This window comes from Primulina tabacum, chromosome 17, assembly GCF_025594145.1.
Source record: "Primulina tabacum isolate GXHZ01 chromosome 17, ASM2559414v2, whole genome shotgun sequence".
Lineage (NCBI taxonomy): Eukaryota > Viridiplantae > Streptophyta > Magnoliopsida > Lamiales > Gesneriaceae > Primulina > Primulina tabacum.
Window position 1 is genome coordinate 402109 of NC_134566.1, and position 72089 is coordinate 474197.

General features: G+C 35.5%; 1 protein-coding gene and 2 pseudogenes across 1 annotated transcript; all 3 read left to right on the forward strand.

The window, feature by feature from the left end:
* The first annotated feature begins 10359 nt into the window (after positions 1-10359).
* LOC142530398 (putative late blight resistance protein homolog R1A-10) lies at positions 10360-13856 on the forward strand (annotated as a pseudogene).
* Positions 13857-14494: 638 nt separating this feature from the next.
* LOC142530399 (uncharacterized) lies at positions 14495-17809 on the forward strand. Its single transcript, XM_075636233.1, has 10 exons — positions 14495-15158; positions 15238-15408; positions 15489-16140; positions 16237-16335; positions 16406-16462; positions 16541-16639; positions 16711-16767; positions 16823-16998; positions 17088-17551; positions 17650-17809. Exons 1-10 carry the CDS (start codon positions 14640-14642, stop codon positions 17792-17794), a joined length of 2439 nt encoding a protein of 812 aa, XP_075492348.1. The 5' UTR covers positions 14495-14639; the 3' UTR covers positions 17795-17809.
* A 5934-nt stretch (positions 17810-23743) lies between these two features.
* LOC142531728 (uncharacterized) lies at positions 23744-37156 on the forward strand (annotated as a pseudogene).
* Positions 37157-72089: the final 34933 nt, after the last annotated feature.

The window sequence follows — 72089 nt, forward strand, 5'->3', positions numbered from 1 at the left end:
ATCGAAAATACAAAAGGCCCAACGAAGCGATGCTCAGATCCAAAAGTCCAAAGAACTTGTATCTGCAGGACATCAGCCCGGATTTCAGATTTCTTCTGATGGTTTTTTACGACTTAATGGTCGGTTGGTAGTTCCTGATAATTCTGACTTGAAATATTCCCTTCTTCGAGAAGCACATTGTAGCAAATACAGTATTCACCCTGGAGGTCGAAAAATGCATTTGACATTGAGACCTCAATTCTGGTGGAGACGTATGAAGAAGGACATTGCTGAGTTTATTTCGAAATGTCTTGTCTGTCAGCAAGTGAAAGTCGAGAGAATGAAACCTGGAGGATTACTCCATAGTCTTGAAACGAAATGGAATTGGGAACATATTGCTATAGATTTTGTGACTCATTTACCTCGTTCGCCCAAGGGCTGTGAGCTATTTGGGTTATTATTGATCGGCTTTCGAAATCTGCACATTTTATTCCGTATGAGCGGACTTATCCTTGTAAGAGAATGACCCGTTTATACATTGAGAATATTGTGAGACTGCACGGTGTGCCAGTCTCAATTGGATCTGATCGTGATCCCATATTTGCTTCTAAATTCTGGGGTAGTTTTCAAGAAGCTTTGGGTACGCTTTTGGCTATGAGTACTGCTTATCATCCTCAAACTGATGGCCAGACTGAGCGTACAATTCAAATGTTAGAAGATATGTTACGTGCTATTGTGATAGATTTCAGAATGGGATGGCAAGATGCCTTACAATTGGTAGAATTTTCTTATAATAATAGCTTCCAAACGAGTATTGGTATGGCACCGTTTGAAGCTCTATATGGGAGACGATGTAGATCACCGTTATTCTGGGATGAAATTGGTGAGAGACAAATGACTGGACCTGAAATGATACAGGAAATGAATGATAAGGTTCAGTTGATTCGACAGCGGATGAAAGCTGCTCAGGATCGTCAAACGAGTTATGCGAATAAACGAAGACGACCCTTGGAATTCCAGAAAGGTGACAAAGTGTTTTTGAAAATATCTCCCTTTAAGGGCACTGTTCGATTTGGCATGCGATGTAAGTTATCACCTCGATATGTTGGTCCATACGAGATTCTTGATCGAGTTGGGGATCTTGCTTATCGATTGGCATTTCCACCATCTTTATCTGCCATTCACGATGTATTTCATGTTTCTATGCTGAGAAAGTATGAACCAGATCCATCACATGTACTTGCACCTAATGAGGTTGAACTTGTTCCTTCTCTTTCCTATCTCGAATCAAAACTAAAATCAGTAAACGGATCAGTATACATTGAATACAATGGAACAGATGGAATAGAATCAGTTATGATCCTTGGATACCCTTATATGACATGCACGTTGAGCTATGATTCTTGGATACCCTGATATGATTTGATTGGATTCTGGGGTTTGTGAACACAATGCTATGTTTGGTATTACATGACCCTTAAAGCATAGTCATTTGTGGCCCCGACAATTGATTGAGATTTGGGATTTGATGGCGCTTTGTCGACGCTATCATACGAGTATCCCTGATTGAGGCCGGTGTGCCAGCTCGAGCATTGATTTGATAGCGATTCGTTTGATTCTGACATGTGCTCAAAGGATGGGCATTTGACCTGATACCTCCACGACATACATGCATTACATATCATATATCATCGTTTAGATATCTGTTGTATATATGATGGTTGTTCCATACGGAGCTTTGCTCACCCCAAGGGGGGCTGTTGTTGTCTTTGTGTGTGGACAATGGCAGGTACTCCAGGATATCCGAAGGCCGGAGAGGGTACTTCTGGAGGGAGTCACAGTTTGAGCTGAGGCTTTGTACTTTGTTTCCTAGTATATATGTATATGTATCTATATACCGGGGCATGTTCCGAGGATAGGAGTTGTTTGTTTGTAGTTTGATCTGGATTATGTGTGGGCTTATGTTATATTGTGACATGTTGAGACGAGACTATATTATATACTATTTTTAGTATTATAATTACAGTTGACATGTTTGGGCTCATTGTAAAGAAAATTTAAACTCGTTTTCCGCTGTAATTAATTAACCCTAATCAGATTGTGTTGTAATAATGATTAGGAGCTAAGGGCCCCACATCTTCTGATTTTTATCTTTGGCACTCTCGTTTGGGTCATGTTTCTGCGTCTCGTTTAAAGTTTTTGTTGTCTACAGGAGTTTTAGGTCATTTATCCAGTCGAGATATTTCTGATTATCGTGGTTGTAAACTGGCTAAATTTTCAGTCGTGCCTTTTTATAGAAGTATTTCTTTTTCTATTGCGCCATTTGATCTTGTGCATTCTGATGTGTGGGGACCCTCTCCTGTATCCACCAAAGGGGGTTCCAGATATTATGTTTCGTTCATTGATGATTTCACTCGTTATACTTGGGTTTTTATGAAACACAGGTCTGATTTTCTTACCATATTCAGTAACTTAAGAGCCGTTGTGAAAACCCAACATTCCTATGTCATTAAACGTTTTCGGTGTGATTTGGGGGGTGAATACACTTCTAACAAATTTTCTCAGTTATTTGCTTCTGATGGGACTATCCACCAAACCTCGTGTACAGACATTCCTCAACAAAATGGTGTTGCCGAAAGGAAACATCGCCATCTTGTTGAAATAGCTCGTTCGTTCTTGTTGTCAGCCGAGGTTCCAAGTGATTTTTGGGGGGAGGCAGTACTTACAGCTGCTCATGTGATCAATAGAATTCCAATATCTCATAATTCCGGTTTGTCCCCTTTTGAAAAGTTCTATAGTCATTCACCTAATTATTCATCGTTGCGCGTCTTCGGTTGTACTTGCTTTGTTCTCCGACCACATGTTGAGCGTAATAAATTGTATCCTCGGTCCGCCTTATGTGTCTTTTTGGGTTATGGTGTTGGTCAAAAGGGATATCATTGTTTTGATCCAGTTAGTCAAAAACTGCATGTCTCGCGTCATGTTGTGTTTCTAGAGTATATTCCCTTCTTTTCTGTTCCTGGTAGTTCTCATCACATGACACGGTCAGATTTAGTTCGTATTGATCCCTTCGATACCGACCTCGACGAAGTTCTATCTGATACTTTGGTTCACAAGGCATCCACCTCTCATGCCCCTGCCCCTACGACCACCAAGTTGTCGGATGAGATTGCGGACGATCCTCCTCTGCATCAGTCTACTCGTACTCGTAAGTCTACTAAACTCCCTGATTTTGAGTACTCTTCTTATTCTACTTCCTTTGCTTCTTTTGTTGCCTCTGTTCATCGTCTTTTTGAGCCTTTTTCCTATAGAGAGGCAGTTCGTAATCCTCTTTGGCAGGCTGCTATGGCTGAGGAACTTACTGCTCTACACCAGACTCATACATGGGATTTGGTTTCGCTGCCGTCCGGAAAACATACCATTGGTTCTCGTTGGGTCTACAAGATTAAAACCAAATCCGATGGATCTAATGAACGATACAAGGCCCGACTTGTTGCTAAAGACTATTGCCAGGAGTATGGCATGGATTATGAAGAAACTTTTTCCCCAGTTGCAAAAATGACGACTGTACGCACTCTGATTGTAGTTGCTTCTGTTTGCCAATGGAAAATATCTCAGATGGATGTCAAGAATGCCTTCTTGAATGGCGATCTTCATGAGGAAGTTTATATGACGCCTCCTCCCAGTGTAGCTCATCAACCTGGTAAAGTTTGAAAACTTCGCAAAGCTCTTTATGGTCTCAAACAAGCACCACGGCCTGGTTTGAGAAGTTTTCCATAGTGATCACTTCGTTTGGCTTTCTTCCTAGTCACCACGATTCGGCATTATTTGTCAAGCGTACAACGGCAGGTCGTATTCTATTATCCTTGTATGTTAATGACATGATAATTACTGGTGATGATTATAATGGTATTGAGTCTTTGAAGTCTGAGTTGGCACGTTGCTTCGCTATGAAAGATTTGGGTGTGCTACGTTATTTTTTGGGAATTGAGGTTCCATATTCTCCAAAAGGCTATCTCTTATCTCAAACAAAGTATATAGCTGATTTGTTTGAGCGTACTCGACTCACTGACAACAAGATTGTTGATACTCCCCTTGAGACTAATGCTAGATACTCTCCGTTAGATGGCACTCCTTTGACAGATTCAAGTCTCTATCGTACCATTGTAGGCAGTTTGGTTTATCTTACTGTGACTCGCCCCGACATTGCGCATGTTGTTTATGTGGTTAGTCAGTTTTTCACTGCTCCTACTACAGTTCATTGGGCTGCCGTTCTTCGTATTCTCAGGTACCTTAAAGGCACTAAGTTTCATAGTCTCTTGTTCCTTTCTACGTCTTCGTTAGATCTGCGTGCTTATTCTGATGCGAATTGGGTTGGTGATCCTACGGATCGCAAATCGACCACTGGATTTTGTATTTTTCTCGGTGACTTGCCTATTTCGTGGAATAGCAAGAAACAAGATGTCATATCTCGCTCTTCTACAGAAGCAGAGTATCGTGCCATGGCCTCGACTACCTGTGAAATCGTTTGGTTACGTCGGTTGCTTGCTGATATGGGTATTTCTCTTTTGTCACCCCACTCCGTTACATTGTGATAATCAGAGTGCTATTCAGATTGCACACAATCCAATTTTTCATGAGCGAACCAAACATATCGAGATTTATTTTCATGTCACTCGCCACTACCTACAGATCGGCACCATCACATTGCCATTCGTTTCTTCTCATCTGCAAATTGCTGATATGTTTACAAAAGCACTCTCGGCTTCGCGCTTCCGTTTCTTGTCTGAAAAACTCTCAATGCTTATCGCTGCAGCATCGTGAGTTTGAGGGGGAATATTAGTTATATTATATTAGTAATATTATATTTATTAGTGCCTAAGGATATTTTAGTCTATTTACTTTCATTGTAAACCTTAACTATATAAACTCTTTATGTTGTTTCTACGGTTCAATAAGAAACCCAATTCTTCTATTCTCTATGTTATCATGTTCATTGTGGTGTCATATTTATTTTCCACTCCGTACAATGCACACTGTCTAAAATATAAGATTTTGAGTATAAAATTAGAACAAATTTGTTAACGACATTTCACATTTGCTACACTTGTTTGATACTCAAATATCATATATTAGTATCATATCTGAAAATATTTGATAATCAAATGTCATATATTAGTACCATATTTTTAATATGTTGTGTCAATTGTCATCTGAGAAAAGACGTGTAATTAATATTAATACTTGTTATACATGTTTGAGTGCTTAAAATTATATATTATTACCATATCAGAAACAATTTTATTCAAATATCATATATTAGCATCATATTTTAAATGTTTTGCATCGGTTTTCATTCGAAAAAAGACATGTGGGCTCAGAGAATGTAGAAATATTTTTTTATGAATTAAGGAGTACAAATACATATTTTTCGTGGTAACGGCCGGCCAAAAACCCAAGTTTGGATTTAGACTTGGCCACGGGTCGAACCCGCCAAGTTAGGTTAGGGAAAATCACAACTCTTAACTTTAGACAAAAACTCGTGTGAGACGGTCTCACGGGTCGTATTTTGTGAGACGGATCTCTTATTTGGATCATCCATGAAAAATTATTACTTTTTATGCTAAGAGTATTACTTTTTAATGTGAATATCGGTAGGGTTTACCCGTCTCACAGATAAAGATTCGTGGGATCGTCTCACAAGAGACCTACTCTAACTTTAACCGTCTAGGACAGTTATGGTCTGGGTAATGAATTCGACGGTCCGGTCCGGGTTCTGAACTCACGGTCCCGTCCGATTAACCTCCAGATCCTGTTCCGGTTAAGCCTGTATTTTTTTTAAAATAAAAAATTTATTATTTGTTAATAAAAATTTAAAAAGAAAATATATGAATTAAAAAATAAGCTTGCACTTATAAAAACTCTATCAAATATTCCATTTTCCCAATAAAATTTTCTCTCTCTAAAAATCTTCAATGAATAAATATCATAATTAAAACTTCTAAAATATGATATTATCATTGCAAATCACGAGTTTCAATCATCATAATTTTCGTTACTCTCTACGGTGACATGACATTACCACTTTTTACTTCAGTACTTCTTCGATTTCGTTCCTTCTTTCAACATTTATTTATAAAATAATAATAATAATAATAATACATAAGGGCACCCACATTGGGTGTTAAAGGGGTGTTATAACACCCCTTTAACACCCACTCTCCAATGTGAGTGGGCGTTATAACGCCCACTCACATGAGAGAGAGTGTGGGTGGGGCGTTCATATGTATGAACGCCCATGTGTCAGTTTATTTAAAAAAAAAAAATTGCATACTTAGCGACGGTTTTTGAAAAAATCGTCGCTATTAGCGACTGCTTTATAGAAACCGTCGCCGATTTGCTGACACGCGGGCCTCACGTGTTTTGAATTATTTTAACGCCCAAAGAAATTGGACATTTAGCGACGGTTTTTCAAAACCGTCGCTAATTGTGACGGATTTTCAAAAACCGTCGCTAAACGTTGTTGCTTATTTTATGTATTTGTTTAAAGTATCCGTTGGTGAATATAACCGTTGCAAAATAGCCGTTGCAAATTAGCCGTTGGAATATAGCCGTTGCAAATTTCAATATAAATAGACACCTTGTACTATACAATTCTTTATTCTACAAACATACAATTTGGCAAACAGATACACTTGAATTTGTTTACTCCAAAATGTCTCAATATTCCAGTAATTCAACCTCTAGCTCGACAAGTGAAAACGAAGTCCAAGTTGAAGTTGATGACGAAGATTATGATCCGGGGAAAGAGCTAATGTCATGGATACTTCAACAAAGTCGACAAATGATCCGGGGAAAGAGCTAATGTAATTGGTACAACGATGAAGGTGACGAACCCGCACAACCCGTCCAGGGCTCAAAGCGAGGATTTCATGAATATCTCCGAACAAATTCCGAAATACGTGACACTCATGTGCATCACCAACTTCGTGCCGACTTATTTGAACATATTTGGTCACAATACAACAACAATCCTTGAATTAGTATTTTGCATCTTCTGTTAAATTTAATTTATTTTCTTCTATTTTTATGCAAGTGCTATTTATTATTATATGTTGTACCGTTTTATTTTAGGTTTATAATAAATTTTTAATTTTAAGTAAATGACACTCATAAAATTAAATTATTTCACGTATTGAATATATAAAAAAAATTATTATTAATATAAAATAATAATAATTTAAATTTCTTAAAAAATTTGAAATTGAATTTATTTAATGTAAAATAAGAGTAAGATGAATGAGTGAACAGCGGGACCCACAAATAATGAGTGTGAATGTTAAAATGAATGTGAGAGAATAGATGTGTTGATGTAATGTGTATGTGGCATGTGGACCCCACGATTTTTGATTAGGTGGTGGGTGTTATATAACACCCACCAATGCGGATGCTCTAGCAGCGTTCGATCCGATGGATCCACAATTTTTAATGAAGCCGTTGGTCTAGTTAATCGGACCGTTGACCTCTGACCAGTTCCGAACAGGATCCGATCTGGATCCAACTTGGCCCATGGTCAAGTTTAAACAATCACGAAATTTTAAATTTCATATTACATATCCAGGGGTGCGTGCATCTCAGTGTATATAGCTGGCGCACACTATCTGATTTATATTTTGCCCTAAAAATATACAGGTTCGTACCTTGAGCAAAGATGTGACTATAAATATATTAAATTCAATTTTCTAGTCAAACAAAGATTTGTTGCATTTAGCGCATTGTCTACAAATTATCTTATATTTAAATATATATGTATATAATATATGAAGCACTAATCCAAATCTTGTTTTTCTAGAACGTTCGAATAAATTCATATTTGCTTTATTTCGTGTCAGTATATTGTAAACTTTGGTAAATTTATTTTAATAAATGTTTGATTTTATAATAAGCTCCTAAATATTTTTATAACAATAATATAAATTTTGAAATATATGATTCTCTGTACAGTATTAATAATACTTACAAATAAGATTCTCTTTGGAAAGTTTTTTATTTATACGCAAAAAACGTTCATACAGAAAAGTGAAATTTTAGTAATTAGATCATCAACACATGACGTCAAATTTTATTAAAATGTGTAGGAGTTATATGACCTAATGATATTGAGATATGGATAACTCAGTATTCCAAAAGAAATCAAATTAAACAATAGAGCGACTAAAATAATAAGGAGATTACAAATTTAATATTAGGGTTCATGCATCTGAGCGTTATAGATAGAGCTGACGAATTCTATCAGATTTATGTTTTAAAATTTGCAAGTTTTCGCCTTTCATACTCGTGACTATTAATAAATAAATAAATTCTTTATTAACAAAGACATGTTGCACTTAGCTATTTGCCAATTTTTTATTAAAATTTTTTTATTTTATGTGTATAATATACGATGCATGCATTAATCTATTTATTTTTATTTTTTATTTTTGGTATTTTTGAGATTTCGAATTCCACTAAAAATATGAACATTACATTAACTTAATATGTATTTGCTTCGATTCCATGTCGAGTGGAGATTGCAATTACGTTACTGTTTTACGATTGTGTGATTGTTAAACGTCGGTGTCATAACGTCTCAGTTGTTGAAAAAATGAATATCTTTTGAAGTTGAGATTGCAATTTGACCCGATCAAGTGAAGACTAAACCGCCTTACCCTATGGTGTATTATAATATACATAAGAGCATTCATATTAGTTTTGGTTTGAATACCAATCATCTCATCAAAATTATAGGATCCACTTATCACATACATATTAATTGATCGGAGAATTACAGTAGTTAATTAAAATTATATTAATTGAAAAGTCAATAATTGAAAATTAATTTCAAATTACCGTTACAAAAATTTTTGTAATAAAATATGATTTTCTTTTTTATTAATTAAACCGTTTGATTTAATTAAAATAAAAAAAAATTTAAAAAGAAAATGAGCATATGCCATCACGCGCAAAAAAAATAAATAAATAAAATAATTTGGTTGTTCAAACAATAATTTTGAATATCAATGCGAGTGCTTTGAGCTAGTGTGAACTGTGAAGGAGGTTCCCCACCACGTTTGTCATCACATCATTAACTCTCTCCACCACGTTGAATCATTTAATTGTTATTTGAAAATGAATTTGGTTACTTTTCCCGAAATATTCTTACAAATCAAATTTTTTTTTAAAAAAAATATTGGATCCAAATGAAAAATTAAAAAATATATATCTTGAGTTGATCGCAGTTTTCTTACAATCACTTAAAAATTTGAAAGGATCGTAATAGTTGCTGAAACCGTAATTGATTTTAAAATTTAAATTATTGTACAACTGTATTTACGATAATTATATCGTAAAATTTTGTACTACTGAATTTATTATATGATTTTGATAAATAAAATTTTCATATTGATTTTTTTGTATAACATGAATCGTTTATACTCATTTTCTTTTTTATGAAAACTAAGTATTTACAGTGTTTTGTATAGCAACCATTGTCTCCGTGTGTTTGGTAGGGACTAAGGCCATCTCCATCCAACCCATTACGCTATCTTAGTGTCGCACTAACTTTAAAATAGTGTAATTCTTACACCAAATATAAAATTCATCTCCAACCCATCAACTCTAAACTCTACATTAAAAGAAATATTCTCGAAATATTCTTTATTATTTTATTAACAACAAATAATTTATTTCACAAAATATTTATAAACACAATAATTAAAATATCACTAATATCTAAAATCATTTATATATTAAAATTCATTATATATATTAATGAATTAAAATATTAATTAAATATATTTTTATAATTAATTTAAAAAATTTTAATATTTAATATTAATTTTAAATACTTAAACTTATTACTTAATTAAATGTAATTAACTAATCATTAAAAAAATTACACTCACACATATAAATATTTTGAACATAAATTACTAACATGCAACCAATATTCAAATGATGCTTATAAAATAGAAATGACACACAAATATCCAACTTTTATATTATTTTATTTACTACAACTAATTTATCACAAATAATAATTTATTAACATAATAATATTATCTTTATTGATTATGTATTAAATTAAAATATCCAAGTTTTTTAAAATCATTTTGTTAAAATTTATTGTTTGAAATAATATATTTTTATAATTAAATTAGATTACAAAACTAATTATATGATATTTAGAGTTTAAGTAAAATTACAATAAAAAACAATTACAAAAATAAAAAAGAGAAGAAAAAAAAAACAACACTATTGCTACAGTGTTACATCAAATGTGGTGTAATACTGCAGCAAATCTGTCAAAATATTAGAGTAATTAACTTTACACCAAAACGATGGTAAGGGTTGGAGTTGCTCTACGACAGTCGACTCCAAGACCAGAATAAACGATTTTCTTACTTTATATTTGGCAAGCATCGAATACCAAAGCTTCATCCGCAAACAAAAATGGCGGAAGGAGCTGCAATCTCATTTCTGCTGGACGACGTTAAGCAGCTTCTCGGCCACCAGCTTCACCTAATCAGAGGCGCCAACGACGAAATGGTCTTACTGCGGAATGATTTAGAAATTCTACAGGCCTTCATCGAGGACGCCTCCGCGAAGAAGAACAAGGACCAAGCCCTGAAAGTACTGATGCGCCAAGTCAAAGACGTGATTTTCGAAGCAGAGGATGCCATAGATACGTTCGTGATCCAGGCGGCGGAGAAGAAGACACAGAGTTTCTTCGCCAAGATGACAAATGGTCCGATTAAGACTCTGAATATCGCCAACGAGGTTCAGACCATAAGGGTCAAGATAAATCGCTTCTTTACTCAGCACAGGGTTGACCGAGCCGCCGCGCTGACTACTGAACGCGTGCCCGACACCATCAGAGAAGAGAGAAAGGTCACTATTATACGATTCCGTGAAATTTTTGTTTGATCACCATCTAAAATGATAGATCAAAATACGTTTTACGATTCATTTCTTTTGGGTTTTGACCCACAGCCACGTGAAGATTAGATCCACTTCTATTTCAGCCTATTTTGCTAAATGTTATTGAATAATTTTGAATCAACCTTTGTTTTTTTTAGGACTTTCGATCCTCTTTGATCTTAATATTAAACGATGAATTATGTAAGTAGTTGACCTGATTATCTGCATACAGTTGTCGGACAAATAGCAGATGATAAATTTGGTGAATCGAGTGTGATTTGATTGGGCTAGTTATGAGAAAAATCCCATATTTTGGACCTTTGGAAATGCCCCAAAGGGTGCACCCAATTTTCCCAATAAATCGTGCTGACGTGTGTGTAGAGTCAACTGTAGATAGATTTTCCCCTCCAAATAGTCATAGCCTATAGCCCAATTAATACAACCTATTGTTTTAGTATAGATTCAATTGTAGATAGATTTTCTTGATATACAAGACGCTCTAAGTAAACTTGTCGTGGCCGTGACATTATTTGTCTCTCTAGTGCAGTGAATGTGCATATTTATCTTGTAATGGTGTCATTTTTCTAATTTTCAAGCAGGAACCCATCGTGAGGAGAGACAACATTGTGGGTTTAGAAGATGAGACAGAAAAATTAGTTGGCTATTTAATGGAAGAAAGAAACGAATTAGATGTGATCTCCATCATTGGTCTTCCTGGCCTTGGCAAGACAACAATAGCAGGAAAGATTTTCAGGGATCCGAAAGTTCAATACGAATTCCCGACTCGTATATGGGTTTTCGTTTCTCAAGATTACAAGAGAAAGGATGTGTTCCTCTCCATTTTGAAGAGCTTAACCACAATCACGGACGACATGCATCGCAAAACTGACATGGAGATAGCGCAAATTCTCAGTGACTATCTAAGGGAAGGACGATTCTTGATCGTCTTGGTTGATGTGTGGACTGCCGAAGCCTGGCTTGATCTCCATGTTGCCTTTCCGAAGAGCAATAAGTTAGGAAAGATCTTGATAACAAGTCGCCATGCGGAAGTTGCGAGGCAAGCCAACCATAACAGAGAACCCCACGTATTGCGTTTTCTAACTCACCAAGAAAGTTGGTTGCTATTTAGGTTAGAGGTATTTGGTGAGCCTGTCTGCCCTTCTAAGTTGGAAGAACATGGAAAACTCATTGTTGATCAATGCGATAGACTCCCTCTTGCAATAGTTGTGATTGCTGGGATTCTTGTTAAAAAGACCTCAGCTGGAGATTTGAATGCCACAGAAAAACAATGGAGAAAGGTGCGCGAAAGAGTGAAATACTATCTTAAGGAAGACCCTGAAAAGCGAATGGAAAAGATCATATCATTGAGTTACAACAAGTTACCTTACCACTTAAGACCATGCTTTCTGTATTTCGGGATGTTCCCCGAAGACTTTGAGATACCGGTCCAGAAACTGATTCTCATGTGGATTGCTGAAGGATTCATACAGAAAAAGAATGATATAAGCTTGGAGGAGACTGCGCAGGACTATTTGGAGGAGCTTATCAGCAGGAACCTAGTAATGGGTGACAAGAAGAGCCTCGATGGTCGAATCAAAAGTTGCCGCATTCATGACATGCTACGGGAGTTCTGCAAGAACGAATCTGGAAATGATCAAGAAAAGTTGTTCCAGGAGATTAAATTGAGTGATGAAGGGATTTTTGTACCTTCAATTTCCGAGGTACAAAACTACCGTCGCCTTAGCATACATTCCCATTTTCTGAGCTTCATTTCATCAAAACCTTATGGTCCACGGGTCCGCAGTCTTTTCTCCAAGGAAGAAATGACCTTACCACTTAAAAACATTTCATCCATCCCCGCGGCCTTCAAATTGCTCAGAGTTTTAGATGTCAAGTCCTTCAAGTTCACTAAATTTCCGAATGACCTTACTGATTTGGTTCATTTGAGATACATTGCTTTGTCTAGTGATTTTAAAGTCCTTCCCAAGTCCATAACCAAAATTTGGAACCTACAAACCCTCATAGTTGATACGACATCACGTACTCTAGAAATCAATGCGGACCTATGGAACATGATCAATTTGAGACATCTCAAGACAAATGCATCTTCCATTTTGCCAAAGGCACCAGAAGTTACTAAACAAGGTGGTAGTGAAGAGCTTCACACACTTGGTATGATATCGACCCAGAATTGTACCGAAGATGTGTTTGGCAGGGCCTGTAACTTGAAGAAACTGGGCATTCGCGGTCAAATAGCAGCCCTGGCACGCTGCAGGGGCCTGGAAAGACTGCGTAATCTTAGAAAACTGAAGCTTTTTAATGATGTGAGATTTGGTTCAACTTCAGAAGCCCCGGTGCCTCGCCTACCTCCACCGGATGCATTTCCGCCAAAGCTAAAGAGCCTCACATTATCCGCCGCTAATTTGGAATGGAATCAGATGTCTACATTGTGTACGTTAAATTATCTTGAGGTACTCAAGCTGAAAGACAAAGCATTCGTGGGAGTGTTTTGGGATGCATCTGGTGCTTGCTTTCGAAAACTCGAAGTCTTGTACATTGAACGCGTGGAGTTAGTTCACTGGAAAGCTTCGAGTCAGGATTTTCCGGTTCTTGGGAGTCTTGTACTCAGAAACTGCGAAAAATTCAAGAAATTCCACTCGACCTGCACAAAAGCCTCCACAGTTTAGATTTGAAGCGCTGCAAAGATGCTGTCGATTCTGCCAGGGAAATCGAGCGCGCCAAACAGGACCAAGCTCATGAAAATGCCGAAATGAGTGGATTCAAGCTGGATATTGCTCCTGGGGATGAATGATCACTGATTCATCATAGATCGATTCTTGATGGCTTTGTTAGCTGGTAAACATAATTTCTTTGATGGGCGGGTTAGAAATCGGGAAAATTAGGGAAAAGGGCGTCCCTTGTGTTTTTTTTTTAAAAAAAAGATCCATAATGAAATTTACCTTTATATCCTTACGTTTTAAGTTTAAAATCTGTAAAATACACGATTAAACACTCTTTATCCAAAAACCAGCAGAGAACCCTATTCCACCTCCACCCCCCGAAACCCTCCGTTCCCGGAAAAAACGTTTCCGTCGAGTCTTCGCAAAACTCAACCGAAGGAATGGCAAACGAAAATGTGGTAATTTTTCGCGTTTATTTCGATTTGTTTCTTCTGAATTTTAATCGTATTTTTGACTTATATTTGCTGCGTGTGTGAGCGTAATCAACTGTGGTTTTCCACCATTGTCGACCATAAAAATTGGTCGAATAACTTTTATAGTCGACCAACTATTATGGTCGACCATAAATTTTATGGTCGACCACGTTTTATGGTCGACCACGAATGGTCGACCATAAAAATTGGTTGTGGTCGACCATAATAGTTGTTCCAACAATTTTTATGGTCGACCACATGTGGTTTTATGGTCGACCACATGTGGTTTTATGGTCGACCAATTTTTTTTCCCTAACTTTACTAAGTAATTTTTTTTTTCACAGGTCTATTTGCCGAGAAAACTAGGTAGAGATGCAATTTTCGATGCAAATTGACCATTCAATCGAGATACAAAGAGATTGCTGAGAAGATTCATCGCTATTTGAACAACAAAGAGAGAACCCATTTTTTCGAGCAGTCACGTTTTGGTAATTTGGTTAGGTATTATAGAGATTTTAACATTTCCAGTCAAATTATATGGTATTTAATGAGTAATCAGATAGTTGATAGTAGAAGTGATGATTTGTGGATGGTGGTGCGCAAAAGGCCTCTTAGATTTTCTTTGTTAGAGTATTGTTTAATAACTGGTCTGGATTGCGCTCTAGAGCCCGAAGATTTACCAGATAGAGGTGTATTTGGCACCACACACTTTCCCGGTAAGTCTGATATTGTTTTGAGTGATTTGGAGGGAAAGATTATTGTGCAACAGCAGAATGAGACGGGTGTAGACGTGGAGAAGATAAAGATGGGTAGTTTATACTTTTTTTGTGCTGTATTCGGTGATTCGACTAAGAAAAAGACGACAAAAATCGATCCTAAATACTCGAGACTTGTAGATGATTTGGATAGATTCAACCATTATCCCTGGGGTAGAGTAGCCTATCGGGATGCGGTCCGATGTTTGAAGAAGGACCTTTCAGGACGATATAATAACCTCACCGAGGCACAGGGCCGGAAAGAAGTTGAGGGCAGCTTCCTTGTCGGTGGTTTTGTTTTCCCTCTGCAGGTATATTATTTTTTGAATGTTAAATTGGATTTGTTATCTTTATTTGTACCAGTAACACTGTTTGAAATTTATGTTACAGATCCTCGCTTATGAATGTTATTCGAGTGTGGCACAGAAGATTGCAAGGAGCAGAGATGTGGACGGTTTGATGTTGCCCAGGATGTTTCAGTGGGTGACTAACACATGGCCGTCAAACCGTGCCCCAACTGGTGCTGAAATCGCTGCAGCCTTTGGTGATTGCGTTATAGATGTAAGTAATATGAATTGATTTGATAAAATAATTGTGGACATTAATTTTAATTAATTTGATCTTTTATTAATTATATGCAGGATTGTCTGGGATTTTTGACTCCTACTCCTGAGGAGCTAGTTGCACCGTATTATACGGCTGTACTTTTTGTTGATTCTGCGCCTGATGCGGTGATCACTCGGGTACTCGAGCTCTGGAGGCAGGGTCAGACAGTCATATGTAGCGAGCACCCTCTGGAGTCTCCCTCAGTCCAACACATGTATTCCGCTCATTCACCTCCCTCTGTCCAGCACACGCCTCCTGCACATGCTTCTCCTGACGTTTCTGGCACCCGTCCTGGTGATCTCAATAGATCCAGCTCTAGCACCAGTTCTCATATGCGTACGGGTCCTAGAGTCCACTTTGGACTCAATCCTTCCCGCCGCCCATCACCCTTGGAGCATCGTTTCGAGCGGCGATTGACTGCGTTGGAGGATTCCGTTACGTCCATGCATGTTAAGATGTCAGCAGAATTTATTGAGACCAGAGCGTCTATCAGGAGTATAAATCAAGCTCTAGTTGACTTGAAATCGAGTTTCAATCTTGGTCTCGATGAGTTGAAATTGAGTTTGACTGAACAGATTAGAGCTGGTTTTGCTGAGATGAGGTCTAACATGCCAGTGCAGCAAGACAGAGATTATAGCATAGCCTATACCAGAGGGCGGAAGAGGAAAGCATCCGAGGCAGATTTTGGTGAGTTAATTTTATTAATTAGATTTATGTTTATGTAATATAATGATTTAGTACAATTCTCATAATTATTTTAATATGTTGAATGTACGCTTTTAGGGTTGGATGATAATCTGGCCAGGGAAATTGGCAGTACTAGCCAAACACTACATATATTTGAGCCTAACCTTCCGGTCATTATAGAGGAGTCCTCAGAAGGTGAGTTAATGGATTTTTTTGATTTGATATTTATGTATAGTATATTAAACAATAAACATTTTATTTTTAGATATTCAAGTGACTCCGGATTCGCGTAAGTCAGGTGGCGAGGCGACCACATCGAGAGGTTATTACACTAAACCTTTTCTATTCATATTTGCATTAAAGTTCTTATTATTTTAATTTGTTGAATGTACGCTGTTAGGTGTGGCTGATAATATAGGTATGGAAATTGGCAGTAGTAGACAAACCCAACAGATATTTGAGCCTAACTTTCAAGGCATTCCAGAGGAGTTCGCGGGAGGTGAGGTAATGCACATTTTTTATATTTATATTTATGTATAGTATATTAAACAATATACTTTATGTTTTTAGATATTCAAGTGACTCCAGATGCGCGTATGTCAGGAGGCGAGGCGACCACGTCGAGAAGTTATTAAACTATACCTTGTTTATTGTTCATATTTGCATTAAAGTTGTTTTATAGATGACGGTGTGAGGACACTTGCGGAGACCGTGACACTGAAGGTAAACAACTCGCTTGCGCGAGTTAGGGCATCGATGCTCGACCGTTCGCCTAGTAGGATTCGAGGTTTTTACGCCGAATATGAGAAGTCTTTCTACGGACCCATGGCGATCGCAAACTCGCGTGTCACTTTCTCTGTAAGCTTTTAAATAAATCTTTTATAAAGTTTAAATTTGTAGAGAATTTCTTTTAAAACATTGAAAACCTTTTGTTATGTTGAATTCAGCACTTCGGCGAAGCTCTCCGTGGATTGCTTGAGATGCAGATCCGACATCCTGAAGTGATGTCGGCAGATGATTCGTTGATGAACGGACATTTCTACGGTGCGATCTCAGTTTTGTCCGAAGATAAAGATATCGATTTCAAAATAAATCTGGCACGGATTGTGAGCAAAGTCAAAGGTAGTGATCCAGAATGGCCGTGTCTCTCGTGGGAAAAGGCACGAAGAATTCTCATCCTTGTCTACACAGATCGGCGCTGGTTTTTGCTAAAACTCGTGACAGGGGTGAATAAGTGCATTATATATGACTTGCTGCGAAGGCACGATCTCAAATTCAAAGATCTGAATGAAGAAATAGAGCCTATACTTATAAACGCTGCTCGTCTGCCATCCATTGTTGGGAACAACCCACACTCCGAGAGACCATGGAATATAAAACTACATGATGAATTCCGTGCCAAGATTATACAGTACGTTGTCAACTTTCTATTTAAAATATAATAACTTCATTATTATTATTTTTAATGTTACAATAAATATTAACTTCTCATTTTTTTCTTTTTCACAGTGAAGATTCGGGAGCATTTGTGTTGGCTGTTGTTGGATACTCTTTGTCTAGGAAGAGTGCGCAAGTAGTACTAACTTTAGATGATAGATTAGTATCTGAGTTTAGATATTTTTTAGCTTGTAATATGTTCTTTAATGATTGGTGATTATTGTGATGTATCGAACAATTTTATGTCATTATTTGAATCATTTAATCACAATCTCAGTATTTTGTTACATAATAAAAAACACGATTTTGTTATATGTTTTAAGTTAAATGTGAATCGTTGAATCGTGGAATCACAATCGAACATTGATTCTTGTTTAGTTCACTGGTAGTTTTTTGGTCGACCACTCTCCTTTGTGGTCGACCATTCTCCTTTTTTGGTCGACCAATAACTTTTTGTTCGACCACTCTAGCATTTTGGTCGACCACTAGTTTTTTGGTCGACCACTCTAGCTTTTTGGTCGATCATTAGGTTTTTTGGTCGACCACCACTGTCCTTTTGGTCGACCAATGTGCTTTAGGTTTAAGGGTTTAGGGTTTTAGGGTTTAAACCTGTTAATTCACGATTTAAATTACGTGTTTTAAATTACAATCTCAGTATTTTGTTACATTTTAAAAAATATGATTATGTTATATGAACCGTCGAACTATTTTGTTATATTTTAAAAAATATGAATCGCAATTTCACGATTATGTTATATGTAATAATTGAAATGTGTCACGATTTCACAAACATGTTACATTTAAAAAACCAAATGAATCGTAATTTCAGGATTATGTTATATGTTTTAAATTACATATGAATCACAGAATCACAATCTCAGTATTTTGTTAAATATGGTTATGTTATATGAATCGTGGAATCACAATCGAACTATTTTGTTATATTTTTAAAAATATGAATCGCAATTTCACGTTATATGTAATAATTGAAATGTGTCACGATCTCACAAACATGTTACATTTAAAAAACCAAATGAATCGTAATTTCAGGATTATGTTATATGTTTTAAATTACATATGAATCACAGAATCACAATCTCAGTATTTTGTTAAATATGGTTATGTTATATGAACCGTGTAATCACAATCGAACTATTTTGTTATATTTTTAAAAATATGAATCGCAATTTCACGTTATATGTAATAATTGAAATGTGTCACGATCTCACAAACATGTTACATTTAAAAAACCAAATGAACCGTAATTTCAGGATTATATTATATGTTTTAAATTACATGTTAATAACAAAATAACAACAAAAATATGAATATGAATCGTAATTACATATAAATCATGGAAAAATAATCTTACAACTTTCCTAATTTCGACAATTATTAATATATATACAAAAAAAAGTAATGGTCAACCATCAAGCTCATGGTAGACCATTAGTTTTTTTTGGTCGACCAAAAAAAACTAATGGTCAAAAAAAACTAATGGTCGACCAAAAGGCTAATGATGGTCGACCATCAAGCTAATGGTCGACCACCAAGCTGACGGTCGACCATCAAGCTAATGGTCGACCATCAACTTGGTGGTCGACCAAAAGGCTAATGATGGTCGACCATCAAGCTAATGGTCGACCATTAGTTTTTTTTGACCATTCTAATGGTCGACCATCAAACTAATGGTCGACCATTAGTACAATTTTGGTCCACCCTCAGGCTATCTCTTGCTGAATTCACCGATTGAAGGAATTCTGTTTTGTTTTCTTCTGCCAACTCTCTTCTCTAACAAAGAAGGCAACACGAAAGGAAATTATTGTTGCGTGGCCATTCATTTTCTTCCGGAACGGGATACACAGTCTCTGAGTAAGCCATGCACCATGACATTGTAGAATAGTACTCTGAACACATATCATATAAATCAATATTGGCTAACCCACTGGCTGCGATGGCATGAGCACATGGGATTCTATCAATATCAAAAACTCGACATGTGCATCTTTTTTATTCCAGGTCCACTATGGCCGAATGTCCACGACTCCTAACATCAAACTCTAAACGTCCTAATTCAAAAACTTGCATTCCCTGGGCATCTGTGAACCTGCTACGAAGAATTCCCTCGATCGTAGGGGTCATATTACTGTTACTTGCAATTGATGCGTGGCGATATCGGCCAAACCAAGATGAGGTCAGTTTCTGCAAAGAATCTAAGAGTGCAATGATTGGCAGCTTCCTTTCTTCAAGTAGTCTAGCATTGATCGACTCAACCCCGTTTGTCGTCATGATATTGTAACGGGTCTTTGGACAATATGCTCGAGTCCATCTATCAAGTGAGTCTCTCTCGTCCAAATATTGCGCTGCCTCAGGATATCATTTCCTAAATACATTGTATGCAATATCAAACTCGATACCCTTATAAATTTTTGCAATGCGCAAAAACATTTCGGTTGCACCCTTTTTTTTGCATGTAATTTTCATGTTTTGAGATAAATGCCACGTACAATGACCATGATGCGCATTCCTATATACAGTAGAAACCGCATTAATAATTCCTTGATGCCTGTCTGAAATTATCATCAATTCATCCTCGTCTGGTACTAATTCTAACAACTTCGTTAAAAACCAACTCCACGAAGAAGTACACTCGACATCTACGATTCCCCACGCCAAAGGATATTGGTGATAATTTCCATCTTGTGCCGATGCCACCAGTAAAACACCATTATACTTGCCCTTCAACCACGTACCATCAATTGATACAACTTTTCGCATACTTCGATATCCTCTAACGCATGCACCAAAAGCATGAAACATATACTTGAATCGATTTTCCTCGTCGCCAAATATGTCTGTTATGCTTCCTCGATTCATCTGCTCAACCATGTGCAAATAACAAGTCAATTTAGTAAAACTCTGCGTAGGATTACCTTTCAACATATTGTCTGCTAGTTCTTTCCCTTTCCAAGCCTAGTAGTATGATATATCAGCATTCATGTGTGTGTGTTGCAATATGTCCGGACAGAGAATGCATGTGAATCATTTTTAATCTTTGAGGTCCAGATTCTCCACTTACAATCAGACACTACACATTTTACGGCCTACACTTTTTGGCTACTTTTAACCGTCTCAAATTCAAAGCAAGCTTCCAAACTTATTCTAATTAGCTCTTTTTTCACCGCTTCTCGGTTTGGAAACTCTTGACCAACAAACAAGTTTGAACCATCCGTGAATGAAAATGTGTCATTATCAATATCCACATCCGCAACCAAATTTGCGTCATTAATTGCAACCACATTTGCCTCGACCTCATTTGCGTCATTACGTGCTTCATCACATAACTCCACTGTGTTACTACGATCCACATGCATGGCATCCACATTATGTGCTTCGTCAAAAAAGACACTGCTACTATTACGATCCACAGAAACAATATTCAAGTTAAAATATTCATCAAAATGCCTCTGTTCGTTAATATTGCAATTGTTTTCATCAATACCATATCCGTGCACATTATCAAAAGAATCAAAATAAGCAACACGTTCAATTTCAACTTGAAGCACTGACCTACTTCTCGAACAACCAAGATACAAATATGCTTTCAAATCATGGTCATTGTCTATATAAATTGGTTGAATGTTGCATGGCAAATCTAGAAGATAACTCAACCTCAAGTTGGCAGTGTCTTCTACTTTTCCAGCTCTATATAGTTCACTTTTTAAAATTTCAAAATAACAAATATCATCATCCACCGGAATAGCGACAAACTTTGCATTGGGCCCTGGATTCCATTTATATATTAGCCCCTCCGTCACTTCCCATTTCCCGTCGAAATGAACAACAATAACTGTTGGCATATCTACAAAATGCACCAACAAATATGATAATTAGAATGAGCAAATTTTTTTAATAACAAAAAAAAGGCAGCAAATGGTCGACCAAGAAAATTTCTTGGTCGACCGCTATTATGTCGGTCGACCAAGATGAATACATCACGGTCGACCGACTTAATAAGAGTGTGGTCGACCAAGAAATTCACGGAACATGGTCGACCAAGAAATTCAATAAACATGGTCGACCAATAAGATTTTGGTCGACCACGAAAAATTCTTCTTGATCGACCATCTTAATTTTGATAGAACAAAATTATTGATTTTTATTTTGGTCGATGAAGAAAACAATAAACGACAAGTATTATTGATCTTAATTTTGGTCGATGAGTTCAAAGAAAATGGAGAAAACTTACTGTGATTTCTCTTCAAATACAGACTACAGACAAATTGGTCTTCAAATACAGAAGAATGAGGCAAGATCTGGATCTGAGGAATGAGCACAACAACACCTGAGCACAACAACAGGGAAATGTGGTCAATTTCGATTTAATGTAATGCGGAAGCAGCAGATGCGGTAGATGAGTTATTTAAATTTGGGAAGCCGATAATGGGGGAAAATGTGGGGAAAATGTGCGTGAAACGAGAAGAAAGAGAAGATAACAAAAGTTATAATGTTAATTAAGGTTAAATGTACTAATCAAGAGTCAACTCCTACTTTTTTTTTAAAAAAAGTCAGACTCCTTGTTTTTTAAATTCTTCATGTATTAATCCTATTTTTTTAATTGCCCCGTTAGAAATCCAACACAACAAAGAACAAGAGGATCATTTTAATTCTATTATTAAGTATTTTTTTAAAAAAATGTATTATTAAATATTATTTAATATGTTTCGATATTGTGTGCTTTAAATAATATTGGCTTCGTTGCACAATTATTTTGAATATTGCGTGCTTTAACTAATATTGGCTTCGTTGCACAATTATTATGATATTTTATATCTAAAATATAGATAAACAAGTTGAGAAGTTATTATCCTTATGTTTAAATTATTATTAAATAAAAATAACAAAATTTACATATCAACTATAATGTTGAAAAATATTAATGTCTTAAATCATCTCAGAAATAGTTGTGTTCTAATAGGTTCAAGTGATATAATATATCATTTTCGTCTCATGTATTTTGATTTTTGTATGTTTTTATACATAATAAGAAAGCTATTGAAAAAGTAAATTTATAATAAAATTTATTTTTCTTTTATGTAATAAAAATAATCTTAAATATAAAAAGTTGATTATATCATTGAAACGGACAAAAAAGAAATGTAATTTTATATTTGGAAGGGATAAAGTAATAAATATAAATTTATTTCAATACATAAGTTGAATGTTTTTCAATATTTATATTAATTAGTATATTATTTATTGAGCAATAAATACTTAAGAAACTCGAGGAAATAATCATTCAAATAAATATAGTACTTAAAATAACAACATAAAATATGTGGTTAAATTACCAATAATCAAATAAAATATATAAATAGCACTTACTCAATTAACATCACCTTTAGAGACATCAATAGGTATATCGGATTGGCTTAACTGACCAACAAAATTAAGTAAGTTGGGTTGGGAAAATTTCAACTCATTTAAAAGCGGGTTTCCACGAGCAAGCAGTTCGCGAGCCTAGACTTGCCAATCCGCGGCGGGCCAGGTGGCCCATGTATATAAGTATCTTATGAGACAGTCTCAAAATTTATATCCGTAAGACGGTTTGATCCAGTTCATATCTTAAGTGAAAAATAATACTTTTGGCATAAAATATAATAAATTTTTATGGGTCGAGTCAGGTAAAAAATCTGTCTCACAAACTTAATTCGTGAGATAGCCTCATAAGAGTTTTTGTGTCATTTTATAAATATGTTACATCATAATAATAGAATATATATATTCAACCACGTAGAATCAAGCTGACTGGAGCCAAGCTGATGGGAACCCAACTGAACAGAACCCAACTGATCCTACTCCAAACACTGACAACAACAATCCTTTTGGACCATGCTACAAATGAAGTAAGACTCATTCACCCTCGCTGTTGATCGATAACCCTTCAGTACATCTCAGAACTTGACAACAAATTATTGCTTTTATTTCGCAATTAGAACCTAAAAAGATACATGGAAGTCTCTTGGATAGCAGTTGGTTAAAAGCAATGCAGGAATAATTAAATCAATTTGATAGAAATAAAGTTTGGCATTTAGTTCTTAGGCCTTCTCATCATTCAGTCATAGGAACCCGATGGGTTTAGAAACAAATTGGATGAAAATGGATTATGATTAGAAATATTGAAAATTATTTGCACACGGCTTTAGACAAGAAGAAGACATATTTTTGTGAAACTTTTGTACCAATAGTTAGGCCAGAGGCGATCATAATATTTCTTAGTTATGCTGCTTACAGAAGCTTCAAAATGTTTCAGATGGATGTCAAGAGTATCTTCTTGAATGGATTACTAAAAGAAGAGGTTAATGTTGAAGAACCTCCAGGTTTTGTTAATCATACATTGTCATATCATGTTTTTAGATTTTAAAAAGTATTGTATGGATTAAAACAAGCATTTTGTGCCTGATATGATACTTTATCACAATTCTCGCTTAATCATTATTTCACAATCGGTTATATTTACATTAGTTAAAAATGATCATATTTTGTTAGTCCAGATTTATGTTGATATTATCAACTAACCCAAAATTATGTGAGAAGTTTTAAAAGCTGATGTAGGACAAGTTCGAGATGAGCATGATAATGAACTGACGTTCTTTTTTGGGCTTACAAGTGAAGCAGATAAACTCCAGGATTTTTATCAACCATGTCAAATACACTAAAGAGTTGTTGAATCATTTCGGAATTGAAACTTGCTCAGCAACCCCTATGAGTTCATTAGTTAATCTCGATAAAAACGAAGTGGGAATATCAGTCAAGGTATCAATGCATCGATGTATAATAGGTTTCTTATTATACCCAAATGTCAGACAATCTGACATTATGTTTACAATTGCATATATGTTCGTTTTCAGTCTAATATTAAGCAATCACATTTATTAGCTACTAACATAATATTAAAATACTTGAAACGAACTCAGAATGTGGGAATTGTTATCCTTAGGACCCATATTTCAATTTAGTTATGTAGGATGCAAACATGACAGAAAGAATATAAGCGGAACTTGTCAGTTTCTTGAAGACCAACTAATTTCCTGGTTTAGCAAAAAATATACATCAATTGTCATTTCAACAACCGAAACCTAATATCTAGCCGCTGGAAGCTGTTGTGTCCAAGAGCTATGGATTCAACAACAATTGAAAAATTATGGAATTGATGCAACAAAGTCACCAATCTTCTGTGACAACACAAAGTGAAATCACAATCATGTATAATCCACTTTTTCACTCTTGGACTAAGCATATAGATATTCAACACTATTTTATAAGAGATCATGTAATAAATAAGAACATCATATTGGAATATGTCTCCATAGAGAAACATGCAGCCGATATCTTCACTAACCACTCGACGAGGCTAAGTTTTGTCTTGAGAATGCATGTGTTTAAGGGGGAGCGACTCAAGGAGCCTTATTGATAAGACAATTATCAGTTGGACTTGGAGCCACAGTGGTTTATTAGTACTTCTATCCTGACTAATCTTATCATGTATTAATGGTTGTGTTGACACATTTATTTCTCAATTAATTGTTTTAGGGCATTTGACCATTTAAATTATTTTAAATTACATTAATTAAGTGTTATTTTTTTAAAAAAAATTGTTTAAACATTTTAATTAAATCTCTGATTCGTTCATACGACGTACGACATTTTTTAAATTTCAAGTTTTTAATCGACAATGTGACGTGTATCTTGACTGTCTGACTTAAGTTACACATATAAATATCAGTTACCTGAATTCATTTTATTCCATCACATTTCAAATTTCTTGCAAACTCTTCATATTCCTACTTCTTATTCTCCTTGCATTCAAACTATTCTTACTTTTCTTCAAGAATTTTCTGTAGAAATGACTATTGTTTCATATATTGCCAATGCCAACACCAACGCCGTTGATTTTGAATCTATTTATTATTTGGAAGATGCAGCTATTGTTGACATCTTCAAGCTAACGGAGTCATCAGGACTCAGATTTTTTTAGCTCTTCTCTGGATATCTATGTGCAAGAACTAAAAATTTCTATGTCAAGGGTTCAATCTCTATAGCTAGAAAGATCATCATATCACTGGGAGATCAGATGCTGATGATTGACGTATCTTTATTTGTCGTGCTCTTTTAGTTGCCTACTGAATGGCTAACTAACTTCTCTTATGTCCCAAAATCTATTGTGGAAGAGATGAAGAATAGATTTATGCATATGGTGAACCGATAAAAACCATTCGTAAGAAGAAGGAGATGAAGATGGAGTTTCAACTTCTTTCTGATGTACTGGCCAAGCCAATCTTGGATGAGGGATGCTTTTTGACGAATTCACGAATGAGAAAGTTCCAGGTGATGGCTGCTATTTCCACTAGGAAAAGATGAACTAGACAGCACTTCTATTACAGATACTCAAATCAATGATTTCCTCAAAAAATCAGTCTCTAGGTTTTTCCATTCCTCTAAGACTACTGTTTGAAGATGCTGGTGTTTCCTTGAGTGAACCAGTCTGCACCCTTCACAAATTCAAGATCCTGAATGCTCATAATGTCATTGCACTTCAGTCCAAGGGACAAGAACTAAACATTTCTCTTGCATATTTTATGATAATTAAATAGGAATTGAAATATGCGAAGAAAAAGATGATGCCAAAAAAAAAAACTGTTGATAAGAAGAGTAGCAAGGCTTTTGCACCAAAGCCTAAGAGAAAATTTGTGGATAATTTATCCTTAAAATAGGATTCTTGATTTTCTTGAATTCTTGGTAGGCAACTTTCGAATTTCCCATACATGTATTTCCTTATCATGTAGACTTTTATCTATCTTCTTGACAAACCTCTATTTTCGAAAATTATATATATACATGAAAATTTCAAAATCTAATATTGTATTATCATCTTTGCTTGATCTCCCTTTTATCTTGATTCATATGTGTATCAACTTTATCTCAAATATTATAACTTTATCTTGTATTTCCTTCTCAAATTTCGAAATTATGTCCCGCATTTTTTTAGATACATGGTTATATTCAATATCTCCTTATTTAAATTCTTGAATCTTGACCTATTTATTTATCCCCCAAAAAAATATCAAAATATAGGTTTATCATCAAGTTTAATTACATGAATATTTGTACGATAGGATTTTATTATGACACACAACTTTAAATAGTCTGGATAATCTTAAATAAAAGATATTGGATAAAATTGGTACAACTTTAAGTACAAGAATATTATCTCAAGTTTTTTTTAAAAAAATTCGCGGGTTTTACATTTTGTCTCCAAAACCTTCTTGTCACAAAAAATTTACCTAAGTAGGCTCAATCCTTGCATCTGATTTTAGCCATTGAGTTGAATTTTTTTAAATTCTTAGCTTTCTGCACTTTGTTTACTTTATAATGATACAATATTTGTTGTGTAGCATGCAGGCATGAGAAGTATATTGAAAGTGCTGTTTCTCATAAACTCACAGGAAATATTCAGTAATGTATATATCAGAATTTGGTGTTGTGCTAAGGAATTGTCAACATCAGCACACAACACTGCAGCAGAAATTATTTGTTAATTAAACAGGTATAATTTCAATAAATAAGCAGAGACCAAAATTTAAATCATGCACAAGTACGAATACTTGTGCGATGCCTCTTGGCAAAAAATTTACTATAAATGTATGTAAATGGTTTACACAAACCAATACTAGTGAGACTAACAAACCTAAATTCCTCGACAATCAAGGAAACCGAAATACATCAAAATAAATCATTATTAAAAAGAGATGCATAAAGCCAAAACACGAATTGCTCAAAAACCAAATAAAACCACTCGAACAATCAACACTCTGCGCCAGTTCAATCAGTGTTGTAGGCAGTGTTTGCAACACTGACTCATAACACCGGATAATAAGTCAGTTAGAGACACGGAGAACATAAAGCATTTAGAAAACATGAAAGCACAGAAACTGGGTAAACACAAGTTAATTAGAAAAAGGAAAAACCAAACAACGACAGCAAGAAGTCAGTCTGCATCATTAGTTTCAGCACTAGTATCAGCAACAGCAGTAGCTTCATTATCAGCATCACTTTTTGGCTCAGTAGTTGCTCTCCTTTTTTTGCGAGAATGCACGCCAACCTCAAGAAGAAGCCGATAATCAGCAATTTGATTTTCATAATAAGCAATGATGTCCTTGTCTTGTTTGATTTGCTGAAGGCCAAAGTCTATTTGAGCTTGAATCTCGGAGGTGGTAAGCAAGATGAACCCTTCAGGGATGGATGATGATGAGGGCCCTGATAAACATAAAAATTGTACATTAATTAAATGTTTTATAATATAAATATATAGTTTTTGTTTTATTAAATGTTTAAATATTATATGTTTTATAATAAATTGTATAAAATATAAATTGTTGTGCAATTACAAGTTTTTATTATTTTTTACAGGTTCGATAAAGCAAGAATAAACTTGGCGTTGCAAATGGGATTAAGATGATTCTTGGACCTATAGAAAGTTGATGTTAATATCTACAATATTGGTGGCAAGCATGAGATAAAAATCCTCTCACAATTGGGATCAAATTAAGCAACAAATAAAGTTACCAAAGGAGTGGCAGTTTTACCATGCTCTAGTATTTTGACCATATCTCTCAAAGTACTTGGTCAAATGGTCTGAAAAAAATACCACAACTAGACAACTCAATTATCCACATGTTTCTTTTTATGTGAAGAAGCAAATTCGGAGAAGAAGATTTTCAAAAGTGATGTGTAATATAATATAATATCTTGGAACACCAATGAAGACTTATGTGTAAAAAAATAATATTTTATTTGTGGTTGTCTCCCCAAATTTGGCTATAAATAGGGGTGCATTGTAATGTATTGAGATATCCCTCATTCTATGAACAAATCTTTGAGTTCATAATATTTCTCTCTATAATTTTTCTTTATTTCTTCATTTAAATACAATTAGCATGTTAATTTTATATTCAAAGTTTTACACTTTGAATAATGAATAGCTAACTTCCTAAAGTTGAGATGATAAGGTGAAACTCTTGGCATGATAATAAGGTTATTAAAAGGTAAGAATCTATGTTTTATATTATTTAATCATTATTTATTGTTTATATTATATTTATTTCTTTAAGCATTTTTATACCCTAGTTATAAGTGGGAGTTTTGATTTATTGTTGCTATATGTTACACTAAATTCTTGGAACCATTTAAATGTTAGTTTGTTATTATCAACCATTTAAAGTGGATGCCTTGATTTATTATATATGAATATATTATAATATTAAATTACTTGTAACCATTTAAATGTTTGTTTGGTTTTACCAACCATTTAAAGTATGAACCTTGATTTACTATATATAAATATATCATAATATTAATTTGATGGTACCATTTAAATGTTAGTTTGGTTTTACCAACCATTTAAAGTGGGAACCTTGATTTAGTGTTTACAAATATATATATAGCACAATAAATACTTGACAACATTGTTGTGGACTTGTAATTACCTTAGCTTCCTCGTGGATACGATATTCGAACTCACTGAATTATACTACTTGTGGACAACCTGCTCTTGGGAGTGCAACAATCAAAGTCGCAACAAGTTTTTGGCGCCGTTGCCGGGGAAGTATAATTTAATTTCAAGTCTATTTAATTTTGTTTATAGTTTATTTTTCTTTATTTGAATTTTTATTGCTTTTGTGTGTTTTTATTCTTTTGCATTTGCATTTGCATGAGCATTTGGTCACGTACACTTAGTGGTCGACTCATTCGAAATAACCATTTATTTTTACAAAACATGGCGGAAGAACCCATCCAAGAAAATGAAGATGAAATTCAATCTCAACATGATCATGATAGACGAAGAACACTTAGAGATCACATGAATCCTACACGTACTAGTGCACCTTCATGTCTAGTTTTTCTCCCTGATGCATCTCATTTCAATTTTAAGCCTGGTATTATCCAAATTTTACCCAATTTTCATGGCTTAGATTCTGAAAATCCATACATGCATTTACGAGAGTTTGAAGAAGTGTGCAACACATATAATGATCTAAATTGTAGAATGAACATCATTCGACTTAAGCTTTTTCCTTTTCTTTAAAAGATAATGCTAAAACTTTGCTACAAAATATTAGATCGGGATCCATTCGAACTTGGGATGAATTGCAACAACAATTTTTGAAAAAGTTTTTTCCATCTCATAGAACAAATTCTTTCAAAAGGCAAATCATCACTTTCACTCAAAAACAAGGAGAAACTTTTTATCAGTGTTGGGATAGATACAAAGAATTGCTTAATCTTTGTCCACATCATAGTTTTGAAATTTGGAGAGTTGTTTCTCAATTTTATGAAGGCTTAACACCTAAAGATAGGCAAATTGTTGAATTTATGTGTAATGGAACATTTGAAGATAAAGATCCAAACGATGCAATTGAGTATCTCGATTCATTAGCTGAAAATTCTCAAAATTAGGACACTATAGGTACAATCGAACCATCAAACAAGATTCAATCTCCTACATCTGGTGGAGGTATGTACACTCTCAAAGATGAACATGATCTTCAAGCTAGATTTACCTCTTTGGCAAGAAAAGTTGAGGCATTTGAATTGAAAAAGAATGGTCAATTAAAATCTGTTCAAGAAATTGTGTGTCACATCTGTGATACAAGTGATCATTTTACAAAAGATTGTCCCACTTTGCCCTCTTTTAAAGAATGTCTCCATGAACAAGCCAATGTTTTGAACAATTTCAAAAGGCCAAATTTTGAACCATTTTCTCAAAATTACAATCCAGGTTGGCGAAATCATCCAAATTTTAGTTGGAAGAATGATAATGCTGCACAATTTTCACAACCAAATTTCCAAAATCAACAAAATTTTCAAAATTATGCACCTTATGTTCCTCCACCTAAAAGAAATTTGCAAGATACATTGAATTCTTTCATTGCAAAGTAAGAGTCTATCAATACTCAAACTGCTCAAACCATGACAGATTTGAAAGATACTCTTGCTAAATTTGCATCTGCATTTAATGTTCATGAAAAAGGTAAATTTCCTTCACAACCTCTGCCTAATCCCAAGGATCATCATTCACAAACTGGAACTTCTGGAACTCAATCGATGGATCAGGTAAAATCTGTTATTACCCTTTGAAGTGGTAAGGTTGTGGAAAAATCCATTCTTGAACCTTGTGAAGATGATGATAAATCAACTCCAAAGGGTAAGGAAGTGGAACCCATAACTTGCGAAGAGGAGGTTCAACAGACAGTGTCACCACCATTCTCTCATGCATTGAAAAATAAAAAAAAATCAAATTTGAATTCTGATATATATGATATTTTTAAACAAGTAAAAGTTAATATTCCTTTATTAAATGCAATAAAACAGGTACCATCATATGCCAAATTTTTGAAAGACTTGTACACTGTGAAAAGAAAATTGAATGTGAAAAAGAAAGCATTTTTAGCCGAACAAGTAAGTGCAATCATTCAAAATAATAATACTTTGAAATACAAAGACCCTAGTTGTCCTACTATTTCATGTATTATTGGAGAACGAAAGATTAAAAAAGCCTTACTTGATCTTGGAGCTAGTGTGAATTTACTTCCATATTCAGTTTATCAAGAACTCAATCTAGGCGAGTTAAAATCTACTTCGGTAACACTTTTACTTGCCGATAGATCTGTTAATGTGCCAAGAGGTATGGTAGAAGACGTATTGGTCCAAGTTGATAACTTTGTATATCCTGTCGATTTCATAGTTTTAGATACACAACCTATCGAAGCTTGTAATGCAATTCCTGTAATTCTGGGTCGTCCATTTTTAGCAACTTCTAATGCTCTTATAAATTGCAGGAATGGAATAATGAAGTTGTCATTTGGTAACATGACCTTGGAGCTCAATGTTTTTAATTTTTGTAAGCAACCACATGACAAAGGAGATGAAAATGAAGATGAAAATCTTATTGAAACTCTTGTTAAAGAAAACATTCAAGAAGGGAGTACTCGTGATCAATTAGATATTTGTTCAATTGAAACTGTTAAAGAAAATACTGAAATTGATCTTGATGATTTTATCAGGTATCACTCGTTACCAGGATCAGAGAAAGAATTTGATGCAAAATATGAGAACAAAGACGAACCACCCATATTGGAGTTAAAACCCTTGCCAGAAGAATTGAAGTATGCATTTCTTGGAGAAGATGAAACATATCCGGTGGTAATTTCTTGCAAACTAGAAAGTGATCAAGAAGGTAAATTAGTTGATATGCTTAAAAGACATAAAAATGCAATTGGTTGGACACTAAAAGATCTCAAGGGCATTAATCCACTAATTTGCACACACAAAATTCATTTAGAAGAAAATGCTAAAATATCTCAACAACCACAAAGGAGATTAAATCCACACATTAAAGATGTTGTGAAAACTGAAGTTCTCAAACTACTTGATGTTGGGATTATCTACCCTATTTCTGATAGTAAGTGGGTAAGCCCAACACAAGTAGTTCCAAAAAAATCTGGCATCACAGTGATAAAAAATGAAAAAGGTGAATTGTTAACAAGTCGAGTCCCATCTAGTTGGCGGATGTGTATTGATTATAGAAAATTAAATGATGCCACTAGAAAAGATCATTTTCCATTACCATTTTTCGATCAAATTTTAGAAAGAGTAGCAGGTCATCCATACTACTGTTTTCTTGATGGATATTCAGGTTATTATCAAATTCCCATTGCACTCAAAGATCAAGATAAAACTACATTCACATGTCCTTTTGGAACATTTGCATTTAGAAGGATGCCATTTGGATTATGCAATGCCCCAGCAACATTTCAAAGATGTATACTAAGCATTTTTTGCGACATGGTTGAAAATTGTTTGGAAATTTTCATGGATGATTTAACTGTCTTTGGGAATACATTTGATAATTGTCTTGAAAATTTGGAAAAAATTTTAAAAAGATGTGAGGAAAAAAATTTTATTTTAAATTGGGGAAAATGTCATTACATGATTACTTCTGGAATTGTTTTGGGACATGTTGTGTCATCTCATGGAATTGAAGTTGATAAAGCAAAAGTTGATGTCATTGCCAATTTACCCCCTCCAAAAACCATTAAAGAAATTCGCTCATTTTTGGGACATGCTGGATTTTATAGGAGGTTTATAAAGGACTTTAGTTTAATCTCTAAACCCATTTGTAACCTCTTAACAAAAGACATTGCATTTGAGTGGACTCAAGAATGTCAAAATGCTTTTGATAAAATCATTCGACATTTAACATCAGCTCCTATCATGCAACCTTCTGATTGGTCTTTACCATTTGAAATCATGTGCGATGCGAGCGATTATGCAGTCGGTGCAGTATTGGGTCAAAGAAGAAACGGTAAGCCTTATGTGATATATTATGCAAGTAGAACTTTAAACAATGCTCAAATGAATTACTCCACAACTGAAAAAGAATTACTTGCTGTAATATTTGCATTAGATAAATTTCGTTCTTATTTGATTGGATCAACGACTATTGTGTTTACTGATCATTTTGCTATTAGATATTTGTTGACCAAACAGGATGCAAAGTCAGGACTGATACGATGGATTTTTTTGCTCCAAGAATTTGACATTGTGATCAAAGATAAAAAAGGAACCGAGAATGTCGTAGCCGATCATTTATCGAGACTAGTAACATGATCATCTTGTGAAATGACACCAATTAACGATAATTTTCCTGATGAACATCTATTTTCAGTTACTATTACACCTTGGTTTGCTAAATAGTAAATTTTCTTGTGACATGAAAAATGCCACCCCAATGGAGTTCTCAAGATAAAAGAAAATTTTTGAATGAGGTAAAAAACTTTTATTGGGATGATCCGTATTTGTTCAAGTATTGTCCGGATCAAATTTTTTGATGTTGCATACCCGACAATGAGGTAAGTAGTGTCATTAAATTTTGTCATTCAGAAGCATACGGAGGACATTTTTCTTCAAAGAAAACAGCTGCAAAAATCTTGCAGTGTGGATTTTATTGGCCCACTTTGTTTAAAGTCACCCACGAAATCTGCAAGATCTGTGAAAATTGTCAAAAATTGGGTGCGATTTCAAAAAGAAACATGATGCCTTTGAATCATATTATTGAAATTGAAATCTTTGATTGTTGGGGAATAGATTTTATGGGACCTTTTCCACCGTCGTTTGGATACTTGTATATTTTAGTTGCAGTCGATTATGTTTCCAAATGGATAGAGACAATTCCATGTCGAACAAATGATCATAAAATCGTCATCAAATTTTTAAAAGAAAATATTTTTAGTAGATTTGGAATTCCTCGAGCAATGATAAGTGATGGGGGAACTCACTTTGTTAATAAACCATTTGCTTCATTAATGAAAAATATGGTATTACTCATAAAGTAACTACTCCTTATCATTCTCAAACAAATGGACAAGTTGAAATAGCTAATAGGGAGATAAAACAAATTTTGGAAAAAACTGTTAACTCAAATAGAAAAGATTGGTCTCTGCGACTTAATGATGCACTTTGGGCATATCGAACAGCTTTTAAAACATCATTGAATATGTCTCCCTATAGGTTGGTTTATGGAAAACATTGTCATTTGCCTGTGAAATTGGAACATAAAGCTTATTGGGCGATCAAAACTTTAAATTCAAGCATGGATGATGCCAACAAATTGCGTAAATTGCAACTTAATGAACTTGATGAACTCAGAAATGACGCGTATGAGAATTCAAGGATTCATAAAGCAAAAATCAAATCATTTCATGATAAAACAATTCTTAGAAAATCTTTTGAGATCGGTAAAAAAGTTTTGCTTTATAATTCTCGACTTCACATATTCCCAGGAAAATTACGATCAAGATGGACAGGCCCATATGTTATAAAGCATGTGTATACTTATTGAGCTGTGGATATTGAAAATCCTAAAAATGGTGATATTTTTAAAGTAAATGGACAAAGGCTTAAACCATTTTTAGAAAATGAAATCTTTCAAGAAGAGTTTATTTCCCTTTCTGATCCTTGATTTTTTTATTTTTTTGGTGTTGCATTTAAGTTTGTTTGTTTATATTTCAGGTTTTTTTAATCTTTTTATTTTCCCGGTTAAATGGCGAATAACGGTACTCCGTGACTCTCATAGTCGGTTAAATCAGTTTCCCACAATTGCTGATACAAAAATAAAAAAAATCATTTCTTTTCTTTTCAAAATGGATGAAATTCTCTCAAAAATTTGTAAATATTTTCCCTCTGTTTCTGAAAATGTTCTAAGAAAAATTTATGCAGGAAGGTGTGAAAGATTGAGATTGCTAATGCAAAAAGGAATTCCAGAAGATATTCGTCTTGTAATAGAAGCTAAGGTCCGATTTGGAGGAAAAGTTCCACAATCATTCACTAGTAGAATTTTTGGCTTTTACTTCGCCACTAGTTACTTCGGCTATGATTAATTATGAAGTAGTATATATCAATCAACTTCGGTAATAACAGCGGCGAAGTAAAACATTATTTTTTACTTCACAATTTAAAAAACACGGGCTTCAATTCTAATTTTTTGTATCATTTTACTTCGACAGAATAGTTTTAATGAAGTGAAAAGTTAAAAAAATTTGAAACTTAAATTTAGTGAAGTAAAAAAATGAACCATAATTTTAATTAATTTACCTTAAGTGATGAAGTAATAAAATATAAAATAACACGTCAGATTAAAATTGTGTCGAAGTTAAAGAAAGAATTACTTCACCACAACTCAATAATTGCGAAGTTGATCTCTATTAATTACTTCACCACAACTCTATAATTACGAAGTCGTTCTCTATTAATTACTTCACTACAATACAAAAAATGAAGTCTTTTAAATCTACTACTTCGTAATTAAATATAAATTATGAAATAACAAAAGATCAAATATTTACAAACAAAAAACAAAGCCATTTAAAAATTTGAAACATGAATGTTGGTGTATCAGCGACGGTTTCGACAAAATCGTCGCTCATTAGCGACGGCTTTTCTAAACCTGTTGCTAGTAGCGACGGTTTTTATACCATCGCCGATTCATATAGCGACGGAATAAATCAACCGTCGCTCAATAGCAACGGTTTAATACAATCCGTCGCTAATTGAATCGGTTGCAAATCCTATCGCTAGAAGCGACAGTTTAAATATAACGGTCGCTAATAGCGACGGTTTCTACACCTTCACAAATTACCTATAAATATCCCCGTACTCTACCATTTTCCTCCGCACCGCTTCACATTTTCGGTATATTTTTTTCTCTTGAACGATTTTATTTTCACTCTAGATAAATTTTTAAGCTTCAATTTTTAATTTATGATCAAGAATTTAATTTTGTTGCTCGTTTATTTTATCTTTTTAATTTGTGATCAAAAATTTAATTCTGTTGTTCGTTTATTTCATCGCAAGTTAAATCATTTTATATATTATTTAAAAATATAATATTTAGATTAGTTGAGGAGATTATTTAAAAATATGTATAAGAAATTATAAAATTAAATATTTTTTATTAAACTATAAAAATCAATTTTTTTTTAAAAAAAATATAATTTGCGACGATTTTTTAGATACTGTCGCACATTAGCGACGATTTTGAAATATTCCGTCGCTAATTAGCAACGGTTTTTATATAGGCCGTCGCTAATTATCGACAGTTTTGAGTTTAACGGTCGCTAATTAGCGACGGTATAAGTAAATATGTCGCTAATTAGCGATGGTTTGTATTTAAACCGTGGCTAATTAGCGATGGTATGTAAAACCGTTGCAAATGTGCGACAGTCTATCCCACAAAAACCGTCGCTAATTAGAATGTAGTTTCATAATAGCGAAGTCATTCGCATCAATTACTTCACAAAATACAAAACTTGTGAAGTTGTACAACACATTTACTTCGTCATTCAATGTAAACTATACAGTTATATATAAGCTATTAGTTCTGCACTTTACGAAATCGACGAGGTAGAAGGCGTTGTTTTACTTCAGCATCAATCTAATTTCGATCAAAAACTTCGCTAATTTCTTGGATACGACTTCGGTGATAATGCGAAGTAAAATGATTACATATTACTTCACGTGCGTCTACTTCGGCAATTATATACCTATTACATCATTGAATATGCGAAGTAAATCAAGGAAATTCTACTAGTGATTGCTCATTCGGTATTTGCTTGGATTAGGAAAAAGCACTTATGCGAAAAAACGAAGGGCCAAAAGTTTAGGAGTTTGTCATAAGTGTGCAAGATGGACTTGTGACAAACGATGCAGATCTTTGGGATGTGTTTCCAATAACAGAGAAGATAAAATTGGTTTCATTAAGAATAGGCTGAGTAAGGAGTCTTTAGATAACATCTTATTGACTCTTGAGACGCATTCTAGTGGACATGTGCATATTGAACTTCTCCGTTTATGGAAACAATTCCAAGATGAGCGTCATAGTCTTGGGAATCTGACTAAAAAAGACCCTGTTTGCCAATTTATAAGAAAATTGGATGGGAAGCATATCCTCGACTAATAGAAGGCGTTGAAGCCGTTTTTGGACGTAAAACCAGAAGAAAATTGTGAGCCACAATCACACTACTGTTTATATGCATGTGTGTCATTATTGTTTTTACTATTTATTCTATTTACAGCTGTGACCCATAGTTTTGTCATGATAACATATTACCTCTATAAAATCTCTCATCTTTCTCTCTATTTTCGCAGACAAAAAAAAAAGTAAAAACATGGCTGGATCCTCTGCACAAACATTGAAAAATATTTGTGTATTTTGTGGGTCGAGTCCTGGAAAAAATGAAGTGTTTGTAGAAGCAGCGAATAATCTTGGAAAGATATTGGCTGAGAGAAAAATTCACTTGGTATATGGGGGAGGTAATATTGGGTTAATGGGATATGTTTCAACATCTGCTCATCTTGGAGGTAGTCAGGTTTTGGGTATTATTCCTACAGCTTTAGCTGAAGGAAATATTATAGGTGTTACGATTGGGGAGGAATTAAAAGTTATTTCTATATATGAAAGAATCACTCAAATGATTGAAAATTCTGATGCTTTTATCGCACTACCAGGTGGTTTTGGTACATTAGAAGAAATTTTTCACACTGTTTCTTGGGCACAACTTAATATCCATAATAAACTTGTGGGCTTGTTGAATATCAATAATTATTATGACAGTTTGTTGACATTTCTTGATAAAGATGTGGAACAGAATTTCATTTCAGAAAATTCACGACGGATGCTCATCTGTGACTCGACTGCCGACCAATTAATTGATGATTTGGAAGCTTTTGTTCATAAGCCTGATCCGATGATAACAAAGATCAATTGGTCGCAATCAAGCAGTAAGAAAAGGAAGTTGGATCATTGATTCAAAAGTCGTGGATTGGTTTGCGTTTGTTTCAGTTTGTTATCTTCAATAAAATTTCAGTTGATATCTTTTTCATTATGTACTCTTTATTAATAGTAATTTTGACATTAGGGACAATGTTATATTCTTATTGGGGGGAGAACAAACTTATAAAAAAAAATTAAAAAAATTTTTAAAAAAAATTAAAAAAAATATATTATTTTAAAATAAAATCATGTTTATTGTTTGTATCTTAGTAATTTTTGCAAAAATGTCATACATTACATGTTTGAAAGATTTAAATTAGAACATGCATTAATCTATTTAAGAATATTTAAATTTTTATTTGAAAAAAAAATCAATTTTAATATTCTGATCAATATAAAAATATGATTTATGAAATCTTTTTGAGTGATTAACCATTGTGATAAAATCAGGTATTAAAGTATATGGCCCAAGATATACCTTATAAGAGTGCCTAAAATTTTAAACTCACACATATTTTGTGAGTGAGTGGAGAGGACTGAGAAAACAGCTTTCGAGCCTTTATTGATCATGAGAGAGACTATCTATTGTTTAGATCTTGAGTTCTTATTTTGAAAAAAAAATGATATTTCCTGAAAAAAAAAGGAGAAAAATACAAAAAGAAATATATTGAAGATCTATGTAATTTTTAAGTTATATGCTACGACCCATTATATCTCTCATAAAAAAAAAGAAAGAGAAAAATTTATTGTACAAATTAAATAAATATGTGGTCAAGAAGCATAAACTTAGTCTGATTCCATGATGTTATGAAAAAAAATAATAATAATATATCAGAAAAAAAATATATAATAAGAACAACTAGATTTTGAATCAATGGATTTTCTATCTTTTGATTAGTTTGGCTCGTTTGTCTGTCTGCATTCTGTAAATCATTTTTCTGAGCATTTATCTGTATTCCAACTCCATGAGAGAAATCGTTGCCATAAATTGAAACATTTATTAACCTGTGAGGATATGGAGTTGAGACTCTTACTAGGAATTTCTGAAGGCCGTGTACATTTAACTACCTGAAATAAGCTTTGAATTGATCATCTCAAATTATTTCATAAATTATAATTATGATGATCTTGATATAACTTTGACAGTTTTCAAATTTAATTTAAACACTTAGATAGTTTTGATTACATTTCTATTTAAATTAATCAATATGTTTTGTATTGCTATTAACGCTTAAATTACTAGGGACTAGCAATAAACTGGTTGGGAGGTGTGATAAACATAAAAATTTTACATTAATTAAATATTTTATAATATAAATATATAGTTTTTGTTTTATTAAATATTTAAATATTATATGTTTTATAATAAATTGTATAAAATATAAGTTGTTGTGTAATTACAAGTTTTTACTATTTTTTACAGGTTCGATAAAAAAAGAATAAACTTGGCGTTGCAAATGGGAATAAGATGATTCTTGGACCTATAGAAAGTTGATGTTAATATCTACAATATTGGTGGCAAGCATGAGATAAAAATCCTCTCACAATTGGGATCAAATTAAGCAACAAATAAAGTTACCAAAGGAGTGACAGTTTTACCATGCTCTAGTATTTTGACTATATCTCTAAAATTACTTGGTCAAATGGTCTGAAAAAAATACCACAACTAGACAACTCAATTATCCACATGTTTATTTTTATGTGAAGAAGCAAATTCGGAGAAGGAGATTTTCAAAAGTGATGTGTAATATAATATAATATCTTGGAACACCAATGAAGACTTATGTGTAAAAAAATAATATTTTATTTGTGGTTGTCTCCCCAAATTTGGCTATAAATAGGGGTGCATTGTAATGTATTGAGATATCCCTCATTCTATGAACAAACCTTTGAGTTCATAATATTTCTCTCTATATTTTTTCTTTATTTCTTCATTTAAATACAATTAGCAAGTTAATTTCATATTCAAAGTTTTACACTTTGAATAATGAATAGCTAACTTCCTAAAGTTGATATGATAAGGTGAAACTATTGGCATGATAATAAGGTTATTAAAAAGTAAGAATCTATGTTTTATATTATTTAATCATTATTTATTGTTTATGTTATATTTATTTTTTTAAGCATTTTTATACCCTACTTATAAGTGGGAGTTTTGATTTATTGTTGCTATATGTTACACTAAATTCTTGGAACCATTTAAATGTTAGTTTGGTATTATAAACCATTTAAAGTGGATGCCTTGATTTATTATATATGAATATATTATAATATTAAATTACTTGGAACCATTTAAATGTTTGTTTGGTTTTACCAACCATTTAAAGTAGTAACCTTGATTTACTATATATAAATATATCATAATATTAATTTCTTGGTACTATTTAAATGTTAGTTTGGTTTTACCAACCATTTAAAGTGGGAACCTTGATTTAGTGTTTACAAATATATATATAGCACAATAAATACTTGACAACATTTATAAGTTTTGGTATATATTATATACTTATAAGATAATAATATATAACATAATATAAATATGATTATTTAATATATTGGAACCATTTTATTAAGTGGATTTCAATAATGTTCGTTAATGTTAACTTTATTAAAATACCAAGAGTGGATCCTTTAATCTCAACTACTTAAATTAAAATTTGAACAACTAAAAATTACCAATTAAAGATTCAAACAACTAAAAGAAAAAATAAATAAAAAGACATTGTAGTGGACTTGTAATTACCTTAGCTTCCTCGTGGATACGATATTCGATCTCATCGAATTATACTACTTGTGGACAACCTGCTCTTGGGAGTGCAACAATCAAAGTCGCAACAGGCCCGGTGTTGCCAACACTCGGGGCAACATCAGTAGCAGGTGAAGAGGCAGTGACATCAACCTCCGGGGCATTTCCTGCAGCAAATCAAGGGAGATCCACGACCCGATTTCCTTTGAAAAATGAATGGGCAATCTTCAGTGATTCCCCTAGTTTGATCAGTCCTTCATCTTCCTCCTTGGCAAAGCCCTGAGTCTTCAGGAGGCCATAAATAAGAGAAAAAAATGGGAGTCAGGTAGACTTGAGTCCTCCTTCAGCAAATTGAAGGACCGTCTGAAACACCAGTTTCCCAAAATCAAACGCCCGAACTGTACCAATATCAAATAGAACAAAGGCATGCGGCCTGGTGACCACCGTGGTGTTGGAGGAGGGTATCCAATTTCGGATGGCCGTCTTGTGTAGGACCGAATAGAAAGACGTTAAGCTAGCAGCTTGTAATGCCCGAGATTTTATCCTTTTGATCCAAAATTATTTAATTGATGAATTGACGTGATTATGAAAGGAAAAGCCCGAGAAAGACAAGAGGAAAGCATGTTATATGTGTGAGGCCAGAAGACCTCGCGCATATGCGCGAGACGAGGCGCGTATATGCGCGAGTAGCAAATGCTGAGGCAGAAGACCTCGCGTATATGCGCGAGATGGGGCGCGCATATGCGCGAGCAAGACTTATGTTCAAGCGCTGAGACAGTAGGTCTCGTGCATATGCGCAAGACGAGGAGCGCATATGCGCGAGCTGGTGACTTCCATAAGTGCCGAGACAGAGAGTCTCGTGCAGCGCCGAGACAGTAGGTCTCACGCATATGCGCCGGTGATGGAAACGCATATGCGCGAGACGTGCAGTATGAAGATTGAGCCACATGTCTTTGCCATGCATATAATATGTGAACTTATTCATTTTCCTTTAGAACCTGCAGAAAAGAACCGAGGGAACTCCATGAAATTCTCAAGCTTTTGCAATTTGTAGAAATTTGATTGTGCAAGATCCGGCCGTCAGAATTTCGATCCGAGTTGAGTTCTGTGCTTCTCTTGTCAAGAGCTTCAACGGGACGTAAGTTTTATTACTTTCCTATATGGTTTGAAAATATGGTATTGAAGAATCATGATATGATTATATTATGTGTTCCTAAAATTGTGATAATCGTATGTTCGAAATCGGATTGAAGAACGGACAACCTATGTAATTGTTATCAATTTTCAGCCTATATTGAATGAGATGGTACAGATTTGATATTATGGGTTGAAATTGTGATTGATTATGAGCTGTGAATTATATCTGTTGATATCTGAGTTGCTATATATATCGAGATTGTGCTGTTATGCCGTCAAACAGAATTAGATTGAGTTCTGATCATATCCAGTATTGTCTTGAGTTGTATATGATATTGTACTTCTCGAAATGTCATTCCAGATTTGGTATTGAAGGCTTCAAAGATTGAACAGAGTCAGATTGAGGTTTGAATCAACCAAGAACTACGAAAAGAAAGGTATAAATTAATGTTAAACCGGGAGATACAACTCGAGTAAGAGATAGATTGAGTTTCCCAAAACCACATACTATATTGTTATTGCTTTGATGTGATTGCAATTCATGAGATTGATATGCTTAGTCTATTGAGTTATAGCAAAGCATGTATTGAGTTTTTGGCAGAGGTGCCAAGTCACTGGACGTTGGTTGATATCGATGTGCTTAGGAGTAGATCGACTCCTATTGTAGAGATTCGATATAGAGGGCCAATGTCTGGGAATATGAACGTACCACCATCTAGCTGGGAAGAGTAAGTGGGAGACTGGTTACGTTTTTATTCAACCGGGATCCCTAGATAAGAGTTGAGTCAAAGAGTAAGAGTTAAAGAGTTTGATTTATTGCTTTGTATCGATTTATGTTTTCGTAGATTATGATGCATATTGTGTTACAAATGTTATATGCTTTTGTATATGTTTATATGAAATGCATATATACGTTGTTTATACTGGGAATAAGTTTCTCACCGGAGTTATCCGGCTGTTGTTGTGTTTTTATGTATGCATGACAACAGGTGGGACAGGATCAGGGTCGAGAAGAGCTTGATAAATCGAGATTAGAGTGGTGATCCGGGCTTAGAAGTAGAGCTGTTGTTCAACACATGACATGTAGTTGATAAACAGTAGTTTGTTATGACCTTCATTTGTACAAGACTTGTACTTTTGATCATGTTTTAGATATTGAACTTGATCTTGTAATTTGAATGAGATGGGACCTAACTTGTTGTAGAAATTTGTACACTTGTTTATAAAGTGTTCAACATTTGAAAAAAAATAATAATTTGCGACCCACTTTATTAATTAATCCATTTAATCCCAAAGATGATTGAAAAGAATGAGTTAGCGTCCGGGTCCCTACACAGCTGCCAAGCGATGTGGGCAGACATGGCACTTTGTGATGACACCCCCAGTCAGGACAGTATTGACTTCATCAATGTCAATAGGGGGTTGTCCTTAGTGATTATTGGAGTACCGTAGATGTCATTGATAATAGCTGGAGAGAATTGGTAAATGGCATCACGCAGGAATACGCTCCCAAAGCGCACTGAAGTGTCATCACCGACGGCATTAGTGAGATTGCAGTAGAACTCTCTCACTGGTCTTTGTGGATAAGACTGAGCTACGCTCACAGTGGCGAGTAGTTGTCGATCTTTGAGGAACGGGATTAAATTGTATCGTTCATATACCTCAGCATCCACGTTCCTTTCTTCCAAAAAATCTCGATGGGCATATAGATTCCATTGACTCACATCAACCTCACAGTAGAAAGCATGTGAGAAAGCAGAATTGAGATCATAGTCTTCATCAAGGGGGTTGTCGTAGGTGTTGGCAACACCGATGCCAACATCAGCTGTAACTTCATCTTCTTCAGACTCAATATCCCGACCAGAGCTATTATAGGTCCTTTATGTTTCAGACCCAGGCTCAGATTTCGATGGAATCCTTTCAGATGATTCCGATTGAGCTTCTCCCTCTTTAGCCACCGATTCCTGTTTATTTTTTTCTTCTCGTAGACTGTTAAGAAAATCAGCTAAGGACTGTTCGCCCTTAGAGGAGAAGCATACCTCTTGAGGAGGTTCTGATGATTCCTCCGGTGGAGCAGTAGAGGAGGTTGAAGGAGCCGAGGTTTTCTTAGAGAGGGTTGGCCACTTTCGAGCAACCAACTCATAGTTGTCATCATCAGAGTCATATCCCGATGAGAAATCTGGATCGAGTGTAAAGTATGTGGCCATCCGAGGTTTCTTTGGTTCGGAAAAATCAGGGCTATACCCTGCTTGTCGTTTTGAGCGTCGTCGCATAGGTTGAGGAGGGAATGCTCTCCGATATGCCTCGTAATCTGGTGGGTTGTCGATATCGACTGGATTACCTGGCTCACCAGAAGAAATTTCTTCCAGTGGAGTGGGGTCTCGATCAGCAACCACAATCTGTAGAGGGTTATCAGTAGAAGGTTATCAATAGAAGGTGATGTTGATGGTGTTGCTGGTGGTGTTGTTGCAGAGGGAGGAACACCACGACTGGAAGCCATTTCACTGCGGATATCCAGCGAATCAAATTGGTTATCTGCCATTTTCACGAAGAAGAGTGTTATAATATAGATCGAAAAAAAATTTCACAGCGAAGGAGTTCAAGATCGACTACGGAAAATCAGAGAAAAAAAACGAAAGGTAATTCGCATAAAATTCTTATGATTGACTATAAAAACCCTTGCTGCAACGGTAAGACTTTTTATTCCGGAAGAGTCTGATAGTAACGGTAAAAAAAACGTAACAGTCTCCTCTAGGCCCAGCGGTAACATTTTTGAATTTACCCAATTACATAATTGCTATTCTGCCCTTCCTTCAAATGGTAATTAGATTGTAATCAGTGATAAAACATTTCAGAAGATGATCCAATGAAAACCCATGTCGATTATAACTCACTGACACAAGAAGTCACATAAATTCAAAAACTGGGTAATTAAGGTTTTCATCAACCGTCATAGGTTAACACTGATATGTCACTGTACATGATGAGTTCACGAAACAAAAATCAATATGCATGTCCCAAATATTCCTCCAATATGATGAATTATTAAAATGTCAGAAAATGTATAAATTGTGTTGTGTCAGAACTTGGTGTTGGCAACACCTCCTGGCGACACCACTGAGTTTTATTCAAACTTCCATTAAAATTTTCTTTTGATTCTGCAATGGTAGCTCCCACACTAGAAGAACGGTTTTCAATGGACTCCCCTAGGTAGCTTTTTCCATGACTATTTTTACTTAGAAGTGGTAGCTCTCACACTAGAAGAACGGTCTTCAATAGACTCCTCTAGGTAGCTTTTTCCATTTTCTTCTAAACATTTTTTTATTATTTACCTCTTTTCTGTTTTTATCCTTATGCTCTCATTTCCCAAGTCACTTTTTCACATTAGACAAGATCACGATTTCCATGAATATCCTCTACTATTCGATGCCTTGGATTGAGCATAATTTATTCCTCAACATTTGATTGGATGTATGAACACTAAGAGAGTACTTTTCAGATATTGTTTTCACTGTTCAGACTTTACACCAATAAATAGGATGGTTATGATTCTGCAGTATGCCTAGTATCCTAAAAATAGACATGTCAAAATGGTGTTGTCACCGGTGTTGGCAACACCAATGACAACATGTGTGTGTGATTATTGTACGCACATGCTGAGAGACTTCCGAAGATTGAAAAATCTCTCAAAATCTAAAGGTTTCGTGAATATATCAGCCAGTTGATTTTCAGTCCTAACAAATTCCAGTCGAATTATGCATTTTTCAACCAAATCTCGAATAAAGTGATGTCTTATGTCTATGTGTTTTGTTCGAGAGTGTTGAACAGGATTCTTTGAAATTTCTATAGCACTTGAATTGTCACAATATACAATCATTGCATCGCTATGAAAACCATAATCCTCAATCATTTGATTCATCCAGACAAGTTGTGAGCAACAACTAGCTGCTGCTACATATTCAGATTCAGCAGTGGATAGAGATACACAATTTTGTTTCTTACTAGACCATGACACTAGGTTATTGTCTAGATAGAAACACACACCTGAAGTGCTCTTCCTATCATCTAGGTCTTCAACCCAGTCAGCATCAGAAAAACCTACCAAATTTGTGTTTGTCTCTTGAGTGTACCACAATTCTAATTCTAGTGTACCTGCAATGTATCTAAGTATACGTTTCACAGCTTTTAGGTGTGATATTTTTGGATTTGCTTGGTACCTAGCACACAAACACACACTGAACATGATATCAGGGCAAGTAGCAGTTAAGTACAAAAGACTACCAATGAAGCTGCGGTACATGGTGTTGTCAACACCGTCAGCAACATCATCTTTAGATAGTTTTTCACTCGACCCTATAGGAGTTTTCATATGCTTAGAATTATCATTTGTAAAACTTTTTAATCAGATTCTTAGCATACTTGGATTGACACAGAAATATACCATCATGCAATTGTTTTACTTGTAATCCAAAAAAGAAGTTCAATTCACCTACCATGCTCATTTCGAATTGCGATGACATGCACTCAAAAAAGTTATTAACAAGTATTTGAGATGAAGCACCGAAAATAATGTAATCTACATAGAATTGACAGATCAAAATATCATGTTTCAGCTTTTTAATGAGAAGAGTTTTATCAACTTCACCTCGTTTGAAGCCCAAGTTGATCAAGTAATCAGCCAACCTACCATACCATGCTCGTGGAGCCTGTTTCAGTCCATACAGAGCCTTCTTTAGTTTGTAGACGTGGTCCATGTGGTGTGGATCTTCAAATCCTTTTGGTTGACTCACATATGCTTCCTCTTTCAAAATTCCATTTAGAAAAGCACTTTTTACATCCATTTGATACAACTTGATGCGCATGTAACATGCTATGGCAAGAAACAGTCGGACAGACTCAATTCGGGCTACATGAGCAAATGTTTCATCAAAATCCACCCCCTCAACCTGCGTGTACCCTTGAGCTACCAACCGAGCTTTATTTCAAATAATGTTACCAGATTCGTCTGTTTTATTTTTGAAAATCCATTTTGTTCAAATAACATTGGTATTTGAAGGTCTAGGAACTAAATCCCATACATCATTGCGCACAAATCGTTTCAGTTTTTCATGCATTACATTGACCCAAAATTCATCTTTTAGTGCATCATTAATATTTTTGGGTTCAATTAGAGACACAAAGCATGAGTGACTCACCTGGGTAAATGTGGAGCTCATGTATACTAATCTGATCATCTTTCGGTAGTCAACCTTCTCCTTTTTCCTCGTTTGCACATCTTCATGTACTTCACCAATAATTTGTTATGATGAGTGATTCTTCTGAATTTTGCTGGGAATATCTTTCCCGTTGTTGATTATCACATTATCATCATCGACATCATCATCTTCCATGGCTTCTGTTCTGTTCAGAGGCGGTGTTGTGCTTGGTGTTGCCTCACTGGACTCAACACCAGTCTCAACACCGGTACTGGTCAATGGCACACTTTTATCCAGTAGTCCTTCAGTATCATCCTCTTTAGATTTCCCTGTCAGATCAGAACAATCATCGAACACTACATTAATTGACTCAATAGTTGTTCTAGTTCTCAAATTAAAAACACGGTAAGCCCTACTATTCATTGAATATCCGAGAAATAGACATTTATCACTTTTGGAGTCAAATTTCGCAAGATGATCACGATCATTTAGGGCATAAAAAACACAACCAAAGATATGAAAGTATTTAAGGTTCGGTTTTCTTCCCATCAAGATTTCATAGGATGTCATGGTAGATCCATTCCTTAAAAATACGCGGTTGGAAATGTGACATGCAGTATTCAAAGTTTCGTCCCAAAAACATTTTGACACATTTTTAGAACTTAGCATGACCCGAGCCATTTCTTGAAGGGTTCGATTCTTTCTTTCCGCTATTCCATTTTGTTGAGGAGTTTTAGGGGTTGAAAATTCACGAGTGATTCCTTTCTTTTCTCATAAGGAAGTGAAATATGAATTCTCAAACTCCTTACCATGATCAGTTCTTATTTTAACCACCCTTATATCGTAAAAATTAGTTATCCTGGCGTGAAACTTTTTAAATACATCAAAAGTATCAAATTTTTCTCTAAGAAAACTTACCCAAGTGAAACACGAAAAATCATCAACACATACAAATGAGTATTTCTTACCACCCAAGCTCTCAACTTCCATTGGACCCATTAGATCCATGTGCAAGAGTTCAAGACATCGTGTTGTCCCAAAGTGTTGCAACACCGGGTGTGCAACACATGTTTGTTTTCCTTTCTGACACGATCCATAGATATATGCCTTATCTGAATACAAATTAGGCATACCTCTCGCAGCTTCAAACTTACAAAGATTCTTCAGGGTCTTGAAGCTCACATGACCCAGTTTTTGATGCCATAGATCCAAATTGCTTACCTTGGCACTTTGACAATTATCACCTTCTCCCACAAGATAGCAATTGTCAGCAGACCGAGTTCCTGACATAACACAAACATTTGCATCATTAAAGACTTCACAATTATTTTTGTTGAACCTAACATGTAAATCATCACCACAAAGTTAACTTATGCTTATCAAGTTCGAATTAAGTCCTTCAACATGTAGAACATTGTGAAGTATGGGAAGCCCATCAACATTCAGGGTTCCTTTGCCTACAATTCACCCTTTGGCACCACCTCCATAGGTTACATGTCCACTTTTTACTTCAAGATAATCAATGAGGTGTTCTTTAGAACCAGTCATGTGATGAGAACACTCAATGTCAAAGTACCATGCATCTGCAATGTTAGTTTTTAACGAGGTATAAATGACATTGCATCGTGTAACAGTTTTTGGTTCCCAAATTTTCTTATTGGAAGAACTTTTGACTGCGGTGTTGGACATGGTGTTGGACAACACCTTATGCAACATCCGATTTCAATGCCACCTGAGGTAGTCATTTCTGAGTTTGTAGCAGAAGGGTTTGATGTGCCCATACTTACAACAGTAGTGACAGATGAAATGACGCTTTCTTTGCTTGGGATTTGAGATTGATGCAGGCTTCTTGACTTGCGGCATCTTTGCTGAGGAGTGACCTTTTGACCGTGAGGAAGCTGAACGGGATGTTTTCAGCGTCTGTTCAGAGACCAGCCTTGAGCTTTGTACAGTTTTCATGGGTGGATTTTCTGTTAAGGGTTCAGCATAGTCTTTGACACCCTTCACAAATACTATGGTCTTTGAACTGGAGTTAGACGACTCACAATGTTTATGCATACTTTCAACGTAACCAAGACCAGATCTGCTGTCATTTCCCATAGTTAGCATTGAGTCAAGTTTTGATGAGTTTGAGTTGAATTTAGAAAGTGTGTTTGATGTCTTCTCAAGATCATCCTTGACTTTACATAGTTCAAAGTCCTTCCTAATCAGCAAAATTTCAAGACGAGACAAGTTGTTCTTTAATTCAGTGTTTTTTTTTAAAGTAATGAGTTTGTCTTATTTCTTTTGAGCCAGTCATCATAAAGTTCTTACATACATCTTTTGGACAATTTCCAAAGTAAGCTCGTCTTGGTCAGATCCCTGGATTTTGTCAACATCTGAATTTTCCAGAGATTTAGCATTAAGACACAGTGATTTTGATAAGGTTTTGTGACATGGTGCTGCAACACCAGTGACAACACCAAAGGGATTGACCTGCAGTTTGTATATTTTTTTCTGGATGACAGATAGAGAGGTGCAATCATCTCCTTACTTGGCTTCAAGTTCTTCATCGGTATCGTCATCACTTAAAGAAGCTGCCAGGTTCTTATTTCTACGAAGTCTGTTGGCAAACTCATTTTAATAATGACCAAATTCGTAGCATTCTCAACATTGGACTGAATCAAGTTTCTTTACCTCTGGTCGACCCAAAGCTTCATTCCTTGATCTAAAATGCACTTGAATAGGTGCAGAAATTTTATTCCTTTCAAAAGGAACAAAAGAAGGTTTTGGTGTTGGCACAGTTTTCTATTTGTCTCTCATTCGTTTCAAGTAGTCACCAAACTTCTTAGTAATCCAGGAGATTGACTCCTCACCAAGATCAGATTCATTTGCCTCTTGAAGTAGACTGTTCATGGAGTCATCAGTGGTTTGTAAAGAAATGACCTTCCCTTTATTTCTTCTCTGTAGGTCCAGATTCATTTCAAATGTCCGGAGTGAGCTGATCAAGTCTTCCAAGTTAAGTGTAGAAGTGCCCTTGGACTTTTCAATGGCACAAATTTCGATATTGAAGCGTTCAAGAAGGATCTCAGAACCTTGTTTACCAGTCTTTCATTTGACATAGGATCACCGAGACTAAAAGCCTCATTTGCAATGTCACGTAATCTTCGATCATATTCTATAATAGTCTCATTTTCCTCCATTCTCAAGCTCTCAAATTTGGAGGTTAACATCCTGAGTTTGGTTTTGCGAACACTTTCAGACCCTTCGCAGTGCTTTTGAAGAATATCACATGCTTCTTTGGCAGAGATGCAGTTGGTGATGAGGCTGAACATGTTGACATCAACAGAGGTGAATATAGCATTGAGCGCCTTTGAGTTAAAGTTCGAAGTTTGGACTTCATCATTGGACCAAGAATTCTCTGATTTACTTCTACTATCTCCATCATCATCAACTATCCTTGGTGGAGACCAACCGTCTAAGACTCATTTCCATGCCCTTTCTTCGATAGATTTGATGTACATCCTCATTTTGATTTTCTAGATAGCATAGTTTGAAACATTCAAGACTGGTGGTCTAAAACCAGTGCTAGACGCTAACGGATCCATCAAGCTATTAGTGTATTTCCTGTAAAGACAGCAGATGACCAGAATCAATCACTTAGTGTATCAAGCGTTGGCTCTGATACCACTTGAAAGTGTTGTTTCTCATAAACTCACAGGAAATATTCAGTAATGTATATATCAGAATTTGGTGTTGTGCTAAGGTGTTTTCAACACCAGCACACAACACTGCATTGGAAATTATTTGTTAATTAAACAGGTATAATTGCAATAAATAAGCAGAGACCAAAATTTAAATCATGCACAAGTATGAATACTTGTGCGATGCCTCATGACAAAAAATTAACTAGAAATGTATGTAAATGGTTTACACAAACTAATACTAGTGAGACTAACAAACCTAAATTCCTTGACAATCAACACTCTGTGTCAGTGTTATTCTTCGAGTGTTGTTGACATCAAACATCAACACGTGATGAGTCGAGCACTTGAAAACTTTATGTAAATCTTCTATACTGAATTTGATTGAGTCCAGCAAAGCTCCAGAACCCGTAAGCACTTTTTCAAAAATAAAATATTAATTGAATTTGGAATACACGATTCCTTTCATATATAATCGAGCACGAGAGGTAAAATCAGTTGGATGGAGAGCTATTGTCCCAGCAATTTTAGTTCCAACAAGTGTTCGTCTTTATCGGATTCAACATTTCTCATGTATTCTCTCTTTTTTGGTGTGTTTACTCTTAACTCTTGGGACCTAATAACCTTCCCACCCTTCATGGCATAGATGGCTTTAGTTCATCTCTGTTACTGCTGTCGGGATGATAGAGGAAAATGTTGGATTCCTATGTACATGTGAAAAGCATATATATCTGAAAGGAGCCCAATTGTGTGCCTAATCTTAGGGCGATCTGCACATAGATTGCCCGCCTTTTTTGATCTTGTGCTAGTGAAATCTCAACCCACTCGTTTTTCTTGCCAGAAACTTCTGTAAGGAATATTGCTTGACAGATGTGAGTGTATTTAACAGTAGTAGTATAAAATTGTAAATTTGTGTTTTATCAGAATTAAGTGTTGTGCTCAATGTTACAACATTTCAGACAACATGCAGCAGAATATTAGAGTTTGTAACACAAATTTACTTTAAATAAATACGATGGACAAGATTAAATTTGCACAAGTATAAATACTTGCGTGGTGCCTCACGACAAACATTAATCACTATAAACCCAATGAGTTTACACGAAAACAGTACCAATAGTGATTATTACTAAAATCAATTTTCTCAACACGTTGAGAAAATAAATGTTTTCTAAAAACAAATAATCGGAATAAAACTTATTCAAGAAAGCAACAAAAACGTGATGGAAAAAACTGGAGCAACAAAAACGATCTTCAGCCAACTTCGTCACGGATGTTGTCTGTAGATGCCTCCAACAATCAAGGCAACATGAGGTATCAACACTTCTGATCAGCAACGACGTTGTGACTTAGTTTTCTCTGAACGGTTCATGTCGTGCAAAGTGCATGAATGATCAATCCGAAAGCCAGCTCAACAATGTCCTTGTTTCTCTTATTTATGGACTTCATCTCTCCAAGAGTTTATCTCCATAAGGAAACCTGTTACACAAGGAGAGTATGAGTTTAATTAGGAACATACTCCTTTTGAACATTGATACCATATCATAATAATATTTGCATAATTATCTCATTATCTAGAAAAGTAAAATCTCATTCAATATTATACACAATCAAATCAAAAAGAAAAATATAATATTAGGGAAATAAATTAAATTAGGAAATTATATTTCCCTTCAATATCCCCCTTTTCGCCTTTCTGGACAAAATGAGATGAAACTCATTTATCCATATTAGCTCAAGTCATCAACTCCGGAATTCGAGAATTTTCTCCCCCTGAATAAAAACTAGTTAGCATGGGTGTTGTTAGGCGTGTTGGCAACACGCGAGACAACACATGCAGGAGAAAAAAATAGTTCATTAGATCAGAGCAACAAAAACATTTCAGGGAACAAAACTAACTAATAACAGACTATAAGAGCTACACTAGCAAAGCAAAAACAGTAAAAGCATTAATAAGAGAAAACTTTCGAAGGAAGAATCAGAGCATAAAGAGTGTCAAGTGATCCTCAATTCAATGCTCTGTCACTTCATCAGCATTTGTGTCTGTATCCTTGGTTCCAGATGGACCAACTTCAGTGTCAGTATCTTGAGTGGTTGCTTGAGCTTCATTGGTTTCTTGAGCTTCATCTCCTCCCCCTTTTTGTCCAGAATGGACACCAACATCCAGGAGCATCCGGTAATGAGCCACTTGATCTCCATAATGGGCAATCAAGTCCTTAGCACGTACAATTTCCTTTAGAGCAAAATCAATTTGAGCTTGAAGAACGGAAGGAGCAAGCTTAACAAAATCAGATGTGAAGAACGGAGGCGCAACATGTTGTGCAGTCTCAGGGGAAACTTTAGGCGTAACACTTGGTGCAACACGGTCTGCACACTTGAGCAGATCAATTTTCCTATAGCCCTTGAAAAAAAAGGAGCAATCTTGAATAGATCACTGATATCAAAAAGAGGCACAGCAATGTCATGGACAAATCCTTGAGAAACAAGAATGCCATAGATCAGAGATGGAAACAGAAGTTTTGAGGCCTTTGAGGCCACCCTCGGCATATTGACGAACCGTCTGGAAAATAAGCTTTCCAAAATCAAACACTCCATTAGTCCCAATGGAGTACAATACCAGAGCTTGGTGGCGAGTCACGATCGTTGAGTTGGTGGATGGATTCCAATTTTGAACGGTGAGTTTGTGCAGAATAGAGTAAAAAGACGTCAAATTTGACGCCGACAGACGTTGCGGATGTGCGGGAAATTGTGTAATAAGGCTGCCGATGAGTGTGGCCGTAACATCATGAATATCGGGGAGAGTCCCTATTCAGTGTTCTCCGGTGTATGATAATACTGATTTATGACAGCAGCATTGAAATTGAAAATCTTCTCACGCACAAACACTCTTCCATATTTGGCATGCCGTTCATCACCAACGACGGGTGATAAATTTGCACAAAATTCAAGTACAAGCCCGCGACAATATGCAGTGACACCAGAAACAGTCGAGTAAAGCTGACAGTGCTTGAGAAAAGACACCATATTTTTCCTAGTAAAGGCATTTAAATCTACGTTTTTTTCCTCCAGAAATTCTCTATTTGCATAGAACTTATCACTGAAGGCTGTGCCCAATTCATAGTCACTAATGTCTGTGTTGTCTGCAGTGTGGGCAAAATTTGCAGCAACATCCTGCTGAGCAGACTTATTTTGTTCAGAGATGTCATCTTGTTCAACAAACTCATCAGTAGAGTTGTCAGACCCAGTAGTGAATGATGAGTCACTGGGTCGATTGTCTCCAAATTCTCTCTGCATTTCAGAGTCTAGATCACTATCAAATTCTCGGGAAGCAACAGAAACAGACGGAATTTCAGCTTTTTGACTCTTCATGTTGGCCATAAACTGGGCCAACGTGATTTCCTCCTCACTGGATGGAGAGGGATCTGGTGGAGGAACAAGGGGTGCATCCTCGTTGGATTCAGTGGCTTCACTGGAAGAAGTACTACTGTTTTTAGGCGAAGAGGTCTTCTTGCGAGCCACAAACTCATAATCAGCATCAGCAAAGTCATCTCCAGAAGTGTTTTCAAAATCAACAAGAGAAGGAACCTTTGATGGTTCCAATTTGTGACGAAACCGTTTGTTTGTTGTGAAGTCAGGATTGTATCCCCTCATTCTCTTTGATCGGAGTTTTGGAGTAGAGGGTGGAACCACACGATTGACAGCATCCCAATCCCAAGGAGGGTTTTCAACATCAAATTCATTTCCTAGTTCTCCTGGGAGAATAGTTTCCAACGGTCCTGGCTGTGCAACAACTGGCATCAACTCCATGAATGGTTCTGCAATGGTTGTTTCTGTAGTTGTTGTGGCAGATGTTGCGAGGTAGGAGTAACATCGTTCTGATAGCCCATTTCGCTCCTAATATCATGAGGATCATAACTCTTGCTTGCCATTGATTATGAATTGAATTTCAAGTAAGGGAGAACATTAAGAAATCACAGAAAGAAGAGTGAAATCGCACAGAGATAATTTTTGAAGATTTGCAAAAAGATAAGAATGCGGATAACGTGAATTTTGAAGTAAAAGAGTGTGGATTAAAATATAAGCATGCGCAATCACCACAACAGTAACACAATCAGGGTTTACAGTCAATTGATTTGCTTCTAACGCTAAAAAGATTAACGGGTGAAAAATTAAACCTCCGAAAATTTAGCCATGGACAGTGATGTTAATTCAGCTCAATTTGATTTCAAAATAATTGACAGAATTGGAAACCTACATCGATTTTAACACCACTAAATCAAAGATCACACATTCAATTTTTCGTAAAATCTTTATTTTCATCGAATGTTCTTTGTCAAAATACTCATGTCCTCATGCCACAGCAATATTCAGAATATTATGTTTATGCATGACCTAATTATGTCTAATAATAGAATGTAACAGAAATAGAAACATGAAAACAAATATGAGATATGTTTACAGATGAAGTGTTGTCACAAATGTTGGCAACATCTTCCGACAACACATACAATTCCAGAAAAACAATTTTGACTTTTCTTCACACTCAGTGACTTAACAACTTTCTGAACATAGAAGTGGTAGCTCTCACACTAGAAGAACAGTCTTCATTGGACTCCTCTAGGTAGCTTTTTCATTTTCTTCTATTTCTGTGTTACTTTCAGAAGGGGTAGCTCCCGCACTAAAAACACACCCTTCATTGGGCTCCTTTAGATAGCTTTTTCCATCTTTCCTTCTGACAAAGACCCATTTTTTAAAAAAATTATTTCACAATGGTCCGAGTCACGTGACCATTCTTTAAATCCTTTGTGACTGAGTTCACATGTATAAATAAGTGTGAAGATTTAAAAGAGAACAAGGAATTATAAGTGCATCAGAAAACTATGCCACAAAGTTCAACACAATATATCACAATATGAATGTAATGCAGAATGCTTAATTCCTAAAAATTCACATGCATGTTAGGTGTTGTCTGAGATGTTGTAACATCTAAGTCAACATCTATGAATGTTTAGACAGAACACATGCTAAGAGATTTCCTATGGTTGGAGAATCTCTCAAAGTCTAATACTTTTGTGAATATGTCAGCCAGTTGGTTATTTGTACCAACAAATTCAATTCGAATCAATCTTTTTTCTACTAAATCTCGAATAAAATGATGTCTAATGTCAATGTGTTTTGTTCGAGAGTGTTGTACTGGATTTTTTGAAATATCGATTGCACTAAAATTATCACAGTATACAACTAAAGTTTCACTCTCAAGCCCATAGTCTTTTACCATTTGGTCCATCCATAAAAGTTGAGAACAACAATTTCCAGCTGCCACATATTCAGATTCAGCAGTTGAAAGTGAAACACAATTTTGTTTCCTAATATGCCACGAGATCAAATTATTTCCAAGATAAAAACAACCTCCAGATGTGCTTTTCCTATCATCTAAGTCACCAGCCCAATCAGCATCAGAAATTCCTACCAAATTCGAATTGGTTTATTGAGTGTACCATAATCCTAAATCAATACTTCCTTTTATATAACGTAGGATACGCTTCACAGTTTTTATATGAGAAATTTTAGGATTGATTTGATATCTAGCACACAATCATACACTAAACATGATGTCAGGTCGACTGGTTGTCAAATACAGGAGGATACCTATGATGCTGCGGTATAAAGTGTTGTCAACATTTTCGGCAACATCATCTTTGCACAATTTTTCACTCGAGCCTATAGGTGTCTTCATGTGTTTGGTGTTTTCATTTGCAAATTTCTTAACCAAATTCTTAGCATACTTATTTTGACACAGAAAGATGGCATCATGCACTTGTTTAATTTGCAAACCAAGAAAGAAACTCAACTCACCAACCATGCTCATTTCAAAAATAAATGACATACACTCAACAAAATCATCAGCATGCTTTTGAGATGAAGAACCACAGATTATATCATCAACATAAACTTGACAAATAAGAATCTCACCTTTGGATTTATGAATAAAAAGAGTTTTGGCTACCTCACCTCGTTTGAAGCCAATTTCAAGTAGATACTATGTCAATCTTCCATACCACACACGTGGTACTTGCTTCAAAACATAAAGTGTCTTCTTAAATTTGTACATGATCCAAATGATGTGGATCGTCAAAACCTTTAGATTGTCTATCATACACTTCTTCACACAAAATTCCATTTTGAAAAGCACTTTTGACATCCATTTAAAAAAGTTTGATTTTCATATAGCATGCAATAGCTAGCACTAGTCGAACCGACTCAATACGGGCTACAGGAGCAAAGGTCTCATCGAAGTCAACCCCCTCAACCTGTGTATACCCTTGAGCAACCAACCTTACTTTATTTCGAATGATGTTTACCGACTCATCAGTTTTATTTTTGAAAATCCATTTTGTACCAATTATATTACCATGGTCAAGAGGTGGAACCAAATACCACACATCATTTCGAACTAATTGTTCAAGCTCGTCATGCATTGCATTAATCCAAAATTCATCTTTTAAAGGCTCATCAACATTTTTGGGTTCAAAATTGGATATATAACATGAAAATCTGACTTGTGAATTCATAGAGCTCATGCATATAAGTCCAGCCATCTTGCGGTAATCCATTTTTTCTCTTTCGAGTTTGAACATCTTCACGTATATTTTCAATTATTTGAGATGATTGATGGTTTTTTGAATTTTACTTGGAATATTATGTCCATCATCTATTGCATCATCATCTGTAGAGCCCAAAATCAGTACACATAAATCTCATGCATTTATTTAAGTGTTAAATCATTTATTTAATTAATAACGATTTTAGCTATGCATAATTTATGAAATTACATTATTTGAAATTTATTTATGTTTATACGATGCACGTTAAATGTTTTCTTGAGTTTCATGTTTCAGGCGATTATTCGATGCGTGATTGAGGAAAAGAGACCGGCGACGATCCTGACAATTTTTAAAATGTGGTATTTCATTTTAAATTAGGATTGGGGCATTTTAAAAGGTTTATTTAAATTTTAGCATTTTTAAAGCTAATTTAATTATTAGGTGATCTTATGACTCTAAACTTTTAAAGAGTGTCACATGTGCATTTATTTTAATTAGGGGATTTTTTGTAAAATTTGGGTGAGAGTTATATTTTTATTAGCATGTTAATTTATAATTAAGAAATTTATTTTCTTTAATTAGAACCCCTAATCCCCTCCCCACAACCTTAACTCACGCACACACACCACACACACACACACGGTGGTTTACACACACACAATTCCCTTGTTTTCATTTTTCATTTGTAAGATCAAAATATTAGGGTTCCTAGAGCAAGAGTGCAGCCGCCCCTCCCTGAATATTTCCAACGATTTTTCGTTGATTTTTTTTAAAGAAAATAGTGCCACGTTCGTCCCGGATCAAGCCTCGCGCTGTTTCCGCTTCGGTATCGTTGTATCGTGAGTTTTAAACATCAAAAGGCATGTATATTCTGTTTTTCCTGCGTTAATCTAGTCATATTATGTGTTGCGACGTTTTTATGCGAGAAAATATATGTGTGATGTGTAGAAGTTTGAGCAATTATGTCTGGATCACTTTTGAAACAATTTTTGGGATCTCAACTCACGTTTTTGCTGATCTTTTAAATACTGCGATTTTTCAGTCATTTTTCTGGAAAATCTTTCAACATATGAAATGTAGAACTTTTTAATACCTTCGATTTGATATAAAATTATAAATATTTGGATAAAAATTGAGTGAGTTATGGTGTTTTTCGTGGGACTGCTCAAACTGCATTTTCTGAAAATTATGCTATTGATGTGTTCTTGAAGTTTATTTGTTGCAGGCTTCGTTGGGAACCGTCGGGTGATCACTGCTGTGTTTCGGTATATGGAGTATGAGTTTGGGATGAGTTTTGATGCTTCGTTTCGTGTTGATAGTCGTTGGTTACATTAGAAATCGTAGGAAACAATTGGTGTCAAAATTGAGTTTATGGGTTTTATTGCATTGAGTGTGGTGCGTCGTTTCTTTGGGAACGTTTGGGGCATTTTTATGGAGTCGGGTCAGTGTCATAGTGTCCTAGGATGAGTCTCGATGGATTGGCTCACTAATCGTATTTTTAGTTAGGAGTATTAAGATGCAAAATTGCGGAGTCCAGTGCACTCGGCGCCCGAGAGGTAGTTTCTTACCGCCCGAGCGCCACTCCTTCTGTCCCAGTATTTTTTTCCCAGAAGACCTGGCGCTCGAGCGGTAAAGTTTTACCGCCCGAGCGCGGCCCCATCTGTGAGAGTGTTTGGGTTCTTTCTTCTTTTCAAGTTCAATAATGAGTTCATGTCTTTTATTTTTGGGAAATGCTCACACATCATTTTAGAGATTGTTCGGGGTTCGATGTCATGGGTTAGTACGATGATTTAACGAGGCCAAGTCCCGAGTGATCTAGAATGTCATAAGCTAATTTTTTGTACTTCGGGGTTGAGTACGAGTGGTACGTCTAAGTATGAAAGCTAAGCACTTGATAATGTGTCAGTGTATGCAGCAGTGGCCCCAAGGGAGATCCAACGAATCCCTCAACGCCAAGTAAGTATGTTCGACGTGCAAAAGAAAATACTTTTAAGTTTTTTATGTATGCTAAATGTCTTGTGAACAAATTATGTATGAGATTGGAAAGCGGTAAAGTATGACCAGGGACCAATCCACCCCGTTAAATTATGAACGGGTTTAGATCAGGATTGAAAAGCGGTAAAGTATGACCAGGGACCAATCCACCCGTTAAATTATGAACGGGGATCTCATGTATGTGGCAGTGGATCTTCCCTGTCAGTCCAGTACTTTAGTTTAGTCTGATCATGCGTATTTATGTATGAGTCACTTGCTTTGAAACATGTCTCTACGCAAAATGATGAAGTTTACGTATGTATAAGTATGCAAGTATGTTTAAGAAAGCTTTACATTGATGACACGTCTATGTTATGTATGTATGTTCAAGCTTTTGAGTATGCAAGTTCAAGTTTCAAGTATGTACGCTCTATTTTAAAGATGCATGTGATTTTATTACGTATTACTCGTTACTTTCAGTTTATACATGTTAAGTCTTTAGACTCACTAGACTTGATCGATGCAGGTGATGATGAATTTGAGGAGACAAGGGGTGGGGACCAATGAGACTGAGCGGGAGACTAGACCCGAGGACCGCCATAGTTTAAGTTTTATGAAATGTTCAAAATACTCTGATTATACATTTTGGTTTATGATCTTTAAACAAGCAATTTCCTCTAGCAATTTCTGTTTGGGATGAACTATTGTTTTATGGACGAAAATTTTGAGTCTATCTTATATTTAAGAAAATTTTTATTTTTCCGCAAATTTTAAAGTAGTTAAAAGTACGGTACGTTACATCATCACTGTGTGTTTCTTCCTCAGATTCAGTGACTTCAGTGTCACGTGTTGTGCTAGGTGTTGCAACATCTGGGACAACACCTGCATTTTCCAGTGATATAGGAATTTCCAGAAGGTCTTCCACATCATCTTCAGTTGTTTTCTTTTTGAGATCTGCACAGTCATAAAAAAAACATTAATAGATTCCATAATAGTCCTAGTTCTTAAATTAAACATGCGATAAGCTCGACTATTAGTTGCATATCTAAAAAACAAACACTCATCACTCTTTGAACCAAATTTTGCAAGTTGATCCCTGTCATTCAAAGTATAACAAACACAACCAAAAACATAAAAATATTTAAGATTAGGCTTCTTTCCCATTATTATTTCATAAGAAATCATGGTTGAACCACTTCTCAAATACACTCTATTCGAAATATGACAAGCTGTATTAAGAGCTTCTGCCCAAAAACGCTTTGAAATATTCTTTTAAGCTAGCATCACCCTAGCCATTTCTTGCAACGTCATATTCTTGCGTTCGGCAATGCCATTTTGCTGTGGCGTTTTTGGCTCTGAAAATTAATGTGAAATTCCTTTCCTGTCACAAAAAATGAGAATGAAGAGTTTTCAAATTCCTTATTATGATTAGTCCTGATCCTTCTCACCTTCAAATTATGGAAGTTTGTGATTCTTGTGACTAACTGTTTAAACACATCGAAAGTGCCCGATTTCTCCCTAATGAAACTTACCCATGAAAACCGTGAGAAATTATCGACACGCAGAAAGGAATACTTCTTACCTCCAAAGCTTTCCACTTCCATAGGACCCATAAGATCTATGTGTAGCAATTCGAGACAACGTGTTGTCTAAAAGTAGGGTAACATGTGATGTGACATGCAAGTTTGCTTACCCTTTTGACAATCGCCACAAACATATGGTATACCAGATGAAAGATTAAGCATACCTCGTACTGCATCGTAATTACATAAATTCTTCAGGGTTTTGAAATTCACATGTCCAAGTTTTTGATGCCATAGGTCGAGTTCACTAACTTGTGCATGTTTGCATGAAAGTTCTTCACCTATTTGGTAGCAGTTGTCCGAAGACCTTATACCTGTCATAATGCACATGTTAGTTTCATCAAAAACTTCACAAGTATGTTTATCAAACTTGACATGAAAATTATCATCACACAATTGGCTTATGCTTATCAAATTTGAATTTAATCCTTCAACATGAAGCACATTGTGGAGCTTTGGTAGTCCTTCAACATTCAATGTTCCCTTTCTAACAATCCTTCCTTTAGCTCCCTCTCCATAAGTTACTCTACCACCTTTTTGTACATCATAATCAATGAGATATTCTCGTGATCCTATCATATGGAGTGAGCTTCCACTATCAAAGTACTAATGACCTGCAGTGTTAGTTTTCAATGAAGTATAGACAACATTACAGCGAGTTGTTACCTTTGGTACCCAAATTTGTCTTACTGTAGGTCAACAATGGTTGGAGGTGTTGCGGGAAGTGTTGGGCAATATTCGGGCAACATCTGGCTTGTCTTTTGATTCATGCAGTCATCCATGAGTTTAAAACAGTAGGGCCTAAAATGTCCAGGCTTAAAACAGTAATGAATACATACATGCGTTTTCTTTTCTTAGGAACATGTGCAGCAGGTTGTCTTTTTGGTGGAGAAGTTTTGATTGACGACGTGGATTGTGACTGTGTGGATGTATCAGATTTTCTTTTAACAAAGACAGTTGATTTTGAATATTCACCAATTTCAAACACACTGTCTTTGAAACATAAGCCCTTCTTGTCATCTCTTCCCATCAAAAGTATGGATTCAAGCTTGGATGTACTCGAATTAAACTTGGATAAAGTCTCAGTTGCTTTTTGAAGCTCATCCTTTAAGTTGCACAGTTCCAAGTCTTTTTTGCTCAAAATAACTTCAAGTTTTGCAACCACAGACTTCAGTTTAGTGTTCTCCTTCATGAGAGTTGTGTTCAACTTATTTCTTTTGATCCAATCATCGTACGAATCCTCATAAAGCTTTTGTACACTCTCAAGAGTGATTTCTTAATCATCAGCTTCCAAATCATCATCTACACTCAAATTTCCAGAAGATGTATATTTTAAACATACTGATTTTGCGCACATGTTGCGTCCAGGAGTGGCAACACCTAAAGGGTTCACTTGCAGCCAACGTTTTTTTGTCAACAGTGCAATCAAGGAGCTGTGATTATCTTCATCATTGGATTTCTCCTCCTCATCAGATTCTTCATCGCTAAGAGAAATATTATAGCTTTTTTTCTTTCGTAATCTATTAGCACACTCGTTGGCATAGTGACCAAATCTATTGCATTATCTACATTGCACCGAGTCCTACTTCTTCGGATTAAATTGACCATTGCCTTCATTCCTTGTTCGAAATTGTTGTTGGACAGGAGGTTTAGGAGCTGGTATACTGGGAAACTTCGATGGTTGTCCAGCCTTCTTCTTATCTCTGATTCTCTTCAAATAATCCCCAAATTTCTTTGTGATATAGGCGATGGAATCCTCACAAAGATCCGATTCATTAACCTCTTGGGATATTTCAAGAAGATCATTATAAGAGTCATTCGAGATTTGGAATGAAATTGTCTTCCCCTTATCCCTCTTCTGCATGTCCATGTTCATTTCGAAGGTGCGAAGTGAACTGATCAGATCTTCCAAAGCCATCTGAGTTGTATCCTTAGCTTCATCTATTGCACAATTTTTACGTTTATTCTTTCGGGCAAAGAACAGAGAACCTTGCTAACTGATCGTTCATTAGAGATGGGGTCCCCAAGACTAAACGCATCAGTAGCAATTACCCGTAGGCGACGATCATAATCCAGTATATTCTCCGATTCTTCCATCCTTATATTCTCGAACTTGGATGTAAGCATCCTCAATCTAGATCGTCGCACACTCTCAGAACTTTCACAATGTCTTTGGAGAGTATCTCACGCATCCTTCGCAAAAATACAGTTTGCAATCAAACTGAACATGTTCATGTCGACTGAAGTGAATATTGCATTTAAGGCCTTTGAGTTGTAATTCGAGCTCTGCACTTCATCGGTAGTCCAATCAGTTTCCGGTTTTGGCAAGCTATCACCATCTTGATCTATCTTCATCGGTGGAGTCCACCCATTGATAACACACTGCCATGCCTGTTCATCTAAGGATTTTATGTAATATTTGATTTTGACCTTCCATAGACTGTAATTGGTTCCGTCTAGGACTAGTGGTCGAAGTGCTGCGTTTCCAAGTGATGTGTCAATTTCAATACTTAAGTCAAACAAAAAAAAATCAGAATTAGCACTTAGTATATCAAGAGTAGGCTCTGATACCACTTATAAAGAATATTGCTTGACAGATGTGAATATATATAAAAGTAGTAATATAAGATTGTAAATTTGGGTTTTATCAGAATTAAGTGTTGTGCTGAATCTTACAATATTTCAGACAACATGCAGCGGAATATTAAAGTTTGTAACACAAATTTACTTTAAATAAATATGATGGACAAGATTAAATTTGCACAAGTATTCGGTGCCTCAGGGCAAACATTAATCACTATAACTTGAAAGGAATATTGCTTGACAAATGTGAGTATATATAACAGTAGTAGTATAAGATTGTAAATTTGTGTTTTATCATAATTAAGTGTTGTGCTGAATGTTACAACATTTCAGACAACATGCATCGGGATATTAAAGTTTGTAACACAAATGTACTTTAAATAAATACGATGGACAAGATTAATTTTGCACAAGTATAAATACTTGCGGGTGCCTCAGGGCAAACATTAATCACTATAAAACCAATGAGTTTATACGAAAACAGTACCAATAGTGATTATTAGTAAAATCAATTTTCTCAACACGTTGATAAAATAAATGCTTTCTAAAAAATAACCAGAATAAAACTTATTCAAGAAAGCAACAAAAACGTGATGCCAAAAACTGGAGCAACAAAAACGATCTTCAGCCAACTTCGTCACGGATGTTGTCTGTAGATGTCTCCAACAATCAAGGCAACACGCAGTATCATCACTTCTTTGATCAGCAGCGACATTGTGAATTAGTTTTCTCTGAACGGTTCGTGTCGTGCAAAGTGCATGAATGATCAATCCAAGAGCCAGCTCAACAATGTCCTTGTTTCTCTTATTATGGACTTCATCTTTCCTTGAGTTTATCTCCATAAAGAAATCTATTACACAAGGAGAGTAGGAGTTTAATTAGGAACAAACTCCTTTTGAACATTGATACCATATCATAATAATATTTGCATAATTATCTCATTATCTAGAAAGGAAAAATCTCATTCAATATTATACATAATCAAATCAACAAGAAAAAGATAATATTAGAGAAATAAATTAAATTAGAAAGTTATATTTCCCTTCAACCTCCATGGATTCTTTCATTTTTTGTAATACACGGTAAATAAAACATCAGACGACGGTTGACTCGTTTGTACGATGGATTCGAAATTGATAAGTAGTGTGAAGAGTAGGAACTATAACTTATTTTGCATTTAGCGTGGTGGATTATGCATGGAAATGAAAGTTTAGTATGCACAGGTTGTTGATTAACCGGTGAGTGTGGCTGTGTCTGTATGCGTTTGTTTTGCTACAGATACATTAGTTTGTTTAGGCAAACTCACGTGACGTCGTGACGATAGATTTCAAATTTGAAATAATTATTTTTTTAGTTATTGAGGTGAATTTCAAATGCATTCCAATACGGAGTTATTTCCAATTCTCCTCTCAAATATTTCCTTAAATCTAAATTTTGCAATCCAAACACAACAGTAATCTCATATGGTATATATAGATGTTAAAAGAAAATAAAGAAGAAGATGATCTTCAGTTACTGGATAATAGAATTGAAAGTTTTTGGACGAAAAGAGGATAATCAGTGAATTATTCATACCAAAATATTATATATTTTCATAATGGAAAGAGAAGCCACATTTATAAAGTATTTTAAATTGTCCATATGTGCATATAAGGCATCATGTTGGATCCATCTAAAATAAGTAATAGCGAAAACATATTAAAACCACTGTACAGGCATTATTTCTTAAAATTAAATGGTTGTATAATGGAGTCATTACCCTATCAAACAAAGGGAAATTGCATACACTATTTTTTAAAATTTTGAGATTGTTGATAAATTTATTGGAATAAAAAAAATCAATTAAATTATTGTGTTTTTCAAATCCTGAGCACATGCACCTTTGAAAACATGTACTGACAAAAGTGTTAAAAAATTGAGAATCATTATCTTATTGATAAGAGAATGTCGTGATTTGAATTTGATAATGAACAATACCAATTTTCATATGATGAATTTTCTGCACGTTCAGCGTCAAAATTCCATAACAATCTCTTTATTAAAATTTGTAAGTTTTCAAACAATATTTGTATTTGGCTTGCATATCTAGGGATAGTACACCGTACCGAAAATTACGGTATGAGAAAATTCATACCGATATCATACCGAAAATTTCGGTACATATAACTAGCATATCGATTATACTGAAATTGTACGGTATACCGATATTTCGGTACGGTATCGGTATATATCGTTTTATATCGAAAAAACATTACATTATAAATTTTTATAAATTTATTGTTTTAAAATATTATATATTTTAAAATTTTGTATATTTTTTCGGTATTTCGATATTCTGGTATATACCAAAAATTTCAAATTGCATAACGTTACCGTAGCGAAAAATTCGGTATTGTTACCGTACTGTACCGAAATCTTTGGTATACCAAAAATTCGGTAAATTCGGCATTTTTTCTGTACGGTAATCTCGGTATACCGAAAATTCAGTATTTTTTCCCATCCCTATGCATATCATCGGAGGAAAACGTCACCTTTTCGAAATTTGTGGTGAAGATGTCTGATGTAGGGCGAGGCACCGCTCGAGTTTTGCTTTTACGTGTCATCAGATTGCTAATATTTTCTTGAATTTGATGATGATGTGTTTATTAAGCCTGTTTTTCATGTTCTTTATGTTCTTCGTTGGAAAAATCAAGATAATAGACATAGACATTGAATGAATGAAAATTGTGATACTCCAACTCGGGTGACATGATGCATTTTCCTTTTATTTGTCACCCTCAGGGGCATAACCAGAATTCCAAAATATGGAGGGCTAGAAAATAAAAAAAAATTAATCCATAAATCAATACAATATTTTCCACATGATATAAAAATTAAGTGCAAACCACAATTTTTACAATATAATCATCAAATCTGGATAAATATTTTCCAAAAGTTCAAATATTAATCATATGATAGAGTACGCATAATAAAAAAATACAACTTACGCCAAAATAGGGTAACTTAAACAAACACTATTTTAGTCGCAACCTTCGATTTTTCAAAAAGATCAAATCTATCAATTATGTAATCTATATCAATGTCATGAGCAATCTCTCTCTCAATATACAAAACCATTGCATTGTTTAAATATTCCTGCTCCATTTTGTTGCGAAGTGGTGTCTTGAGAAGTTTCATCCCTGAAAATGCTCGCTCAGTTGTAGCCGTGGAAACTGGAAGAGTCAAGACCAAACGAATCAGTCTATCAATAATGAAATAAATCCTCGACTTCTTTGTTTAAACTAGTAGTCGCCATAATTTAGGAAGAGAATCAACATCTTTAAACCTCGGATCCTCAAACACATCAAGCTTGTAATGATCCAATTGAGTCTTCAAATATTTCATGTCATCTTTGAAAAAATCATTAGGATAAAATTTATCAATTAAAGAATAAATAGCACTTTCATAGAATGATTTGAAGCCATCACTAGGATTCAAAGCTTCACAGAGAGTGAGAAACTCTACTGATTGCTCAGTAAATCGTGTATTCAACTCCATCAGCTATTTGTCAATCACAAAATTGAATACATGAAAATGATTGTATTTTTCCACTGTAAAATTATTTTTCTGTCGACAAGAACGTTTAGTACCTTCAACATAACGAGCTGTCAAATCAAGCACTACAATGTCATGATTATCACAAAAATTATTCACTCACCATAGAAAATCTTCCCATTCATCATCTTGCATTTTCTGGAAAAGCAATTTTTTAGTCGTTACTAAACTCATTGCATTCAGAATGTCTTGATTTTTTCTTTGCAAAGCCTGACATAACATATCGGATGTTTCCAAAACTCTATGCATCAATAACAAGATAAATACAAAATCAAATGTCATCATCTCTTTAAGCAAACCTTTAGCCTCCGCACGTATACTAAAGGCATACTTCCCCCTATGAAATTTTCTAGAAGTGTACAAATGATAAGTGCAAGATTTGCACTTAATTTATATTAGAATCCATTTTGAATTATGCAGGTTTCGAACAGAATTATGCATTTTTGGTTGTTTTTGTTGTCATTTCAGGAATGGAGAAAATAGTGGATGCGCAACCTAGTGAAACGAGAAAACAGAACCGAGCCGCGAGTTCATCCATTACCATGACCAGAGAGGCGCGTGCCACCGCGCAGCATCTCGCGCTACCGCGCGCACATGAAAGCAAGAGGATCGACAGAAGCTAGCGCGCTGCAGCGCCACTTCTCGCGCTACCGTGCGAACAGATGCAGCAGGAAGACCCGAGAGCAGCGCGCGTCAGCGCGAATTCACGTGCAACCGCGCGCGCGCAAGTACGACTCAACAAGCAGAAGCTCGAGCGCCATCGCGCCAGTTCACGCGCCACCGCGCGCGCGGCGTCCAGAAAAGTTATAAAATGCGCGCCGCTAGGTCAGAAATGGGAGAGGCCGTCTTGGGGAAGAAAGAAATGAGAGGTGACACGCCGTTTTGGACAAAAATACAGAGGGAAGACTCGAGCGAAGGCGAGACGAAGGCAAGACACGCGAAGATCGATTACAAAGATGAAGAGCGACGAATCTGGGGACAGAGACGACACTTCGGATTTGTTATCTGTCTTTTGCATTTCTATTTTCTCATATGTCAATGTCTAAAACTTTTAACATGCGTCGTTTTTATTTCGATTTCGTGATGAACTAATCTCCCATTCTAGAGAATGATGTAGCTTAGTGGACACGATGATTTGACGTGGTTATTTTATAAGATTGAATTCTATTTCATGTTTACTTGTGTTTCTCTGTGTTTATTGCACTCCAATTTACTGGCCATAAATTGTTTGTTGTTTGATTAATTCTACAACTCGGGAGAGGGACTAGGATTATAGATCATTAGAACACATCGTTAAATGTTTATAGCGTTCGAAAGGCGTATAACTTTAGCGAGGCTTAGTAAGAACAGTGTTTGCATTTATCTATGAAACTTAGATTCTAATTAGGAATAATTGAATCGAAGTTGATAGATACAGTTATTCGTCACTTGGGAAAGGGGGAATAACATAACCTAAGTGTTCTTGGCCATTAAATAATTGGAATTCAGGAATATAAATTCAACTGTGAATATTTATCGTGGAAACTTTGTGAAATCATTTCTCTAGATATTTTCTCTCATTATTATTTCTCAATTCGGTGATTTAATTAATTCATTGTTTTCAATTAATTCGTTTAAACAACCCAACCTTTTATTTGATTCTTCTAAATAAAGTTGAGACTATTTTAATTACGAGCACTGATATACATTTTTTATACACACTCCTCGTGGGATCGATATCTGTGCTCTAACCAGTACTAAAACTTGACACCGTACACTTGCGGTAGTGAAAACACGCAACAAGTTTTTGGCGCCGTTGCCGGGGGAGTGTCAAATTTGAATTTATATCAGTATCGTTACCAATTAGTCTAGATTTTAATTTAGAGCTTTTATTTTTATTTTATTTTAAATTGATTGAGTTTTTCATTTTTTCTGCTTGACAGTGCATGCTAAGATTGCAAAACCCAGACTCGCTTATTTTTTATCCGGAGATCGAACGAACTGCAAGAAGATTAAGAAAAGCGAGAAGGGAATAAATCAAAGCGATGGCTGATAAGAGAGAAAACGACAGACAGATGCCGCCTGAGGCTATACCAATCAGAGATCACTTTCGACCAGTGATCAACACGCACTATTCTGGCATTGCTCGAGGAACCATCAACGCCAACAATTTCGAGCTTAAGCCCGCATTGATAAACATGATTCAACAGAACCAGTTTGGGGGAGCCACTACTGCAGATCCTCATCTACATCTCAGAACATTCTTGGAGATTACGGACACGGTAAAAATAAATGGTGTTTCTGATGATATTATTCGACTGCGCTTGTTTCCTTTTTCTCTTAGGGACCAAGCTAGAGGATGGCTCCAAACATTGCCACTGGGGAGCATCACGACATGGCAGGAGCTGGCGACGAAGTTCCTTTCTAAATATTTTCCCCCTGCGAAGTCTGCACAATTAAAGATTGAGATCAGCACTTTTAGACAGACTGACTTCGAGCAATTGTATGAAGCTTGGGAAAGGTATAAGGAGTTGTTGAGGAGGTGCCCAAATCATGGTTTTGAAGACTGGGTACAAATCGAACTCTTCTATAATGGATTGAATGGTCAAACGCGTACAACTGTGGATGCAGCGGCAGGTGGCATGATCTTTGCCAAATCTCCTGCTCAAGCCTACGACTTTCTTGAGCAGATGACTATTAACAGCTACCAATGGCCATCTGAGTGGTCAAGAATACAAAGGACTGCTGGAGTTTATGCTGTGGATCCTATCACATCACTCACTGCGCAAGTATCAGCATTGACTACACAGTTAGCAACCATGAATAAAGTGAGTACATCAAACACAGAGGGACAACCGGTTGTTGTTGAAGAATCACATTTTCCTGAAGAGGTGCAGTACGTCACCAACAAGAACTTTGGAGGCTATGGAGCATATCGAGGTAACCCTCCCCCTAATACTTATCATCCTGGTTTGAGAAACCATGAAAATTTTTCTTACGCAAATAATAAGAATGTATTGAATCCTCCACCGGGGTTCAATACATCAAATGGGGAAGGGAAGCCATCATTTGAGGACTTGGTTGGGACATTCAGTTTCTGAATCTGGTAAGAGAATGTCTAGGACTGAGTCTAGGCTTGACAACCTTGAGACACACATGGCGAGTATTGGTGCTACCCTGAAAATCCTTGAATCGCAAGTGGGGCAGATAACGAAGCAACTCACATCTCAACCATCAGGCGCAGTGCAAAAGACCGCAAAACCAAATCTGAAAGAGGTGAATGCTATTTTTATGCAGCATGAGGAGATTGGAGTGGTAAGCAAAGAAGAGAAAGTTGATCAGCCGACTCCAAGCAAAAGGAACCGAGGTAAGAAAGGTAAGAGTTATGATTTTGATTAATTCATTGATATTTCTTTACTTCCCTACCCCCAAAGATTTTTACAATTGAAGGCTGAGTTTCAAAAGAAAAAAGGTCTTGAAGATCTCAAGAACCTACACTCTAACATTCAGTCTGCAGAGCAGGAAGATGTGGCATTTACTGGAGGAGATGATAAGGGCAGGAAAGGAAATCTTCCTCAGAAGCTACAAGACCCTGGGGAATTTGTTCTACCATGTGAAATAGGGGGTCAGTTAGTGGAAAAAGCCATCTGTGATTCTAGGAGCAAGTGTGAATATAATGCCAAGTTCTCTCTATGAGAAACTTGGATTGAGTAGGATAAAGCCCACAGGACTAAGCTTGCAGATGGCGGATAAATCGGTTAGGACACCGCTGGGTATTGTGGAAGATGTTGAACTTAAGATTGATAAAATAAGGCTTCTAGCAGATTTTGTGGTGCTTGACATGGGGAACAGTCAGAATGTTCGTGCTATTTTAGGACGACCATTTTTGGCTACTGCTGGAGCCGTCATTGATTTGAGACAAGGAAAACTGACCATGGCGGTTGATGGTCAAAACATAGAACTCAAGGCTTCCAAGATATCATACGATCCACCATGAACAAGATTGGTATAGTTGGGCTGATGACGTTAAACCAAGCGCTGTGTGGGAGGCAACCCACAATTTATTTTCTTTAGCATTCATTTTGTTTTTATTATTTATTTTATTTTATTTTACGTCCTTAGTTGTTAATTTTACCCACCACCAGATCTATCACCGCCGCAGCCCATGGACATGGATGACACAAATGCTGCGGACAACAACTCGAGCGCCCGAGTTTTGACACTCGTGCGCGAGGTATGTGTTGTCGTGTTCTTTATTTCTATACATTGAGGACAATGCATACTTTAAGTTTGGGGGAGGGTAAAATTGCGTTGCTTGTTAGAATTTTTAGAATTTTTCTGCAAATTTTTTTTTTTATCGCTCAGTAGTTAGTTTGATTTTTTTTTTTATTGCATGCTAGATTTGTTAGGTAGAGTCATGGATAAGAAAAATGTGTGTCCGATGATGAAAATTGAATTGTGGTCCTGAAGTTTATATGTGTTCATGATAACTTAGGAGTCACAAATATTTTGCACTGTCGTGTTTATTGATATTATTGTTGCTCAGAGACAAGTTGTATGCCTATGATGCTAAATAGACGACGGATATCTGATTCTTGGTAATTCTTGCATGACATTGATTGACACTTTCACAAACATAGAAATGATCTAGGCAGTTTTTCACAATATCTTTGGGCCTTTGTTCTTTATTTACTGTCAATTGTAGCCCTTTGAGCCTCGAAGTTTTTGAGATGCTTAAGAGTTCTTTTGTGCATGCCTTGTATATCAATTTTTGTTGAACAAATGCATATGATTAGTTGGTATGAGATGATTAATGGATTGACGGTAATCTAGAACTTGTTTGAGCACTTTTCGAGGCGAAATACGGATAATATGTGACATAGGAATGATTTAGGCGATCTTTGAAACCGTTGAGCCTTCGAGCCCACCAAATGAACATGAAATATCCCTAGTATCCCATTTTGAGCCTACTGAAAAATCAAGTGGTGTGTGTCAATGACATACAATTAGCCCCCACTTGTATCTATTCTATATCCCACAGCAA

What these genes read in the sequence shown, in the direction of transcription:
- LOC142530399 (XM_075636233.1), top strand. Translation starts at nt 14,640, where the DNA reads ATGAGTAATCAGATAGTTGATAGTAGAAGTGATGATTTGTGGATGGTG. An exon ending in TATAGAGGAGTCCTCAGAAG is followed by an intron (nt 16,336 to 16,405) that starts GTGAGTTAATGG and finishes TTTTATTTTTAG; the next exon opens with ATATTCAAGTGACTCCGGAT. An exon ending in CGAGGCGACCACGTCGAGAA is followed by an intron (nt 16,768 to 16,822) that starts GTTATTAAACTA and finishes GTTGTTTTATAG; the next exon opens with ATGACGGTGTGAGGACACTT.